The 72,089-nt window shown below is 35.4% G+C and overlaps 3 protein-coding genes across 6 annotated transcripts in view; 2 read left to right on the top strand and 1 right to left on the bottom strand.

Annotated features, from left to right (window-relative positions):
• LOC117331666 (serine protease 23-like) overlaps positions 1-6,433 on the bottom strand; it is a 19,436-nt gene extending 13,003 nt beyond the window's left edge. Inside the window, exons 1-2 of one of the 2 annotated variants that reach the window (XM_033890495.1) lie at positions 6,156-6,433; positions 456-496 (exon numbers count right to left, since the gene is read on the bottom strand). The gene's annotated coding sequence lies outside the window, so the exon portion shown is untranslated. The remainder of the gene's footprint in view (positions 1-455; positions 497-6,155) is intronic. The other variant, XM_033890494.1, reaches the window with a different exon arrangement.
• A 28,607-nt stretch (positions 6,434-35,040) lies between these two features.
• LOC117331665 (E3 ubiquitin-protein ligase MARCH2-like) lies at positions 35,041-45,076 on the top strand. 3 transcript variants are annotated; one of them, XM_033890491.1, is made up of 4 exons: positions 35,041-35,300; positions 35,919-36,048; positions 39,403-39,608; positions 44,678-45,076. In XM_033890491.1, the coding sequence occupies exons 1-4, from the start codon at positions 35,118-35,120 to the stop codon at positions 45,056-45,058; spliced, it is 900 nt and encodes a 299-aa protein (XP_033746382.1). In that variant the 5' UTR covers positions 35,041-35,117; the 3' UTR covers positions 45,059-45,076. The 3 variants fall into 3 exon arrangements, with proteins under 3 accessions (XP_033746382.1, XP_033746383.1, XP_033746384.1); XM_033890492.1 differs by lacking the exon at positions 44,678-45,076 and adding an exon at positions 39,862-40,455; XM_033890493.1 differs by lacking the exon at positions 44,678-45,076 and adding an exon at positions 39,865-40,450.
• Positions 45,077-69,960: 24,884 nt separating this feature from the next.
• LOC117331664 (ficolin-1-like) overlaps positions 69,961-72,089 on the top strand; it is a 15,864-nt gene continuing 13,735 nt past the window's right edge. The window contains exons 1-2 of the mRNA XM_033890490.1: positions 69,961-70,150; positions 71,543-71,679. Of these exons, the coding sequence (XP_033746381.1) occupies positions 69,976-70,150; positions 71,543-71,679 (312 nt within the window). The 5' untranslated portion in view covers positions 69,961-69,975. The remainder of the gene's footprint in view (positions 70,151-71,542; positions 71,680-72,089) is intronic.

Below are 72,089 nucleotides of genomic sequence, written 5' to 3'. Positions count from 1 at the left end.
ATCAAAACATATACTACCTGTCTGTTTACGCAAGTATCGATATAGGTATGTGTAATATACCATTACTGATGCATAGGAGACGCCATAACGGAACTGTCATCCCAGACAGAGCTCATCACGAAAACGTAAGTACATATTTATATTTACAATCGATGAAGGGTGATTTAAACTAAATTGAAGGAAGCGGCTTTGTGTACTTACGGTGCTTAGATGATTATGTGACTCCTCCTTGCTGTGGAGAGGCTGAGATTCTAGTTGGCAGATTGTTTTGTAACAATAGTTTGTTTGAGGTATATTAAATATATGTTAAATTTCCTACTGTTTTCACAGCTATCGATTGTAACACCAGTATCAATGATAATGATGGAGTGTGGCCTCCTCTGAGAATGAAGCAATGCTACACTTGTGTATTGTTGATACAAGTGACCATGATTTCCCCCCAATCATTTACGTACCTGAGCTAAATGGAAAAGCTATCGCAAAGAAATGCTTGGATCTGAAACACAACAATGACAAATTTACTAATGAGAATGTTTAGCCAATATCTACTGTCTTTCCCCGCCACTCCAACACGACACCTACAAATGGTAGGCAGTGGATGAATTAAAACTAAAAAAAATATATCTTTTAGACCATAATAAAAAAAATGATAGACATGATGTAAACATAGAAAAACTGGGCAAAATGATCTGAGTGAAAAGTTAAGTAGTTTTATGCAAGCATCCTTCGCGATGAGTTGATACCCAGATTATATTGCCATTATAACATGCATACATCTTAAAACAATACTCATTAAAGTACATTTAATGAACTTATGTATGTAATAAAAAAAACGCTGTCAGGTGAGATTTTAACATTTTGATATATAAACAAATATATAGAGAGGTTCCACAACAAGTGATGGTTAAAATTTAGAAAAGACACTAGCTTGAGTGACTCTTCTGAATTTAAAACTTAACTTACTAACTTACAAGAGTTAGATAAACAATCATCACTCGTTAAGGAACATGTTTATCCCGTAACTTCTTTACCTCCATATTTAGCGAGTTAAACTTTTCCCAACGTAGCAACTAAATTTTGTGAGTTGAACCAACATTATAGTTCGTAACGAAGAAAAGTTTATTATCTATTTCAGATGAATGACTATAATGTATATGGTGGTATATTTGTAAATTCAGTAATTAAGCAAAATGAATAGTATGATAATCATTATGTTTGTGTATTTTATCAATAGAACACTTGTTCATTCGAAACATCATGAATTTCCTATATCATGCGACTCAAACCAAAGGTTATTCGATCTTTCCTCAACGACACCCTCTCTCCAGTTATGCTAAAGTTGACCGCAGATCAACAAACGATGGCAAATGCAGCCCGTGGTCAAAGGTCAGAGGTTAGTCAATTATAATTATTGGCGGTCAGAAACGAACAATTGGATACTTTGGAAGTGGTTACACACCGCGGTGTGTAAACAAAGACATTTTCACACTGTTACGAAGTTTATCACGTGGCATATCAGTTGTGAAACGGGTGTAGTTATGAGTTAAATCTATACAACAGCGATGGACATACAACATCCGGCAGCAAAGCACGCTACACTACTAATCCACGATTTATTAATATTAAACATGTTATTACAGCCGACCTATTTATCATTACATTTTTTGTTTTTCCCTTTGTTGTTTTGATTTCTGTGTTTTGGCTGTTTTTATCCTTTCTGGGAGGGAGTTTCTCAAAGGCGTTAGATCAAGATTTACATTGACATTACCATGCCTTCAAGTTATAAAACTAAACAATTTGGTGTTAATGGGAAATTCCTTTATTGTACTGCTTACCATATACAATGTGAGCGGGAGACATAGCCTGCTTCCGTTAATGAATCATTTTTGTCGGTAAAATAGGGCATGGGTCCCTTCAGGGTATACATGTACTTCTTAAATAAAGAAATATCCCTTACTATAACGATGACACTTATATTTCCTCACCGTTTCACCATAGTATAATAAAAAAAAAACTTGTAATAACAAAATACTGTTCAATTTTTCTTAATGACATAAAACCAGCTTCTTTTTTTAACTTTTAAGTCTCATTTACTGCTAAATTATTTTAAATTGTTTATAGACTGTGTTATTCTTCGCTGTAATGGAGATTATCACATTGAGAAAATGATAATGATTTTTTAAAGTTCCAAACAACAAGAACAACCTCGATAGGCGACGTAACTATTTTACTCAATTAAAAAGTGCACTGCACTTCTTCAACGTTAAAGGGATTTAAAAAAAAATATAATAAATTTTTTTCACAATTGCGAAACAATTTCTACCAACTTATATTAATCACTCCTGTTGGCCCGGATGGGAGTGCGCGAATTGTTTTAGATTATAACTTGTGCGGTTCTATGTCATTAGGTCCAATATACTCTGGTAGATGCGAAATAAATAATGTTTCCCCATCTATTATTACAATATAAGTTACAGATTAAATATATCAGTAATATACGTGATATCAATATGTCGAAAGCATACAACGTTGTTTATCGGTTGCGTAGGAGAGTAAAAAGCCCTATTCGCTTACAACATCGTAGTACATGCTGTTCACCAGAAAACTTTATCCGCACCTTATACACTCGACCAACTGTTTCGTTGTTGTTTTCTAGATAGGAAATGTCTTGTACCTTTTGGATAATAATTTATATTTGAAAGACCATACTGAAATATCAATGACTTTCACCATGATTTCATCGGAAATTAAATTAGTTTTTCTGTCTGCTGTACGCAGTTGTACGTGTCTCAGCGTGTCAGTTTACCTTGGTGGTTTCGTTGTCACTAACCTTCTCTGGTGTAGCGAACTTGACATTGCTTGGACCTGACACAGCTTAACTTGCTATTGATCGTTGATGAAGGAAGACGACAACTAGATTCCAATGGCATTTCTCTTTCGTATTTATTCTAACTTTTGTCTTATCGATTTTAGACTGATTTATTAGTTGTTCGATTACATATCAGTGCCATTGTTTCTATTCCTTGAAATATTTAGTTATCTATAGGTTGAATATTTGTTTATGTTTATACAGATAAATAGAAATAATGAAAAAAGCCCGGAATGATATTGGTATAAAAATAACATTGGTACATCAATGGAATCGGTATAACAATTACATCGGTATAACAATGATAAGAAGTGCTGAACAGGCTGAATGCTTTGCAAAAAAAAAAAAAAAAAAATAATAATAAAATACCAGGAAATGTGTAGCGCTGTGATGTAGATAGGAACATATACTAATGGTAGATCCATACAAATCCTCGAGCAAACTAATTAAGGCATTTATAAAAGAGACCAACAAGCGGTCATTAGTGGTTGAAAATGATGACAATACTGTACCATTTTACATTTTGTTTCGCTTTAGCCTAAGGAACGTTACATATGTTTTATTCACCGGGACCTGTATCTCCTGTTAAATAAACACGGTATTAAGTTTAATTTAAACAAATGTGTTTCTCTGTTCATTGACGGAACCTCGGCTGATATCAACCTTTCTAAACCAGTCCATAAAAGCCGTGAGTATGGCCAAGTACATACCCAACAAAACCAAACGAAAGTAACGCTGAATTCACAAGACAAAATTAAAATACTCATTCTATCAGAGATCGATTTTATTTGATGTCAAAACACAGCAAAAGGAATCTAAAAAAATAACAACAGCTATTTAAAACAACAACAACTCCAAATGAATTAAAATATTTAAGTAAAATAATAAGGAACAATTCTTATTCAACAATATAGTTACCATGGAGTCGGATACACTGCAATAGTTACATTCTGTGTCACGTTGGATTTGTTTTAGGTACAGTGTTGTTTAAAGTCAACTATCAAAACATAAAACTTGATAATAAACAGAGATATAAGGTTATATTTACTCCCACTTCTATCGTTAAAATCCGAACCAGTAAATGAAAAAGTGCATTCTGTTGGCTATGACAGGTAGATTTACATATTACTTCGATATTTCAGTTTGATATTAAATAAACTTCCAGTCAGACACATAAGGTGATAAATTTGGAATATTAATATCAATAATAATGTGAAAAAATAGATTTTTTTATTGATTTGTTTTTATATATTGTGTAACACTAAATCTATTTACGTGTATTATAAAACTGTACGAGGAAAAAATAGTCCGCATCCAAATTGTTTCGTGTCAACTTAATTGTATAGATATACCAAGATAGCAAAAACCTAAAATAGGTGACGGATTTATTACAAGGACAGTCGTGACGCATGTATAGTTGTAGGGATAAAAACGTGATCTATACCTGGTGAACACGTACAAATAATAATAACGACACCTGCGTTCCTGGTTAATGATATATTGTGTGTAAATGTCTCGTGAAGCAATCTGCATTACAATGGATACGACATTTAAAGTAACATCTGTCTATAGTTCCATTAATCTTTGGGTTGACTTCTTAATCTCTAATTTAATAACTTGGGCATTACACTTCATCCACTCGATCACGTTGTCCAGTGTCTTACGTATGTATTTAACACTGAAGACATTAACTGATGTTATGCTGAAATATAAGGTTTTGTACGAAACACAAAATAGAATACGATATTTTTCGAGGTAGCAATATGAATAATTGTGGTAATTATGCAACAAATTAAATACAAGAAACTGAAAACTTGCATGTAATGGAGATCAGCCCATCCCAGAAGTGCCTGTCTGACAATGTTCTCAGCCAATTATCAAGGCAGCACCTTACAGAAACATGTCTACATCACTATATGCTCGATCACGTACTCGTTTAAAGGGTTTTGTAGTCCATACAGACTGTCTTATTTGTTCCGTTACATCTACGAAATGTCTCAATGTTCTTTATACAAACATATTAATGATGGTTTGGTTTACAAATATTTAACGAAACCTATAGGTAGTCATATTCTGAAAAAATATCGAGAATTCGTATGTCGACACAGTTAAATATTGAGATAGGTCATTACAACAGTACTGAACGATGTACATCATCCGATAGCGGCGATATTGAAGATGAGTATCAGTTTATAATAAAGTGTGAATGTTTTAAAGATGTAAGAAACAAGCTAGTAAAGAAATATTATTCTCAAATGGCTAGTATGTTCTAACTTATTCAATTATTGGGAAAAAAATAACAAAAACAATTAGTCACATATAGCAAAGTTCATCAGATTAAGTATCAAAAAACGAATAGTTAATTAATGCAACGTAAGAGCCCTACACGACTTTAATATGAGAGTAATAGATAATGTGAGATTGATAAATATAACGTGAGAATATTAGTTTGACATAAAGTGATGATCAGATAAATGTAATGGGAGAATATTACATAAATATAATGTGATAGTGATAGAATAAAGTAATGGGAGTGATACATGGATGTAATGTGATAATGATAGAATAAGCTAACGAGAAAAATAATTGGCTGTAATATGAAAACAATAGATATAGTTAATGTGATAATGTAATTGTAGGAAATTGTAATGTCTCTCTACACTATATATGATGTGAGTGTTGTGTCTGTATATTGTTTGTGTCGTTTTTTGTTTGCACTGTATATATATACACTGTACTGATGAACCAAATGGTTTAAAGTAATAAACAACTGAACTGAACTTTGAAAAACGGAGATTAATAATGTCCATACAGGCATGTACGTTATAGATACATTTTAATACCATGTATGAGCATTCCTTAATGCGTTATCAAAAGTAAGCTTCTTTTACCGAATAACCTTTGGTTGGAAGGTGACCTTTCGGATAATTACGGTATATCTTGTCTGGCACATAATGCGAGCCGATTTATCTAATACCATACTGGAGTTTATCATATCATCCTATCTTCAGATATTTTTTTTTACGGCAGCATCACCGCGAATTGGATATCCATCATACTTAATGGCTGGCCAGTATTATACTGTACCCGAACCTATCCTGGGAGTACAGTTTTAATGTACGAACTCTCACTGGTCCTCATGACAATATTGAGATACACAATACAACGTATTAAAGTCGAATCAAAGACCATTTTTGATATTTATTATAATTTAAAAATTGATATTTAGCGCAATGGTATAACATATTGTGTTTATAAATGTAGAGAATGTAACAAAACAACTTACCCGCAGCTGATCGACCGGTCAGTACAAGGCCTCATGGAAGTTTCTATAAAGCTTCGGTTGAGCGAATTTCGTTTGTGTGATGAAAAATACTGAATACATGTCCATACCATATATATATATATGTCTCCGTTAATTAAGACCAAATGGTCCCAGATCGCATCAATTGACATACTGACCCTCTCGCAGTGGCCCTTTGAGACGGGGACAGTGCGCCGGTGCGCTCATCGCCTTTCGGACGAACCTTTGCATGCTTCCAAATTGTTGGCTTGCACTGGGGGCTAGCGCTAAACGACGAGTATAATCAATTATTAGGTAGTCATATTCCGCACCCCCGCAATTCTGCCTCGTAGTGGCTGTCTCTCTCCTCTCAAGTACGACCTTCGTACCATACATTATCAATAATAGGGACCAGCGCAGCTTCCATACAGCGATCAAACTCAGTAGGACTTTTTGGGGGGCTGCTTGATTACATAGAATGTACATCGTGTCGTTCTAGATGTACCAGATTTACTAAATAAATAACAAAGAGAAACGCGCTCTAACATGTACCATGTTTATGACCAAAATTAATCAGAGCGACAAAACAAGAAATGCTTTTATATTTTGAAATCCTTAAAGGTAGTCTTTTAAAACGTTTTTTTTTCTGACTGGTAAGTATGTGTTTGTGACTATTGTAAGATATAACAAGCGTTGGATTTTATATGTACACTGGTTTTAATAAAGGGGTACGAAAGTGTACGTATAACGTAATTTAACTAGAATATTTTAGACTGAAGATTTTGTTAATGCTGATAACACAGCGTCATTGTGGATTGCGTTATTTGATATTATTTCTGATTTACAGAAATCCGTGTAATTTTGTGGACGCAATAAAGACGATAAAATCATTGTTATTACTACTATAAGGCGTTGTTATTGTCGGTAGGAATCTGTTATGATATATCGCCTTACGTACTTATTTCTACTACGCTGTCTTAGCGTGTTTGTTTCCATGGTAAACAAAGAACAATGGCGATCCAAAATCACATCAACTTATGTATCTCGTGTATAAAAGTTGTTAAAGATTGAATTAAATATCTACTTTACTATATTAAGTATCCAATATATGTTATAAAAATACACCTCCTAATTGCTTGTAAATTGTATATCTTATACACGTATTAAAACATATCACTTATAGTTTCGTATTTTGTAAAGTATATGTGTCTTGATAAAGAAGCGGATTACCTTGAAAATTTGATAATTTACGTGTCCGTATTGTCGATATTACTCCATTGATTCTTATATACTTGTTACTTATTAAGATATGTGTCATATGAATGAAATATCGTTTTTATCTAAGAAATTCAGAAGGTGAATGGGAACTTTAAATTTTAATTTTATAGCATATTCATAATGGGGTAAATACATGATACAACATAGTCATGTTACAAATGTTTCGATTTCAGTGATACTTCCGACAAGGTAGGGGTGGGAATGGGGCTGGGGACTGTCAAACGAGCTAAGCAGGAAACTATTATATCCTGTTTTTGGTTTGTTTACATTAGATGGCATTTTCGTCATAAACGCTACCTGTTACTGTCTCGTATGATTGTCAGTACTGTTAAGTGAACGCTCTCTCTCTCTCTGATATCAACCACTGTATATTCAATAGTTCAGATCAATAGTCATAAATCGGGAGTGCTCTTTGAAATGAATCTTACGAGATGTGCGCTGGTAGATGATAGGCTAGCATGTATTTACTGTACTTCTAGGCTTATGTACAAAAGTGATAATTATATTTTACATACGCTAAACACGAGCGTTAAATGCGTAGAGTCCTTACGCTGCCAATCCTCAACTGATGCGGACGTCATCTGTACATGTGTGTTGTAGATTAGAGGTCTGTGATGTTGTTTACTATGAAATACAAAAGAAGCATTTTTACCTGTGTAAAGACAAAACTATACTTGACTTGTTGAGTTGTGTTTAAGCATCTTTTAATTAATTGTTCAATAAAATATTCTGATGAAATTTTAAAAATCATTGAAATAACTTCTGAAGTAGGTCAGTTATTGGTGAAGACAAGTTGTTGTGACGTAAACGAAATACGTAATCACGTATAATGACGAGCTTACGGTTTTCCGATTACAATTGAAGGGGATTTGTACAGGTTGTTGACACTCTCATAAGTCCATTGTTTACAAAGGTCAAGTTCCGTCGTTGTCAGAGACTGTTTTGTCGTAAGTGATGATTCAACAACATTTCTTTTAAATGTAGTATGCTTGAAAACATCAAGCGAACTTTTATTCTTGTTTCCATAACAACTGATAATTAGCTCTGATTATTTTAATTAGTGATGAAAGTAAATAGATTACTAAAACAACAACAGCGGTCGCAGTCTTGATCTAAGCGCGGCAAGATCAGTTAAAATAATGAAGTACCAGTCGTTGTGTACTATCACCCGAAAAGTATCATGTCGTCTGAACCTGTCGAAAACCCCGACACCTCAGTCTTCTAGACTGGAAATACCCCCCTTCCCCGCAATTCATGACAATACAACACCAAGTTTTTATTTATAATTTACTAACCACAAAAGGACTCGTTAACATAATGCTGTTTTACTGGCGAAAGGGATGGTTACGTAGACCACATGGGTAATACTCAATGTATTACTAAATATTAGTGTTACTGGCGACAGATTACGTAGACCGCAGGGCTTATAGGCACTACATTACTTCAGGTTCATGAAATCTGGTAACATTGCATTAATTTTTTTGCGCGGAAATAAAACTATTCTTTCCCTGACACCACTCCTGTATAAACAAGAAGAAAAAAATACGTTTTTGCTATCGTGAAGATTTACGATTATGTATTAATGTATCATACTGTAAGTATAAGGAGTGTTTCTAAAGTTTTCAATGTTAACGAAATCATAACATATTGGGTTTCCGGTCATTATTCATGTCAAGAAACTCAAAGCTTCCATGCCCTAATGAAAAATAACAATAACATCTCTCGTATAATAAGGAAGCAGAGGGTTGATTTGTTACATTGATATTGTAATTACAATTTGGGATAGAATGCACCAGATCGGGTAATTTCTGAGGTGACGAACAGAGTGCTGAAGGTCAATCTATCGTATAGAAACAGGATCTATTGATAATGACGTTAGTGGCTGGACCTCATGGGATATGATCGGATCTCAAATGTAGTTAACGAAATGCATTCATCACTCCTGTTAATGAGTGGTCACCCTTTCCTAATCGGTTGATTTGTCATTAATATAGACGATCGGTTTCATTTCCCTTAATTTCGATATTTACCAAGGGGGATAAGGTTGAGTAAACATGTGAAGATCACAAGACCAAAATATTTTTTCTATTAAATGTGTTTAGACCAAAGTCAACAATGATTGCTATTAAAGTCGCGTTAGACCAAAGTCAACAATGTTTGCTATTAAAGGCGCGTTAAGACTTAAGTATAAAAAATATTTGCTATCAAAAAGCGCAATTAGACCAAAGTGTCAACAATTGTTTATCTCTAAAAAGGCGCGTTCAGATCAAAATATAAAAGCTGTGCGTTTTCACAAACAGGAAGAACTGTACCTATTATGTAAGTGATATTTCGTACAAAACAAACTTAATTTGGAGCAGTATATGCATTTTTGACATTGAATCATGTGTATTATTACAAACCTTGATATCCTTCGGTTCATGACAAAATATATTTAAGCGTAACCAAGTTAAATTCGCTTGTTATCTTTATTCATTACATACACTATCTTACTAGATTTAATATCTATGTCCGCGGATAGCTACATACTAGCCTTCTACAAAAACCATAACGATCATTTGTCCACGTGTCTGGTAATACGACATTGATTTTAGAATTATAATTCAGCCGGAGGCGGAAATGATAACACGATACAAACTATTTTACATCAAACCTGATAATAGCAGAGATATGAAACAGGTTTTAATTACACATATCTGTTTTTCAAATCGGATCCATCTCTATATAATTGCATGTTTATGTTATTGGCGGAGGCAATATATTTCTCTAACGAGATGTTTCCAAGGAACGTCACTTAGCGTGGGTGTAACGTGTACATCAATGATGTCTATTAAAAAACGAACAAAACACGCCCACCGATGATATGACGTGTGCCTAAGTTCAAGTTCTCGACCAACACTTGGTCAAGTAAATTGAGGACACAGATCATATATTTTTGCACATTGAATAAGATAATTCGACATGCTTCTCAATGATAAATAACGCCTCATTGTTTTGTCTGTGAGATGTGACGCCTCATTGTTTTGTCTTTGAGATGTGACGCTTTATAAGTTTGTCCTGGATTAATGTCTTTCATTGTTTTGTTTTGGAGTTTTGACACGTCATTGTTTTCCCCTTTCTGATGAAGCTTCATTGTTTTTTTCCTGGAGTTATGACGCTTCATTGTTTTTCCCTGACTTATAACGCTATAGTATTTATTTGACCTCGAGTTTTGAAGAGCTACTTATTTGCCATTGACTTAAGACAACATGGGTTATGTTTGTCCTGTGTGTAACGATGTCCGTGTAGAAAGGGCATAATATTTGTACCTGCTACCTCAATTCATTGTAAGTTTTTTTCTGATAGTTTGGTTTCTTCTTGATGCCTACCTTGACCCACACGTTTGGCCTTTAGTTGAGTTTCGCCCAATTAGGAAAGCTTTAGGTCAATATTTTTTTTCTAATCTTTACTGTTTATTCTCGTATATAGAAGTAACCATTTCATATGTTAATTTCTCATGAAAATCGCTGCAAACCTCAGGAAAACATTATATTTCAGGTGAGACAGCAGCTGATGCAGCAGTGTCAAGAAGCGGTATTGTTTGATCGGTCAAGTGTCGCGCTGCTCTTTCCATATGTTTTTGAGTTAGGCCTCCAGCTTATTCTTTGTTCTTGAGTCAAACTTCTAAATTAATCGTTTGTTCTTGAGCTAAACTTCTTGAGTAAGGCCGCTAACTTATTCGTTTGTCTTTGGGTTAGGCCGCAAACTGATTCGTTTGTATTTGAATTGGGCCGCCAAATTATTCGTTTGTCTGTGAGTTTGGTCTCTATCTTATTGGGTTGTAGTTGAGTTAGGCTGCTAACTTGCTCGTTTTTCTTTGAGTTAGGCAGTTACTTATTCGTTTGTGGCCGCTTACTTATTCGTTTGTTCTTGAGTTATGTCGCCGTTGCACTTGTGTGTCAATAAGGCATGAAGCAGTTGTATTTTTTGCCTTTAAATTATCTTGCAGAGCTTTTCGTTGACATGTGCTAACATACAATGAAATACGATCCAGAAACAAGATGTTTAAATGCAGAAATTATAGTTGATAACAGAGATTAATTTAGAAAAAAAAATCATTGAAAGGCGTCAACCATTCCATACATTGTATAAGAAAAAACCTAATTGATTGGTGTTAGCGTTGTCGTATCAAACTAACAATATATCAAAGGCCTGAAAGGCCTGTTGGTCGGATAGACTTACCGTAAATGACCACAGCTGTTACTATAACTTCATAAAACTTCCAAACAACACTCAGAATTATGTTAACAGAAATTCACAATTCAAATTCGAAATGACAGACTTTTAAGGAATGAATGAGCAATAGCTGCTCTATTTAATGTTAAAGTTGTGTAAAGTTATATAGATAATGAAGACATTAAATTCAACAACATTATTTATTGATATATTGATTAAAAGAGAGATGCATCAAAACGGATTATTATTCATGCATATACTAATTATCCTTAAAAGCTCAAAGATCCAATACAGCCTTGACAATTTATATAGATGTATATAATATTCAACCAGTTCCAAATATGCTTTGCTTCACAATTGCCTTTTTGCATTAAATTGACAATCAATTAATCTTTATAAGCACATGTCAATTTCATAAATTGTTGCTGTTATTTGAATTGGACGACATGCTTTTCCTGTGGTTCAAATAAATGTACCTAGCACACTTCACCAAAATAGATGTTTATGTAGTTGTATTATTACATTATACTCTACTTATTAACTGATCAATAATACATAATTAAATAAAAACAATATTAGCGATTCACCGATTTCATAAATTGACAAATATTTTATCAATAATTATATATATTATTAATGTCGCTGTATGAAAAGTTTCATACGTATACACTGTGCAGTTGTAGCCTTGATTCAATTTAGTTACATCGTACACGAGTTAACGTATCTTGACACCAGTAGCAGTTAGCCTGGAATGTTATTCGGGGACAGTGTTCCTAATTGCAATTAATGTTTTTCGAGGTGATAAGGCAGATTCACGCACCCTAACAAACCCACACTGTTACACTAGCTAGCCTAGTATACGTATACTGTGACACGTGTATACAATGTAACAGTTAAGCACATGCGAATCTCGCTTCAGACCCATGACATGATTACTAACTCTTAATACCAATATACCATATTAAACTAAATTATCTAATTTTAACTTACCACAGATCATTTATGACCAATATTATCCACTGTGTATCATTCTCCAATGCATCGCCACCGGATATTGCATTAGCTGAAGCGATAAAGTTGAAGCGGGCGTCTTTGTTGATGGGAAGATTTCATAGATTTCCCCTATAAAATATTGTTCTTGCAAGTTAATACTATTTGTATGTATATACAAGAGTTCCACCTTTACTATGTATTAACGATAGAGCCTTGATTACGATTTTTGCTGGTATGTATTCGTGTTTGTTTCATTGTAAGTACAACAAACAAACAATTGCTAATTTACTTAAACTTTAATGATTCGTGTGACAAGCAAGTATCACAATTTCGAATGTCATTTTTCATGGACTAACCCTTAGATCGGAAGTTTTTGACAACGAGTAGTGACCCCTCCAACGGAAACACTGAAACCAGGTGACCATGTCTGCACGACAGCTATGGTCTATCCGACCAAAAACCACTGAGAGGCGTCAACCTTTAACAGTAATCTTTTCGTGCTTTACGCAAAATGATCTTTATATCCAGGTGACCGTTATATTGAGGTTCACATAAACCGAATGGTGTAACATCGGGAACATGGTCGTGACCCGTCCTCTTTAGAATTTTCCTAACCGTTGCTTTTTATACTTTAGCAATACGTATTTCAATACGGTACCCTTATATATGTGTAGATATTTCTTAGAATAAATACATTCAATTAACGTGGTGTATAACTTGTTTTCAGTTTAGGACAACAACAAAATATGCATTGCTTTTAGTTCAGGAAAAGCAATTATAAAATCGGGCAATGTTAAGAAGATAGTATTGATATTCATAAATAACTTTCGAGAGATGCTGGTTGATGAAGAGTACAAGGATGTTTTGTGGTCGACATCTCATTTGGAAACATGTTATTACCTTGTGTATGACAAAGTCTGACATGTTTGATGCGTGTTGATATGCCTAGTGGTTCAGCTGTCACCACCCTGATTCTCGCTTGACTAAACTGGATTAGACCTAGATTTGTATGGTGTCGTCGTGACCTAGATTTGGACGACAGGTGTCGTCGATAAAGCAGAGACGCTTACGCTTCCGGAACACCCGAACTGGTTCCCTTTGTACTTTAAGACGTCTCCGTGCAAGTCTAATTTCTAATTTCATGTAATGCAAAACTAATACATTTTGTTTTTATTTTAATACATATTTGTTGAGTTGATTTACATTTCCTTGCTAAATAATGCATACTTACTTCCGGAAATAATAGAATATTACAACTGTAACTAGGAAAACAAATATTTGTCAAATAAATTGTTATTTCCAAAAGCTATCTCGGTAAATCACTCCAATACATAGATACATTTTACAGTACGAACTGTATGATTGATAAGCACTCGGTTAAACAATTATGTGCTATTCACATCCCTAAGTTCAAGCTAATTCACAACAGAAAGCTATTATTGTATTTCCATTATGACCAAATAAGGTAATGAGCGGGACCAATCCTTTTTCAGCCCGTTGTGCGATTGGGGATGTCGGTCAGATAGCCTCCTAAATGCACGGACGTCTGCTCTGGTTGTAGATGGGTGTCAATAGAATAGATTGTTCATTATTCGTAGGCTCATGTTAGCCGTTTGTAGGTAAAATATTCCGCAGTCAGATAATCGGCGCCGTTCTCATAACACTTATACTTTATATAACGCATTGCTCTGGTGAAGGCGCATGGAGTTGTATTGGATTTCGAGTTATTTCGACCTTAAGTTGTATTAGATTTTGAGCTATTCTGACCTTAAGTTGTATTAGATTTTGAGTTATTTTAACCTTAAGTTGTATTAAATTTTGAGTTATTTTGACCTTAAGTTGTATTAGAATTAGAGTTATTTTAACCTTAAGCTGTATTGGATTTTGAGTTATTTTGACCGTAAGTTTCATTAGATTTTGAGTTATTTTGACCTTAATCTGTATTGGATTTTGAGTTATTTTGACCCTAAATTTCATTGGATTTTGAGTTATTTTAACGTTAAGTTGTATGGTTGTATTCTAGGATGATCACTTTTTTATATCGGTTTCATGGTAAAGACGTAAAACGTAATCCCCCTTAAGAATAATGATGTGTCCTCCTCTTACAAGGTAAGTAATATACAGTGTTAGCAAGGTACTCACGTTCTTTCTTCTAATCTAACGACTGTCTGGAAGTAAACCTGTTATGTTGTTGTTTATCGATCAATTCGATTAATCTGTGCCCAATATCAATTCACCTAGTAGTTTTGTGATTGTAGAGAATGAAACCTTTCCGTACAACTAGGAAATCGGAACAAAATACGCTATGCATCTTTAAAAAACTGATTTCTCAGTTTGTTCTTTGTTTTAAAGTGTCAACATAGCTTTATTCTCAAACGACAATGCCTAGTGTAAGTCTCGACCGTAATGAGTATAACAATATGTGGGGATACACGTCTAGAAAGGTTATAACATCCAACCCTAACGTCTCCGTGCAAGTCTAATTTCTGTTATAATTTACTCTCGATTAATCGATTTGAGTTTGATGTAAAGTTGTATGTCGGTTTTACATGTAATGCAAAACAAACACGTTTTGAAAATAATAATATCTGTTTTTATTTGAATACATATTTTTTTGAGTTGATTTACATTTCTGTGCATATTAATGTTAATGCATATTTCTGTGCATATTAATATTAATGCATATTTACCTCTGAAAATAATAGAATATTAACAAGGAAAAATATTTGTCAAATAAATTGTTATTTCTAAAAGCTATCTCGGTAAATCACTCCAAAACATAGATACGTTTTACAGTACGAACTGTATGATTGATAAGCACTCGGTTAAACAATTATGTGCTATTCACATCCCTAAGTTCAAGCTTATTCACAACAGAAAGCTATTATTGTATTTCCATTATGACCAAATAAGGTAATGAGCGGGACCAATCCTTTTTCAGCCCGTTGTGTGATTGGGGATGTCGGTCAGATAGCCTCCTAAATGCACGGACGTCTGCTCTGGTTGTAGATGGGTGTCAATAGAATAGATTGTTCATTATTCGTAGGCTCATGTTAGCCGTTTGTAGGTAAAATATTCCGAAGTCAGATAATCGGCGCCGTTCTAATAACACTTATACTTTATATAACGCATTGCTCTGGTGAAGGCGCATGGAGTTGTATTGGATTTCGAGTTATTTTGACCTTAAGTTGTATTGGATTTCGAGTTATTTTGACCTTAAGTTGTATTGGATTTCGAGTTATTTTGACCTTAAGTTGTATTAGATTTTGAGCTATTCTGACCTTAAGTTGTATTAGAATTTGAGTTATTTTAACCTTAAGTTGTATTAAATTTTGAGCTATTTTGACCTTAAGTTGTATTGGATTTTGAGTTATTTCGACCCTATTTTAACCTTAAGTTGTATTTAATTTTGAGTTATTTTGACACTAAGTTTCATTAGATTTTGAGTTATTTTGACCTTAAGCTGAATTAGATTTTGAGTAGTTTAATCATATTCCGAGTTATTTTAACGTTAAGTTGTATTTGATTTTGAGATATTTTGACCTTAAGCTGTATTGGATTTTGAGTTATTTTGACCCTAAATTTCATTGGATTTTGAGTTATTTAAACGTTAAGTTGTATGGTTGTATTCTAGGATGATCACTTTTTTATATCGGTTTCATGGTAAAGACGTAAAACGTAATCCCCATTAAGAATAATGATGTGTCCTCCTCTTACAAGTTAAGTAATATTCAGTGTTAGCAAGGTACTCACGTTCTTTCTTCTAATCTAACGACTGTCTGGAAGTAAACATGTTATGTTGTTGTTTATCGATCAATTCGATTAATCTGTGCCAAATATCAATTCACCTAGTAGTTTTGTGATTGTAGAGAATGAAACCTTTCCGTACAACTAGGAAATCAGAACAAAATACGTTGTGCATCTTTAGAAAGGTCCCACATCAAATTCGAAGTTATCTTTAAAATTAGAAAGTCCTGAATACCATATTATGGTATCAATGGGAGATTCTGAATTCAAACGTCTTCAGATGCACTTTAATTTCATTAGGAAGAAACGAGCAATCTCAATGATTGGTATTTATATTGTAAAATAGGGATGAAATAACGTTGTAAAATGGGATTTAATTGGCTAATATTTAAGCATTAAACTGTCTTTTTATGGATTATATGGTCTATATAGATGCCAGAGCTTTGCAGACAATCTTCATAATGAATGATTGTCTGCAAAGCTCTGGCATCTATATAGACCATATAATCCATAAAAAGACAGTTTAATGTTTATATTTACGTTTTCTATATTAGTTTCTTTTCGATTTCAACTTTAATTTTCATTATAATTTGAAATCTGACTTTTACCGACGTTTCCACTGTCAGAGGTCAACAAATAGAACAGCCTATTGTGATTCATGTGCTGATTGGCAAAAAAAATAAAAAAAAAATAGTGCGTGGAAATCATTAAAAAAATACTGAAAACATCATCAGATATTTTAATAACAATATCAATAATATTAGTAGTCAGTATTTCAGAATATACGGATGAATTATTCAGTTTGTTAACGATTTCGGATTTTTTTTAAAAATTTACCATCCGGAACAATTATGCGGATGGAAATTTCACCCGTCACCACGCGCACGCAACGGCTGACAGCATTGACAGAGTTTAGCTATGAAAGTTGAATGTGCAGTGGGAGAAAGTGGAATTCGCCAAAAAACCAGATGTAAACATGTTCTTTGATTGCATGGAAACCTGATTACAGTTTATAGTAGCTACAACAGCACCGGTGTCAGGGATACGACCAATGAGAGAAGTGACAGTGGCCGAGGGAGTTAGACGAGCTTCGGCGACAACTTTGCTTGTGACGGGTACCATGGCTGTTTCAAGTTTAGGATGCGTTAGACACGGTAATGCACCACTTGATGCTTTCTTTTGTGAAGAAGAAACTGTTATATTGTACGACCGGAGAGAAGCCTCGTTCTTATGATTTGACATAAACATGATGTGTCGGGTTTCAAATTTTTTGTCATTCAAACACTGGATGGCGGTGGCGCGCAAACAATGTGGTGTGTAATGATTTTCCACTCTGGCCCCGGAACAAATATCTGTCAACATATGTGTTTATTAAATCTTGTTTTATTTCCATTTTCGTGATTGTTAACCATTCTTACCTTTATTTTCGTTTTACGTTTTAAGATTTGTTTTCTGGTCTCGTACTCTATCCGATAGCATGATGAGCAATGATAAGATGCCATTTGTTTACATTGGTTGCAAGTAGTTCCGGGGGATCCGGTCGCGTATGAATAACACCCGAATGCACGATTTGGGTGTCAGTTATGCATAGAATGGTGTCACGCTTTGGGTGTCAGTTATACTCTCATAGACTGCAAATTTGTTTAGTTTGTCTATATCATGGCTTTGCCATCCAAATGTAAATATAACGTTGTCAATTCAATTGCATTAATTATTTACGCCTCAATGCCACCGTCCATGATAATTCAATATTTGTTTAGCATTAAAATCGCCTTTTATTTCTTATCCAAATGTGATGCTATATATTATATTGATTTTGTTTTAATAATCTTCAAGTGTGCATACCGTTCACAATAACAACACCATTACTATCACCACTCACTATCTCACTAACGCCTCTTCCTGTAAATTATATATGTATATCTATAATTACATAATACTATAGTTGAAATATTATGTAGATGCCATGTAGATAGTAAATGACATTTACTGGTTTTATCGTCATACATGTACGTGTTATATGAAGGATTCCATTGATTAGGATTGAAAAGTAAAAATAAACAGATTTCATTGACTGGTTTTAGCATTGTGATATAAATCATTGAAAGGTGTTTACTTTTGAAAATTAAAATAAACATAATTGATTTCAAGATTGCTTCATCCAATCGTAAATCGAAGCAAATTGAAGTGTTCAGTTATAAAAACTCAAGTTCTTAGGTAAACGACATGCCGTCATACAAATTTTTGTCAAATCCGGGTGAAGGCACAAGCGTACAATCTACGTTCCAGTTTCAGATCCTGCAGTCATTTAACTTTATATGTACCTACCACCTCCTCCCTCCTGCCCCCCCCCCCCCCCTCTCTCTCCTATAAAGATACTATTTCTGATAAGTCAATTATTATATTTTCGTTTCTTTATCATATTTTTGAAAATTTGTATATGCCATCATGTGACTATGTTATTGTTTATCATTGTGTTATTATTATGGGAGAAGTCGTTTATAAGTTGGTAAAACTTGCTGACTTATCCCTTTGTTATTTTATGTCAATAAAATATGTTTAAACTAAACAGCTCTATTTAAAAAGTCTATCTCAGTAAATTTTCTTAAATTAAAACATATTTCTCTCACAATTTCACTCTACGCTCTATTCAACGTCAACCCATCCTATATATCTATTCTGAAATCATAAAGTCGGTAAACTCGCAGCAAGAGACAATCATCTCTATAAATAGATCGACCTATAGTAGACGCTTCATTAGTTGACTAACAACAATAATCATTTCTACTGTTCGTCCCGTACGAAGTCATTTGACTGGGCATCGGTAACAAACAGTAGACATATCTGGACCATTGAAAGAATTCAGGAAAGAAAGGAATGGTAGACGTAATCAGTCACGCAAACTACACAGAGAATAAAGGCTTAGACAATGACAACATCACAGACATGTCGTTTGTGAAAGGTCCCTTGTAGCCATAACGGACCAGACAACAAGTATATATACGCTATTATATGTAGCAAAGTGACACATAGTTTATAGATGCACATACGAGACTATAATTAATTGTCTTTTGTTTGTAAGCAGAATGCAGATTTTCTGATTGGTTGAGATTTTTTTTCGTACCTCTATGAAAAAAAAAAATCCCAAAATGGCGCGACAAATATGCCGACACAATACGGCCATTGGGCATTGATTTGTGAAAAATAATCCCTTATAAGATCAGTTTAATTTTACATAAAACATGTTTTAATTGTTTGAAAATTAATTATAAGCGTTGATGTCAATTATTTTTCAGTTTCATAGGGTTATAATTAGAAAATCATTTTCAAAAATTAATTATAAGCGTTGATGTCAATTATTTTTAAAACAAATTTTCATACCCCGATGAAACTAGAAAAAAATGACATCAATGCTTAAATGATTTTTTTTTATTTTGCAAACTTTTGTAAGAATCCGCTACGCGGACTCATAAAGATTGCAAACAAAATTTTGTTCATACACCAATGAACCTAAAAAGATAACGCCAATGCTTAAAAAATGAAACTTATTTTAGTGTATTGGTATATGCTTATTAATCAGAAATTAATCGCTAGATTAACACGACCATATACACCACATTGACGATAACATCTAGAAAAATATGACAGTAACCTTTCAATAGTTGATATTTCATTGATTGTACGCAGAATGAGATTTTGTGATTGGTTGGGATTTTTTTTTCATACCTCCACGAACAAAATCCGTAAATGACGCGAACAATGTGACGTCACAATACGGCCATTGACGTTGCATGTTGATTTGTGAAAAAGAATCCCTTATATTATCAGTTAAATTGTACATAAACCTGTTTTAATTTGAAAATCAATTTCAAAAAATAATTTAAAGCGTTAATGTCAATCAGTTTTTAGTTTCATAGGGAGTATGAAAAAAATATTTGCAAACTTTTGTAAGAATCCGCTGCGAGACCATGTACATTACATTGGTGTTAAACTTTAGATAAATACAACAATCTACACTACATTGATGATAAACACAACCATGTACACAACATTGATGATAAACACAACCGTATACACTACATTGATGATAAACACAACCGTATACACTACATCGATGATAAACACAACCGTATACACTACATTGATGATAAACACAACCGTATACACAACATTGATGATAAACACAACCGTATACACTACATTGATGATAAACACAACCACATACACTACATTGATGATAAACACAACCGTATACACAACATTGATGATAAACACAACCGTATACACTACATTGATGATAAACACAACCGTATACACAACATTGATGATAAACACAACCGTATACACTACATTGATGATAAACACAACCGTATACACTACATTGATGATAAACACAACCGTATACACTACATTGATGATAAACACAACCGTATACACAACATTGATGATAAACACAACCGTATACACTACATTGATGATAAACACAACCGTATACACTACATTGATGATAAACACAACCACATCCACTACATTGATGATAAACACAACCGTATACACAACATTGATGATAAACACAACCGTATACACTACATTGATGATAAACACAACCGTATACACTACATTGATGATAAACACAACCGTATACACTACATTGATGATAAACTCTAGATAAACACAACCACATACACTACATCGATGATAAACACAACCGTATACACTACATTGATGATAAACACAACCGTATACACTACATCGATGATAAACACAACCGTACACACTACATTGATGATAAACTCTACACAAACACAACCGTATACACTACATTGATGATAAACTTTAGATAAACACAACCACATACACTACATTGATGATAAACACAACCGTATACACTACATTGATGATAAACACAACCGTATACACTACATTGATGATGAACTCTAGATAAACACAACCACATACACTACATTGATGATAAACACAACCGTATACACTACATTGATGATAAACTCTAGATAAACACAACCCATACACTACATTGATGATAAACACAACCGTATACACTACATTGATGATAAACACAACCGTATACACTACATTGATGATAAACTCTAGATAAACACAACCACATACACTACATTGATGATAAACTCTAGATAAACACAACCCATACACTACATTGATGATAAACTCTAGATAAACACAACCCATACATTACATTGATGATAAACACAACCGTATACACTACATCTATGATAAACACAACCGTATACACTACATTGATGATAAACTCTAGATAAACACAACCGTATACACTACATTGATGATAAACACAACCGTATACACTACATCGATGATAAACACAACCGTATACACTACATTGATGATAAACACAACCGTATACACTACATCGATGATAAACACAACCGTATACACTACATTGATGATAAACACAACCGTATACACTACATTGATGATAAACTCTAGATAAACACAACCACATACACTACATTGATGATAAGCTCTAGATAAACACAACCACATACACTACATTGATGATAAACTCTAGATAAACACAACCGTATACACTACATTGATGATAAACACAACCCATACACTACATTGATGATAAACACAACCGTATACACTACATTGATGATAAACTCTAGACAAATACAACCACATACACTACATTGATGATAAACTCTAGATAAACACAACCCATACACTACATTGATGATAAACACAACCGTATACACTACATTGATGATAAACACAACCGTATACACTACATCGATGATAAACTCTAGACAAACACAACCGTATACACTACATTGATGATAAACTCTAGACAAATACAACCACATACACTACATTGATGATAAACTCTAGATAAACACAACCACATACACTACATTGATGATAAACACAACCGTATACACTACATTGATGATAAACACAACCGTATACACTACATTGATGATAAACACAACCGTATACACTTCATTGATGATAAACTCTAGATAAACACAACCGTATACACTACATTGATGATAAACACAACCGTATACACTACATTGATGATAAACTCTAGACAAACACAACCGTATACACTACATTGATGATAAACTCTACACAAACACAACCGTATACACTACATTGATGATAAACTCTAAATAAACACAACCGTATACACTACATTGATGATAAACACAACCGTATACACAACATTGATGATAAACACAACCGTATACACAACATTGATGATAAACACAACCGTATACACTACATTGATGATAAACACAACCACATACACTACATTGATGATAAACACAACCGTATACACAACATTGATGATAAACACAACCGTATACACTACATTGATGATAAACACAACCGTATACACAACATTGATGATAAACACAACCGTATACACTACATTGATGATAAACACAACCGTATACACTACATTGATGATAAACACAACCGTATACACTACATTGATGACAAACACAACCGTATACACTACATTGATGATAAACACAACCGTATACACAACATTGATGATAAACACAACCGTATACACTACATTGATGATAAACACAACCGTATACACTACATTGATGATAAACACAACCACATACACTACATTGATGATAAACACAACCGTATACACAACATTGATGATAAACACAACCGTATACACTACATTGATGATAAACACAACCGTATACACTACATTGATGATAAACACAACCGTATACACTACATTGATGATAAACTCTAGATAAACACAACCACATACACTACATCGATGATAAACACAACCGTATACACTACATTGATGATAAACACAACCGTATACACTACATCGATGATAAACACAACCGTACACACTACATTGATGATAAACTCTACACAAACACAACCGTATACACTACATTGATGATAAACTTTAGATAAACACAACCACATACACTACATCGATGATAAACACAACCGTATACACTACATTGATGATAAACACAACCGTATACACTACATTGATGATAAACTCTAGATAAACACAACCACATACACTACATTGATGATAAACACAACCGTATACACTACATTGATGATAAACTCTAGATAAACACAACCCATACACTACATTGATGATAAACACAACCGTATACACTACATTGATGATAAACACAACCGTATACACTACATTGATGATAAACTCTAGAGAAACACAACCACATACACTACATTGATGATAAACTCTAGATAAACACAACCCATACACTACATTGATGATAAACTCTAGATAAACACAACCCATACATTACATTGATGATAAACACAACCGTATACACTACATCTATGATAAACACAACCGTATACACTACATTGATGATAAACTCTAGATAAACACAACCGTATACACTACATTGATGATAAACACAACCGTATACACTACATCGATGATAAACACAACCGTATACACTACATTGATGATAAACACAACCGTATACACTACATCGATGATAAACACAACCGTATACACTACATTGATGATAAACACAACCGTATACACTACATTGATGATAAACTCTAGATAAACACAACCACATACACTACATTGATGATAAACTCTAGATAAACACAACCACATACACTACATTGATGATAAACTCTAGATAAACACAACCGTATACACTACATTGATGATAAACACAACCCATACACTACATTGATGATAAACACAACCGTATACACTACATTGATGATAAACTCTAGACAAATACAACCACATACACTACATTGATGATAAACTCTAGATAAACACAACCCATACACTACATTGATGATAAACACAACCGTATACACTACATTGATGATAAACACAACCGTATACACTACATCGATGATAAACTCTAGACAAACACAACCGTATACACTACATTGATGATAAACTCTAGACAAATACAACCACATACACTACATTGATGATAAACTCTAGATAAACACAACCACATACACTACATTGATGATAAACACAACCGTATACACTACATTGATGATAAACACAACCGTATACACTACATTGATGATAAACACAACCGTATACACTTCATTGATGATAAACTCTAGATAAACACAACCGTATACACTACATTGATGATAAACACAACCGTATACACTACATTGATGATAAACTCTAGACAAACACAACCGTATACACTACATTGATGATAAACTCTACACAAACACAACCGTATACACTACATTGATGATAAACTCTAAATAAACACAACCGTATACACTACATTGATGATAAACTCTAGATAAACACAACCATATACACTACATTGATGATAAACTCTAGACAAATACAACCACATACACTACATTGATGATAAACTCTAGATAAACATAACCACATACACTACATTGATGATAAACACAACCACATACACTACATTGATGATAAACACAACCGTATACACTTCATTGATGATAAACACAACCGTATACACTACATTGATGATAAACTCTAGATAAACACAACCACATACACTACATTGATGATAAACACAACCGTATACACTTCATTGATGATAAACACAACCACATACACTACATTGATGATAAGCTCTAGATAAACACAACCGTATACACTACATTGATGATAAACTTTAGATAAACACAACCACATACACTACATTGATGATAAACACAACCGTATACACTACATTGATGATAAACTCAACCGTATACACAACATTGATGATAAACACAACCGTATACACTACATTGATGATAAACTCAACCGTATACACAACATTGATGATAAACACAACCGTATACACTACATTGATGATAAACACAACCGTATACACTACATTGATGATAAACTCTAGATAAACACAACCGTATACACTACATTGATGATAAACTCTAGATAAACACAACCACATACACTACATTGATGATAAACTCTAGATAAACACAACCACATACACTACATTGATGATAAACTCTAGATAAACACAACCCATACACTACATTGATGATAAACACAACCGTATACACTACATTGATGATAAACACAACCCATACACTACATTGATGATAAACACAACCGTATACACTACATTGATGATAAACTCTAGATAAACACAACCGTATACACTACATTGATGATAAACACAACCACATACACTACATTGATGATAAACTCTAGATAAACACAACCCATACACTACATTGATGATAAACACAACCACATACACTACATTGATGATAAACTCTAGATAAACACAACCCATACACTACATTGATGATAAACACAACCGTATACACTACATTGATGATAAACACAACCCATACACTACATTGATGATAAACACAACCACATACACTACATTGATGATAAACTCTAGATAATCACAACCGTATACACTACATTGATGATAAACACAACCGTATACACTACATTGATGATAAACACAACCGTATACACTACATTAATGATAAACTCTAGACAAACACAACCGTATACACTACATTGATGATAAACTCTACACAAACACAAACGTATACACTACATTGATGATAAACTCTAGATAAACACAACCACATGCACTACATTGATGATAAACACAACTGTATACACTACATTGATGATAAACTCTAGATAAACACAACCGTATACACTACATTGATGATAAACTCTAGATAAACACAACCGTATACACTACATTGATGATAAACTCTAGATAAACACAACCACATACACTACATTGATGATAAATTCTAGATAAACACAACTGTATACACTACATTGATGATAAACTCTAGATAAACACAACCGTATACACTACATTGATGATAAATTCTAGATAAACACAACTGTATACACTACATTGATGATAAACTCTAGATAAACACAACCACATACACTACATTGATGATAAACACAACCGTATACACAACATTGATGATAAACTGAACCGTATACACTACATTGATGATAAACTCTAGATAAACACAACCACATACACTACATTGATGATAAACTTTAGATAAACACAACCCATACACTACATTGATGATAAACACAACCGTATACACTACATTGATGATAAACACAACCGTATACACTACATTGATGATAAACACAACCGTATACACTACATTGATGATAAACACAACCGTATACACTACATCGATGATAAACACAACCGTATACACTACATTGATGATAAACTCTAGATAAACACAACCACATACACTACATTGATGATCAACTCTAGATAAACACAACCCATACACTACATTGATGATAAACACAACCGTATACACTACATTGATGATAAACTCTAGACAAACACAACCGTATACACTACATTGATGATAAACTCTACACAAACACAACCGTATACACTACATTGATGATAAACTCTAGATAAACACAACCACATGCACTACATTGATGATAAACACAACTGTATACACTACATTGATGATAAACTCTAGATAAACACAACTGTATACACTACATTGATGATAAACTCTAGATAAACACAACCACATACACTACATTGATGATAAACTCTTGATAAACACAACCGTATACGTTACATTGTTGATAAACTCTGGATAAACACAACCGTATACGTTACATTGTTGATAACTCTCGATAAACACAACCGTATACGTTACATTGTTGATAAACTCTAGATAAACACAACCGTATACGTTACATTGTTGATAAACTCTAGATAAACACAACCGTATACGTTACATTGTTGATAAACTCTAGATAAACACAACCGTATACGTTACATTGTTGATAAACTCTAGATAAAGAAGACTTTATACTGTACATTGATGATAACCTTTAGATAAAACGACCATATGAACAACATTGATGATAAACTCCTGATAAACACAACCACTAGACTACGTTGACTATCAGCGGTAGAAAGTTTAATGAGATATCAATATACTGAATCAAACCATTGTCCTATAATAATCAACATCCCTCAGTTGTCTCCTGGTCTGATTAGTACCTGTCATATGTCCTCATCTGTGATCTCCATCGATCAAATGTTTAGTTATTCCCATTTTAAAAGTGAATGTGTTAAATATTAAATTACAATGATTCAATAAGGCCTTCATTCTTCAAAAATATTTCAATTGTTTCTATCGAAGCACTATCAAATTACAATCTAATCTTTTCCAATATATTTCATTATCACTGCTTTTTTTATAATTCTTCACGCTTTAACTTTTTATATAAATCCTTTTGAAGCAATGTAACATATCGATCATTACGATGGAAATATTTTATATAAATTATAACTTTGTAACTATTTCATACAAATTATTACGATGTAACTATTTCATATAAATTATAACGTTGTAACTACTTCATACAAATTATTACGATGTAACTATTTTATAGAAATTATTACGTTGTAAAGTTCTATTTCAAACACATTTTTACGTTGTAACTATTTCATATAAATTATTACATTGTAACTATTTCATATAAATGACTACGTTGTAACTATTTCATACAAATTATAACGTTGTAACTATTTCATATAAATTATTACGTTGTAACTATTTCATATAAATTATAACGTTGTAACTATTTCATATAAATTATAATGTTCCACTGTTTCATATCACGTTTTATATTGTAACTTTATCATATATTTTTATGTTGCAATTATTTCGTATGAAATATGATGTTGCAATTTTTCATATCAATATTTATGTTGTAACTATTTCAGACGAATTCTATCATGTGCTATTTTATGTAAATGATTGTTTTGTGACTATTTCGTATAGATTATATTGTTGCAATGCTTCATATGCATTTTTATGTTGTAACTATTACATTAAATATTTTATGTTGTAACTACTTCATATAAATGTTTATGTTGTTTCTGTTTCTTATAAATTGTTACATCGTAACTGTTTCTTATAATCCATTACGTTCTAACAGTCTTTTTTTTATTGATAATATTGTGACTGTTTCTTATTAATACCAATAAATGGATATTGTCTCTTAAAACAACTAACAATTTAAGAACTGAACGCGTAAAACCATTATTTTCCAAAAGCACATTGTTTTGATTACAATACATTGGGAATATTTGTTTCTTAATTGCATTGCTACTAATAGATCAAATTGCTAACGACCCTTACATGCTATGCTGTCAATGGATAATATAACACATGCTCACCATAATTAAATGTTGGATTTATTTCTTGATGATATTTTCCAAAAATATTGCATCGTAATCACGTTTAAACTGGTTCTAACAAACTTCCTTAATGAATCACGGATCTGCGTATGATGATAGCCCAGTAATTAGCGGGATCTACCTCCAGCTTCCCTTTGTCCGGTACCCAACGTGTTCTCATTAACAAATGAACCTTTATAGAAAAATGATCTCGCAACTGAATGACTCAAACAGGTGTCTCTATTTTGAGGAGATTGTTTGCTTTATTTTTTTTTATCTATTTTTCTTTTCGATTTCCGTTGTTATTTTTTCTATGGACGTTCCGTCTCGATCTTGGCGTGGTTGCCATTGAAAATGTTTTCCAAAAAAACAATACTTATTTGATATTACGTTTATATCAATTCATTCAATTTTCAATCTATTTATTCCAAATGCAACATAGCATATAGGATAACACAATATTCATATAATATGTAGATATATTGCAACTTGAGTGACAAGATGGTGGAGGACACAACACAAGCAATATAATTACGACACATAATAATGCATTACGTAATGATTTTGAAAACTTGTAACTGATGCATAACAGTTCAGCATTTACGTAATGCATGCCTATGACGTCATAATTTAAACATGTACTATTCAATATATGTAACATACTTTCTAAATATACACAAGAACACTATATAATTATGAAAACTGTGATCTTAATTTCCAAAACACATGAAATTTAATTACTTACGAGGAGAGTTTTTTCTTTCTGCAGTGGCATGTAACAAACATTTACCCAATCTATTCAAAGTTTAAACACTTTTACTGGAAAATAATTCTATCAGTTTATAAACACTTGGGCGAGAATAATAATACTTTTTGATATATGTTTTTCTTAATTCAGAATATGCAGGACAAAGAAGCACAAAATGTACTTCGTCCTCGACGTCATTATGTCGCAAACTGTGCAAATTCTTTGTCTTCTAGGTATTTTATTGTAGCGCCCAGATTCAATATTAAGACTGTGTCCTTGCATACAGAATTGACTCAACAACTTTTTAGATTTATAATCAATTGGCTTAATAAGATAAAATTGAGTATTGAAGGTATCCACAATATGTTTGTATAAATAACATTTCGGCGATATATCAAACGCACTGCATAATTCTTGAATAAATACATCATGAACACGCTGGACATATACTTGCATAAAATGACTTTCATTTAAAACGTATTTGCTGTTCCAAATATAACCAAAACTCAAACTACAAAGCTCATTTTTAATATGATAAACCCAATTACTTTTACAATTAGGTTTTTTGCTATTCAATTCGACAAGTGCATCATAACATGATTTTAAAACTCAATGTTCACGTAAAGTAAAAGTTCAGTGTTAGTTTTGTTGTGTAGACTTTGTATTTAGCTACTGAAAAAGATACATCAATTTAACGTTAACCTTTACCAATGTTTGAAATGAACTAAGCTCTCTTATCATGACGTTGAATAAAAAAAAAAAATGTTAAGAACGTGCCAATTTCTTACAGTAGATCACGCAATAACAACAATGACAGGGCTGACACAAAATAAACAACACATACAGCTATCTTATACAGTCTTACCGGCTGTTAGAGTGACGTGTTTCAAAAAAATATTTAACCCTATCGCACAGGAAATGATGATCGACTATTTTCATGACTCTTAAAAAGCTAAGTTAAGAATAACCTCCAACTTATCCTTGATATCGCGCGCTACAGTTCTCTAATTATAAGGCCAGTGTTTCCATGTTATTTGAGGCAACATGACAAGAGAGTGTTCTACAATAAAAGTTGACGTCTCTTTAGAAACATACTGACTTCTGTTTTTAAAGCTTTTTCTGAAATTTGCCTCAAGCAGATATTGGTATGCAAATTTAATTGTAGAGATATGGCTGTAAAAATGTTCGGAACAGATTTGATAATTTTTTCTGCTTCAAATTCGATTTTGTTTCCACTCATCTTAAAATGCAATTCTGCAAGATTATAGACAGGGTTTCTAGGAACGTGAAAGTTGTAATCAATACAAAAACCATGTATGTTGGCAGTTTTGCTGCTGGCGTTCCAGAATCTTCTAAAAGCTTTGTCTCATTCATAAATTGCCGGTTTGCTGTCTCTTGGAAATTTCCATTCAGAAATACCGAGACTACATTTTCATTCATAAGTACTGGTATCACTACATTCATTCAGAAATATCGGAACATCGGCTTTCTTGATTGAATTTTCAGTGAGCAGCAGACGTCGATCCTGGGGAATATTTACACTACTACGATGTCTGAACGGTTAGAATCAATCAGTGTCTATCTCGGTAAATGTTAGAGGAATGATGAGTCCGATTTATTACCGTCACAACCTTAATGGGCCACACCAAGGCAACGACGCATGCGTAGAGATTACAACAAAGAAACTAAATTAGATAAAATAACTATTTTTATTCTAGTCCTGCCGGATAGACGGCCATTCCTGTGGGATCATATTGTCTCTTTATCTCGATCAAGCTCTCTTTCCGGCTAACTGTCCGGCACGAGGAACCCATTAATCTCCCCCATTGTTGTAGAGAGTAGATTGGACGCCGCTGTTCCATTCATAAAGTTTTTATTTATTACTCCATCGTGCCCCGGTCAAGTGATTATGACAATAGACATTAATAAAATACACAATATCTCGGAGACAATAACTATCTTTATCAATTTCCCTGCAAATATTTTTCTGTTGGTTCAAATTTTCGAGAGTTCCCCAACCGTTTTGAAGAAATTCCTTCACAGACTAGGCGCCAAACAGTCACACACATAACGTTGACCCTCATTATACCACAAACGCGTAACATTTACGGTGATATTCCACTCCGACTTCATCATTTTGTAAAACTTATCGACTGGGAGATCGTCTGAACAATAGAGTTTCAATCATTGCCTCGTTTTGTTGGGATATTTCTGGTTGATAGGTATCAGGTACATACCAGGCTAAAAGCTTGGCACCTTCCGGAGGCGTTCATTAAGTCAGATACAAACGCAATTCTGGCAAGGCGCCTGTTTTATAGTTTCCCCACTTTGTTAATTGAACGAAAGTGTAGTTTAAAAAGATCGAAACTGTGTTATGATTAAGTAGGACACGGCCGTGCTAATGTTTATCAACAAAACACACTTTAAAACTGTTCTCTGTTTTGTACTTTGTCGCTGTCTTTGTCAGCAGCATGTTTTGACAACAATTTTCTTTAACATTTGTAATAGTATTTGCTAGTAGTGAACATTCATTTAACTAATACCTAATTAGTTTAACCTAAATCATCATCACAGATAGATTTAAAAAGTCCTATACTACATCAGGTTAAAGCCACATACTCCCGAATAAACATATATCAATGTTTACATTTTGGGGATTATTATAATTTTTTTTTTTTTTTTTGAAGTTTTCGGACTTGATACATACCTAACAGATTAGCGTGAAAATCAGAAACTGAAAGAAAATGTGTATTTATGAAAGAATACGGGGAATTCCCAAAAATAATGACTGTGGCTGCCGGACCAAGTTTCACTGAAAATTAGTCCCACAATGCAACGGCGGGTTTTACAGTCCATACAAAATGGTAGAACGCCGAAAGCGTGGACCTGCGAAAACGCAAACAGATTCTGCCAAAAAAAGACGCAAAAATGAATGGAATCGGCAAAACCTGAGTATTTCATTAGGAAAGGAAATGATTCGTTGGAACTTAGCGAGAGAAGAAAAGGGAATAGACTCGAATTCCGCTTTTGCCGGACGTCTTTTGGATTGCTGGTTAGCTTTTGAACATTTTCAACTTCACCGATCTAAAATGTTATCGATGTTTTGTAAGTATGCATATTGCTACATTTAAAAATGAAGTATTTAAATGTAAACTATGTTGGTTTGTTTTGTTCAGTTATTGCGCGAATATTCTGTTCTATATGTTTAAATGAAAGCATTATTTGGCAAAGTTCACGTATGCTCGATATGTAAACAACGGCAACGTGTGCAGTTTATGTGCAGCGTCCGTTGGTAAAGCTTCGTTCTCGGCTCCGTGACAAATCTCGCGATAAATATAAATGCGGCGAGTTATTATTATACACTGATATCTCAAGGACTCCCCCGGTCAAGCGTCCAGGCCAGTGGTCATTTTAATGTTAGGAGAGCGTGAATGAGCATCTTGGATTGCCATTATTACATGTGTACAACTAGAATTTTAGGTTGTTTGAGAGTATGTGGCTTTGTAAATTGTAAATCATGTGATATTTATCCAGATTAAAAATCACTATTCTGTTGCAATTGGACAGAAGTAATTTGACCAATTCTTAATATGTGGTTATCCATGGGTCTTGATTTTGACATTTAATTTGTTAAGCTACCTGTTATTTTCAGCCAAAAAAGCGTAAAATGCAAATTTCAGGAGAACAAATAAAGCTCACTTAGATCAGACATATTGCACAAAATAACCATGCCGTTATGGTCACAAGTGTCTATAGCAGGTAGTCCGAGCGCTTGTTTGACCAGATTTTGATTTATAAAAGCAAAAACGTAGATTATCTTTTGGCCTTGAAATGCAAATGGCGGTTGTAAATTATACAACACATCTTTGGCATATAGGGAGGCATTTCAATCTTCAAAAACGCTCTTATCAGACACTATAAAGAACTCTGATCATAGCAAGTAGCCCGTCTTTAGAAAAAAATAGTTCAACAGCAGAGTTTGAGGTAAAATATTCAGATTTCTGAAAATAGACATATACTCCACCATTTAACCATTTGTCTCGAAAACATTCCTCTCACTGTGCCCAGATGTGTTAATAGTATATAATATGGACATTTTTAGTAATTGAAATGTCTCCCTACATTTCATATTTGTGCTATATAATTCACAGTCGCCATTTGCATTTCAAAATCAAAAGATAGTCGACGCTTATGCTTTGATAAGTAAAATTTGGTCAAACAAGCGCTCGCACTACCTGCTATAGACACCTGTGACCATAACGGCATGGTTATTTTCTGCAATATGACTGATCCAAATGAGCTTTATTTGCTCTCCTGAAACATACGGTTTATGTCTGTTTTGCCAAAATTAACAGGTAGATTAATAAATTAAATGTCAAGATTAAGACCCATGGATAGCCATGATACATATTAACAATAGGTCAAGTTACATCTATTTAATTGTAACAGAATAGTAATTTTTAATCTGGATAAATATCACTTGATTTACTCTTTACATATACCTTAACGCTACTATCTAGATTGCATTCAGATGACGAAGGAAGACAATTTTAGACACGTGCCCTGACCGCGCCTCGAACTCACGATCTACAGCACCAAATTGCCCGGCCAGAAATATCCTCGACTGTAACACTGCTCATAGTCGACATCCTTAAAAAGATGTGTCAATAACGCAGTGATAATTTGTCCAATACCCATTTAACAACCCGACATACTTCGCCCACCAACTGTTATGTGGCCCTGCTGAGTGATAATCACTGATTTGTTTCGACAAAATGAAGGTTATTTTTAAGCAGCATTGTGGTATTGTATCGGATCGCTAAATAACAAGCTCGTGTTTTCCTTATTGTGTTAACACGCGGTTTGTCAGCCGAAAAGACGTTAAATTCGCAGCCAAATGGCACATACAGCCACGATAATATCGGGTTATAGTTTCGGCCGTGTAAATAATAAGAATACAAAATAATCCTGGACATAAGAACAGTATTGGTCAACATATTCTGTCGCCATGTTTGAAGTTACAGTGTACTTATCCTGACCACAGGCGCCTGCATAGAAAATATCACTTTCGATTTTTTTTTTATATGATACACATACCGCTGTCATATCAAAAAAAAATCGAAAGTGATATTTTCTATGCAAGCGCCTGTGATCCTGACACACTTATCCTGACACTTACAGTGATATCCGAACGAGCAATCGTGTCTTTTTGTATTGTTCTGTCCACGATTCGCATTAAGACTCGGTGCACGCGAAAAAAGAGTTCTACATGTAAGAGGGCATCCTTTTTTCTCGTTGGAGGAATATCTATCAGCCTGAACACTTTATTCGTGTATCTATGGGAAAAAGCAACATAATCATCACAATCACAAGCAGTAAAACGGTTGTTTCTCTGTGCCAGCATATTAAGTAGAACTATTTCTGCTTTTTTTTTATAGAATTTTTTACAAAACAAGGATTTTCTAAACACACCTTCGAACGTACGCGCGCGAACAATATGCTTGCACATTCAAACCCTACAGCTACGCGCCTGTATACGTACAAGCCGGACAGAGAGAAAACCTATATGCCTTGCTCCCTACGTTACACCGGTAGGGGTCTCGTTCCAACTCAACTAGGTGTTCCCGCCAATATATGTAAGGGGCAGCAACATCGCGATTATGACGTCATTTCCGTTTAATATTTTGACGTCGTGAGAAATATTCAAACATGTTTTAGCGACTTTGTGAAAACAAAGCAATGGAAATCTCCCCTGTGGAGATTTCTCTGGCAGAACTGGAGAATCCGAAGGCGAGTTCAGCAACTGGACGCCTGGACGATCCACACGCACCAGGAACAGCTGAGTCGGGGTTGAGCAAATGTGAGAAAGAAGATGATGATGAAAAACTTGCGTCGCTAGAGAGTAAGGAGGCAAGCTGTGAGGTACGTTTACTACAGCTGTTTAGTCTATAACTATTTATTGCTTGTTGATTAGATGGTTTCTATGATATACAACATTAAATTTCACGTTATTCACAATATAGTATCATCTACATAGAGTTTAGCTGTTGAGTCAGAAAAAGAAATTTCATCTGTAGATCTGTCAGTATAATTTTTCCGTGTGATTTTGGATTCTTTTTCTACATACCTGGTACATTCTTTTCTCCTTCTCGAAAAATTATATGTAGAATATGCTTATTATGAGTTGGCCTGTTGCCAGCCGTATTTTGGTGGGTAGGCCTATTGAAGTTATGATAATTGCGTCTGATTCTGTTGTGTATTTCTTCATATCAACACACCATGATCAAATTCACGCTAGGATAACCTGTTACATCATGTAAACTACTAGACTACGATCTTCGATGCACGAGCAGGGACAACAATCCAAGGCAATGACTTGTTGTCAGGTTGTTTCAACGCAGAAAGTACAAAATTGACATTCAATGGAATGTGAGTCTATACTTAGAGGCAGGCAGGAAGACTAGAAATACGCATCTGATTTTATTTGTTTCAAATATATGCTGTAGAGGTAAAAATGTAATAAATTTGATATCTACTCAGACAGAACAAAACTCACAGCTCGGAAAGGACTCCGCAGTACAACAGTCGGATGCCGACTTACCGCCACCCTCTTACTCTACATCAGATGAAACTATCTGCCGCATTTGTCAGGGATCCAACAAAGACACGGGTAAAGTCTACTGTTTCATAAACCGGAGAAAGCCTATTTCTAGGGTCTTAAGATATGTGTATTTTGGCAACGGTAAAGAAATGCTGACTTTCTCCCTTAGCAAAAAGTAAAGCTCATATTTCAGGTCATTGACCATATATTCTATATCTCATGCAAGTTTTGTTTAAAGAAACATAAATGATATTTTTTCAACTACAATAATTTGTTTTGAAACATTGTGTACTTTTCGTCTACATTGAGCGCACGAGAATAGAAACAAACAGCTAAGCTACAGGTAATTGTGTTGGAAAACGTACGCACCAAGGGAATATTATTCCAAATTTACTGTGCTATAATGGTGATTTGGTTGGTTAATCGGAATAATCCTGAAAGTTACCAGATATCTTTGATTACGTCACTGGTAGAAGCGGTAAAAGTATCTGTGCCAGGTGTTTATTTGATTGGCCATTCATTTGTTACGTTTTATCATTTATTACGTTTTATCATTTATTACGTTTTATCATTTATTACGTTTTATCATTTATTACGTTTTATCATTTGTTACGTTTTATCATTTATTACGTTTTATCATTTATAACTACTATAGTAGGGGTAGAGTATAATATTTTCTTTTATTAAAAGAAGCAGACGCATGTAGTTACATAATTCGTTACCATTACAACCAACATGTTCAAAATGCCAAAAATACATAATGAACATTTACATAAATTCTATCGGTATACAAATGCACATGTTTGACGTCTCTTGAGCCTTATTGGCCTCAGATCACTGATATAAACAACACTTAATAACTGTATAAGTTTGTATACGGGTGGATTTCGCCAGTAATATGGTTTTATGTGTTTTACTTTTAGATTATGATAAGTCCTGCATCTCAAAATAAAATGATATTCGTCTTCTAGATATCTAAATTACAGCTTATACAGAGTCTTTGTTCTCTCGTTGTATTATTCTATCTACCAGTCTCAATAGTTAATTTATGTTCAGAAAGGCGAAGCTCCAATTAACAGATTCGGTATTTCACAGGAATAAACTTTGTCAAATAGTATTGAAGAGTATGTCTGTTAACTGAGTGCTTATATAAAACACATAGTTTTATGACGTCATAATAATAAGGCTCATGATTTGTAAAACATTTATTTGTCAGACCAAAAAGGTTGGAACAAACTATATGACAGGGTTTTAACAAACCAATCCAATGCAAACTTGATTGGAACAATTACACCTTACGACAAATCTATCGATCCATGTTCCGTACTAAAATTAAAGTCGGTCATAGTATACAAAGATTTTGCCGTATACTACATGTAAAATAGATGCGGTAAATTGAAATAATGTAATCTTTCAATAACGAATTGCGTAAGTAAATACAGAATGTACTCTCTTATACAATTTTCTTATTTGTACATAAAAACAGTACATACAATATAGCATACATGTACATTCGGTATGTCCCGAGAAATCTATCGTACAGAACATCATTTAGTTTGTCCTATTACGCTCCGACATTGGCTTCATTAGCTGTATATTTCTTTGTTCTCTCTTTGTAATACAAGTACATCAGAGTTGGACATTTGGTAAATTGGCCAAACAAAAAAAAATGTCACCAGCACATGTATGTGACAGTGTTCATTAACAGTCAAATATATAAGTGTTCTGTTTTTGTTTGCTGGCGGTGTAAAGTCATACATTTTCGTAATTCCATCCCAGTCTGACCAAATATTAGAGCATATATGACATTCTTTGATGTGGCATTCATATCAGCTTTAATTTTGAAATGAAAAACATTTTTGAATGTAGAACTTGGAAAGTCTATGACTAAATCGCATGTTTGACGATTTTGCATACACTTTGTGATAGATATTTCTCCTACTTCGTAATCAAATTTTGATGTACATAAGATACGTTTAAGATATTTTGGTTGACATTTACAATTTATTTTTTTCTTTTGACTGAGTAAAGATTTCATTCTTCGCTGATTTTCAAAAAATCCTCGCTACCTCTAACAACAGGAAATAATAGTTTGGGTTGTATGTACTTACAAAAGGAATAACATTGCAGAAACCGAGCTTTTCCTGCGTACGTGACTGAATTTTGAAATTTAGCGTATTATTTCACGCGGATAAGGTTGATTGCGTATTTTCATCACTGACAATCGATATCAAGCGGGAAGCTAGACTGAATGGAATATTAAGCGTGATATGCTTAGCATGATTTGAATAAAAATCAATATGATTATGTGAATCAGTGGTCTTACAGTATAAGTCAGTTACGATCTTACCATTTCCAATTTGTACGTACAGTGTATATATCTAACATCTAACATATCTAATCTAGGATTCAACATATTTACTTCCCGAAAAAATGTCTATATCTTTATCTGACTGCCAGATTATAAAACAATCATGCAGGGATCTAATAAAATTCTTCCTTAAAAATTCCGCTTGCATTTGATACATTTTCCCAAAATTTCTATAAAGAATCTAGATATCGAAGAACCAAAGTGGCATATGTAGGGGCTACCTTTGAGCACATGGCTGTTCCTTTACATTGCTGGTAATAACTATAATTGAAATAAAATAAATTTCTTTTCAATACAATTTCAAAAGATTCTAAAATAAAATAATTATTTACCCGATTATCAATAGCATTTGGATGTTTTTCCCACCAGAATTTCACGGCTTTCAAACCAAGTTTCGTAGGGATATTAGTATGTAAAGTAACCACATCAAACGAAATTAATTTGCTTCCTGTCAAAACTTATTTTGGTAACCTTGTTAAAAAGTCAAAATCATCTTTAACAAAACTGGATACTTTTGAATAAAGTGGTGTTATAATCATATCTAAAAAATGACTTAAGGATTTGAACCACCGACTTTCTCAATTTTAAGTCGTCAGGACAATGTACAGTAAATTACTCTGATTTCATTTCTTTTATTGCATTTGTAATAAGACTATTTGGTGGATATAAGGCAACGTATATTTATGATATAAGTCATATGACACAACCAATATGAGATCCTGGTAAAAGATTCGGTACAATTGTTTGATTCTGTTTTATTTTTACTATCTCGTCACACTATTTTCAAACTTGGTGTCAAAAGGATCATGAGAAAGACGAAACATCCTCTGGAGTAGATCGAATATTTTACGTTCTCGGACACTACAAAAGAAATGGGAGGAAATTCAGCGAGTTTTGAGAGAAATAAAGTTAAGGGCACCCGAAATCCACACCTTACCTTGTGTTCACCAGGAGTTTGGAAATATAATTATTTGATAACATACTGTTTACTTTACTAATTTGATATGTATTGTTTCCAAATTTACTAATTTGATATGTATTGTTTCCGACAGAGGAGCCGATACAGACAACACGCTGTGCGTGTAAGGGTGCCACAGCCAACATCCACCAGTCGTGTCTGCGTGAATGGGTTCGACACCAGCGGAGCGTACGCTGTGAAATCTGTAGGGGACGTTTTGAGGGCATCAGCCCTCCTGGATCGCTGGAACGATCCCTGGACCGGCACCTGGAGAATTACATGCCTGCGGAGGATATCACGGTAACCAATCTATATAAAAACGTACCAATACTCATGTATCATATCCTGAAACCTACAGTATAGATTTATGTTATTTAGGCTTTTACAAAGTCCAACGATGACACTAAGTATATGGTAATATTTCGACAAACCTCGTCATTCTTCGAAATGTAACTTACTACAATGTAATACGATTAATTACCATTAATAGTGTGAATGCCCCTTAACTTGTCATCACGGTAGTAATTAATTACCGCCTGTCTAATCGCCACAGCAGACCATTCATCAGTTGTACTACCATCTCAACCGAATCCGGCCGTTTACCAGGCGCAGGCGCGCGGCCATAGCAGCGTCCATCGTCTTCCTGACCCTGGTCACATTCATGTGCGCCATTATGACCGTGGAGGCTGACCGGGAATACCACCGGGTATCCAAGAGCCCGTGGTCAACTCATCATGACATTGACCAGTCCGGAATCATCTTTAGTATCTGTGTAGCCTCGGTGTCATTCTGCGCTACACTGACCATAGGCTTACTGGTGATCTGGGGTAGTGCGGAATGTACTTACATCATACAGCGTCGGGCTCTCTACCGCCGAGTCGAACGTCGGGTGCGGGAGAACATGCGCAGACACAACGTAATAAATATATCGTGATTGTCTTATATAAAGAAAGGGTCATTATCATTTGTGAAACAATTCTCATTCATAGCACGAACAAATTCAATCTAATTAAAATCATATCTCACAGTTCTGATAATCTAGGTTCAAATACTCATCAACCATTCGCTGCTGGTTTGCAGTTTTCCATCAAACATTACCAGTATTTGAACGAGAGTTGTCTATCAGGCGCTGCTAAGGAAAAATATGCAGCGACCACACCACTTTTAGGAAACTTGTGTATAATCTGCTTAAGCAAGACGTTTAGTAATCTACAGGAGGAGGGGACGATCGTCAAGATCGTCAAGAACTATCTGCCTTGTCGTAGTACCATTTTCACCCGCTAGGTTGACCAAAGATTGAAGGCACAGATTGAGTAGGATCCTGACCACACAAGTTCTGATGGGTCAGTTTGTCCAGTTCTCGTTCGTTAACAATGGTAACTTGTGTTAGTTGAAAGGTTTGCATTGTAAGCCTGGCGAACCAATGAAATCGTGATCCCAGCACAATTTATAAGCAACCACTACTTTTGCAATATATGGTCAAGTGAGTGTTCGGCTCTGGGTTCCCTGGTGCGTTATATGTATTGAAGCATTCTAACTTTATATTGGCCGGAGTTATTCCTGCCAATTTCGCTTGTTCAAAGAACTGACCACAAGGGAGCTATTTTGATGCTGATACATTAGAAGAGTTCTTAAAGGGTACAGAACAGTCAGGAACCTGTAACTAGTGCAGACTGTCCCTTTAATACGGTATCGAAATATGGTTTATGTAAGAATTTCTGTTTCACAGTCAAAATATGGTTTATGTATACACAGTCAAAAATAAAGTTCGACTATGTTGACTAACACCAACTGTGGTCTCGTAACATAGTAACCTGTGGTCTCGTAACATAGTAACCCGTGGTCTCGTAACATAATAACCTGCGGTCTCGTAATATAGTAACCTGTGGTCTCGTAACATAGTAACCCGTGGTCTCGTAACATAATTACCTGTGGTCTCGTAACATAGTAACCTGTGGTCTCGTAACATAGTAACTCGTGGTCTCGTAACATAATTACCTGTGGTCTCGTAACATAGTTACCCGTGGTCTCGTAACATAATTACCTGTGGTCTCGTAACATAATAACCTGTGGTCTCGTAACATAGTAACCCGTGGTCTCGTAACATAGTAACCTGTGGTCTCGTAACATAGTAACCTGTGGTCTCGTAACATAGTAACCTGTGATCTCGTAACATAGTAACCCGTGGTCTCGTAACATAGTAACCCGTGGTCTCGTAACATAGTAACCTGTGATCTCGTAACATAGTAACCTGTGGTCTCGTAACATAGTAATCTGTGATCTCGTAACATAGTTACCTGTTGTCTCGTAACATAGTAATCTGTGGTCTCGTAACATAGTAACTTGTGGTCTCGTAACATAGTAACCCGTGGTCTCGTAACATAATAACCTGCGGTCTCGTAACATAGTAACCTGTGGTCTCGTAACATAGTTACCCGTGGTCTCGTAACATAATTACCTGTGGTCTCGTAACATAGTAACCTGTGGTCTCGTAACATAGTAACTCGTGGTCTCGTAACATAATTACCTGTGGTCTCGTAACATAGTTACCCGTGGTCTCGTAACATAATTACCTGTGGTCTCGTAACATAATAACCTGTGGTCTCGTAACATAGTAACCCGTGGTCTCGTAACATAGTAACCTGTGGTCTCGTAACATAGTAACCTGTGGTCTCGTAACATAGTAACCTGTGGTTCCCTAACATAGTAACCTGTGGTCTCGTAACATAGTAACATGTGGTCTCGTAACATAGTAACCTGTGATCTCGTAACATAGTAACCCGTGGTCTCGTAACATAGTAACCCGTGGTCTCGTAACATAGTAACCTGTGATCTCGTAACATAGTAACCTGTGGTCTCGTAACATAGTAATCTGTGATCTCGTAACATAGTTACCTGTTGTCTCGTAACATAGTAATCTGTGGTCTCGTAACATAGTAACTTGTGGTCTCGCAGCAAAGTAACCTGTGGTCTCGTAACATAGTAACCTGTGGTCTCGTAACATAGTAACTTGTGGTCTCGTAACATAGTAACCTGTGGTCTCGTAACATAGTCACCGTTGGTCTCGTAGCATAGTAATCTGTGGTCTCGTAACATAGTAACCTGTGGTATCGTAATATAGTAACCTGTGGTCTCGTAACATAGTAACCTGTGGTCTCATAACATAGTAACCCGTGGTCTCGTAACATAATTACCTGTGGTATCGTAACATAGTAACCTGTGATCTCGTAACATAGTAACCCGTGGTCTCGTAACATAATTACCTGTGGTCTCGTAACATAGTAACCTGTGGTCTCGTAACATAGTAACCCGTGGTCTCGTAACATAATTACCTGTGGTCTCGTAACATAGTAACCTGTGATCTCGTAACATAGTTACCTGTTGTCTCGTAACATAGTAATCTGTGGTCTCGTAACATAGTAACTTGTGGTCTCGTAGCAAAGTAACCTGTGGTCTCGTAACATAGTAACCTGTGGTCTCGTAACATAGTAACCTGTCGTCTCGTAACATAGTAACTTGTGGTCCCCTAACATAGTAATCTGTGGTCTCGTAACATAGTAACCTGTGGTCTCGTAACATAGTAACCTGTGGTCTCGTAACATAGTAACCTTTGGTCTCGTAACATAGTAACCCGTGGTCTCGTAACATAGTAACCTGTGGTCTCGTAACAAGGTAACTTTAGGTCTCGTAACAAAGTAACCTGTGGTCTCGTAACATAGTAACCTGTGATCTCGTAACATATTAACATGTGGTCTCGTAACAAGGTAACTTTAGGTCTCGTAACATAGTAACCTGTGGTCTCGTAACATAGTAACCTGTGATCTCGTAACATATTAACATGTGGTCTCGTAACAGAGTAACATGTGGTCTCGTAACATAGAAACCGGGGTTCTCGTAGCATAGTAACCTGTGCTCTCGTAACATAGTAACCTGTGGTCTCGTAACATAGTAACATGTGGTCTCGTAACATAGAAACCTGTGGTCTCATAACATAGTAACCTGTGGTCTCGTAACATAGTAACATGTGGTCTCGTAACATAGAAACCGGGGTTCTCGTAGCATAGTAACCTGTGGTCTCGTAACATAGTAACTTGTGGTCTCGTAACATAGAAACCGGGGTTCTCGTAGAATAGTAACCTGGTTTGCGTTTAAAGGTTCATCAAAGATTGATTAAAACACAATTCTGCGAATGTCTGTAGATGATAGGGGAATGATTATTACTAACTCTATATAAGAATAACAACATCAGGTTATCCAACAATTTGATGTGTATCATTTAGAAATTATCCAGATATTCATCCATGTGGGCCTACTGGAAAGTTAGGAAACTGATGTATAGGAAATCACAGGCGGTCAGTACGTCCGTAGTTTTATCTTACTGTTGTTTGTTTTTAGTTTTCTTTTCTCATAGCAGGGAAATTGTATTTCAACTACATATGCGCCTCTTGTTGCTGATGTAAAAGTAGGGAGTATAAGGGTCACCTGGATACCCCAGACTAGCGGGAATTCACCTTTGGCATAGTGGTAGGATGTTTGCTTTGAGAGCAAAAGGTCGCTAGTTTGAAGCACAGCACGAGCAGGGTATTCTTCATTACTCCTTCCTTTTGCAGATTTGATGCCGTTGGTCACTCCAAGTGAAAGCTCTCGGAGATTGAGAGGCTTCCTTTGAGATAAAGAACCTGGGTTGTGGTTGTCTTCCGGGGCGAAGACTTTGTGAAAGAGGGAGTAGTGTGAAAGTAGAGAGTATAAAGTCGCCTTACTAGCTTAGACAAGTGGGACGACCCTGTGGCCGAGTTGTAGGATGTTTGCCCTGAGAGCGAAAGGTCGCTAGTTCGAAGCTCAGCATGGGCAGGGTATTTTTCATTACTCCTTCCTATTACACTGATTTGGTTTGGTTTATTTAGTTTAACGTCCTATTAACATCTAAGGTCATTTAAGGACGGCCTCCCGTGCGTGCGACATGTATGCGTGTGGCGAGTGCGTATGTGTGTTTTGGGAGGCTACGGTATGTTCGTGTACAGTCTCCTTGTGATAGGCCGGAACTTTTGCCGATTTAAAGTGCTACCTCACTGAAGCATACTGCCGAAGACACCCAGCAGCACACCCCACCCGGTCACATTATACGGACAACGGGCCAACCAGTCGTCCCACTCCAAATAAGCTGAGCGCTAAGCAGGAGTAGCAACTACCATTTTTAAAGACTCTTATTACACTGATAGCTTAGTTTAAGAAATGCAAACACATTAGTTTATTGAATCACCTCGTAGTTAGTCATTGTTTTAATCCGAAGAATGCCGAGTTTGTCCGAGATGTTACTGTTGGCTTGTCATTACAGTAGTAATTAATTACCGTCTGTCTAATCGCCACAGGAGACCATCCATCAGCTGTACTACCACCTCAACCGAATCCGGCCGTTTACCAGGCGCAGGCGCGCGGCCATAGCAGCGTCCATCGTCTTCCTGGCCCTTGTCACATGCATGTGTGCCATTTTGACCGTGGAGGCTGACCGGGAGTATCGCCGGGTATCCACAAATCCCTGGTCAACTCATCATGCTATTGACCAGTCCGGGATTGTCTTTAGTGTGTGCGTAGCCTCAGCATTCTTCTGTGCTACGCTGACCATAGGCTTGCTGGTGATCTGGGCTGGCGTGGAGTGTACATACCACATACAGCGTCGGGCTCTCTACCGCCGAGTCGAACGCACTGTTCTAGAGAGCATGCGCAGGCACCACGTAATAAATATAATATGATTGGCTGATTTGAGGAAAGAGTCGTTATTAATTTGTGAAATATTCCCCTGGCTTCATTTGTCAGAACGAATACAATTTATATGGAATCATGATACAGCATAAAACTATTGTTCGACTATCGATATGGTCTATGAAATTCGAAACAGTTCGTGGAATGGTGTGGTTTGCCAGAGACATATATACAGAGAGATTAGTAACATCGCTATTTCCCCGTACACATAGTGGCTCCCTTTATTCGTGACCACTCAAGCATATCCCTTATCGAGAGCGTCCTGTCTCCTATCAAACACACGCGAGCGCAGGTAAATCGGGCTATGCGCATGTGTGTATCGTAGTATTGGAACTTATTCGACATGTTCTGGTTAATCCGCCATTACGTCAGACCAAAACATCGTCATTTTAAATACACACAGAAAGCACATCGTTTTATTTAGGCCACTACAAAAGTTACCACATTAACCAAAAACTATCATACTTATGGGATATAGTCTTATTGATCATACACATTGTTGCCATTTATCCGTATTTTCTAAAATCCATTGGGTCCTATTCGACATGTCCAAGTTTGTAAATAGCCGCCATTACGTCGGACCAAAACATCGTCAATTTTAAACGCACACAAAAAGCACATCATTTTATTTTGGCCACTACAAAAGTTACCACATTAACCAGAAACTATCAAACTTATGGGATATAGTCTTATTGATCATGCATATTGTTGTCTTTTATCCGTATTTTCTAAAATCCATTGGGTCCTATTCGACATGTCCAGGTTTGTAATTAAGCCGCCATTACGTCAGACCAAAACATCGTCAATTTTAAACGCACACAAAAAGCACATCGTTTTATTTAGGCCACTACAAAAGTTACCACATTAACCAAAAACTATCATACTTATGGGATATAGTCTTATTGATCATGCACATTGTTGCCATTTATCCGTATTTTCTAAAATCCATTGGGTCCTATTCGACATGTCCAAGTTTGTAAATAGCCGCCATTACGTCGGACCAAAACATCGTCCATTTTAAACGCACACAAAAAGCACATCGTTTTATTTTGGCCACTACAAAAGTTACCACATTAACCAAAAACTATCAAACTTATGGGATATAGTCTTATTGATCATGCATATTGTTGTCATTTATCCGTATTTTCTAAAATCCATTGGGTCCTATTCGACATGTCCAAGTTTGTAATTAAGCCGCCATTACGTCAGACCAAAACATCGTCAATTTTAAACGCACACAAAAAGCACATCGTTTTATTTAGGCCACTACAAAAGTTACCACATTAACCAAAAACTATCATACTTATGGGATATAGTCTTATTGATCATGCACATTGTTGCCATTTATCCGTATTTTCTAAAATCCATTGGGTCCTATTCGACATGTCCAAGTTTTGTAATTAAGCAGCCATTACGTCCGACCAAAAATCGTCAATTTTAAACGCACACAAAAAGCACATCGTTTTATTTAGGCCACTACAAAAGTTACCACATTAACCAAAAACTATCATACTTATGGGATATAGTCTTATTGATCATGCACATTGTTGCCATTTATCCGTATTTTCTAAAATCCATTGGGTCCTATTCGACATGTCCAAGTTTGTAAATAGCCGCCATTACGTCAGACCAAAACATCGTCCATTTTAAACGCACACAAAAAGCACATCGTTTTATTTTGGCCACTACAAAAGTTACCACATTAACCAAAAACTATCAAACTTATGGGATATAGTCTTATTGATCATGCATATTGTTGTCATTTATCCGTATTTTCTAAAATCCATTGGGTCCTATTCGACATGTCCAAGTTTGTAATTAAGCCGCCATTACGTCAGACCAAAACATCGTCAATTTTAAACGCACACAAAAAGCACATCGTTTTATTTAGGCCACTACAAAAGTTACCACATTAACCAAAAACTATCATACTTATGGGATATAGTCTTATTGATCATGCACATTGTTGCCATTTATCCGTATTTTCTAAAATCCATTGGGTCCTATTCGACATGTCCAAGTTTTGTAATTAAGCAGCCATTACGTCCGACCAAAAATCGTCAATTTTAAACGCACACAAAAAGCACATTGTTTTATCTCGGCCACTACAAAAGTTACCACATTAACCAAAAACTATCATACTTATGGAATGTGGTCTTGATTATCATGCACATTGTTGTCATTTATCCGTATTCTCGAAAACCCCATAGGGACTTTTCGAAAATTGGAGATTCCCGCCGATCTTTCCTGCGTTGTGCTTGACTTTCATACTCAAAATACAAACACTTGGACAGCAAATTGTGATATATTTCATATTGATGACACTTCTGCACTTTGATATTAATAAAATTAAAGCACATAATTGGATCTTGGTGATGATTTCAAATAGAAATTATCGATAATTATGTGTCTGGTTTTCAAGTTTTCTCCAATATGGCGTCTAGTGAAGACTGAACCGAGCGACCGCAAAGGATTGTGGGAAGGTCAGGGGCCACTATGTAAACACAAGGGCAAATAGAGAGCTACCAATCTCTCTGTATATATGTCTCTGGGTTTGCAATTGAAAATAATAGTAGTTTTGACATGCATATTTGCCAATGACACGCTCCCAACTTCCACCGACATTATTCTCGAATACCCATATAATTGTGAGGTAATTATTAGGTATGAGACCAATCTAATTAAAATTAGACTTGTAATTTCCGCTCCTCTGCAATACTCTCCGATACACTTCAATACAAGATCTAACGATGCCCCGTAGAAGGTCATCTCAGCATGCCCTTTGAGCTTCAAATATAAGCCAATGGAAATTGGTCAATGACGTCATTAATCAACCAATGACAAAGAGTCTTATACGAGCATTCGGTTGCGTCTCCTTAGTATTTGCGACTCAATTCAGCGCTTGATTTGAAATACATGTACTGTACACAAAATTTCGCCAACATAACTGCATTATGTTAATGGCCACGGTAATAAAAATATTGCTAATCCTCTGGACGTTTCATTGAAAGAAGAACAGAAAACGATTAAACAATACCTCGTCGACAGGACGGATTGTGTTGTCAACTGGATTTCGAAATTCGTTACTGTACACGTTATAATTATATTCTCTTTCAAACTGTTTTTTTTCATGACGTTGTTGCCTTCACTGTCTATCTCTCGTACGATGAAGGAAAAACCAAACGGACAGCAAACGTTTGCTAAATTATCAATTCTTTGAGGTATCTTGGTGAGTCAGAGCGTTTGAAGCCATGTTGTTTGCCGTTGATATCGACCATCGGACCATCTCAGGAACGTTGTGTAACTATTTATACTTCCGAAGAATGAAATCACACCGACAATTTCATAGGCAGCGCGCTGATTGGCTGAGCTCAAAGGTCATGCTGAGATGACCTCCTACGGGGCATCGTTAGATCTTGTATTGCAGTGTATCGTAGTGTGGAAAGTAAAAGTCTAATTTTAATTAGATTGGGTATGAGACAATATTGTATACGGGTATCATTGTTAGGTATGAGACAGTATTGTATACGGGTATCATTGTTAGGTATGAGACAGTATTGTATACGGGTATCATTGTTAGGTATGGGACAGTATTGTATACGGGTATCATTGTTAGGTATGAGACAGTATTGTATACAGGTGTTATTGTTAGGTATGAGACAGTATTGTATACGGGTATCATTGTTAGGTATGAGACAGTATTGTGTACGGGTATTATTGTTAGGTATGAGACAGTATTGTATACGGGTATCATTGTTAGGTATGAGACAGTATTGTATACGGGTATCATTGTTAGGTATGAGACAGTATTGTATACGGGTATCATTGTTAGGTAGGAGACAGTATTGTATACGGGTATCATTGTTAGGTATGAGACAGTATTGTATACAGGTATCATTGTTAGGTATGAGACAGTATTGTATACAGGTATCATTGTTAGGTATGAGACAGTATTGTATACGGGTATCATTGTTAGGTACGAGACTGTATTGTATACAGGTATCATTGTTAGGTATGAGACAGTATTGTGTACAGGTGTTATTGTTAGGTATGAGACAGTATTGTATACGGGTATCATTGTTAGGTATGAGACAGTATTGTATACGGGTATCATTGTTAGGTACGAGACTGTATTGTATACAGGTATCATTGTTAGGTATGAGACAGTATTGTGTACAGGTGTTATTGTTAGGTATGAGACAGTATTGTATACAGGTATCATTGTTAGGTATGAGACAGTATTGTGTACAGGTGTTATTGTTAGGTATGAGACAGTATTGTATACAGGTATCATTGTTAGGTATGAGACAGTATTGTGTACAGGTGTTATTGTTAGGTATGAGACAGTATTGTATACGGGTATCATTGTTAGGTATGAGACAGTATTGTATACGGGTATCATTGTTAGGTATGAGACAGTATTGTATACAGGTATCATTGTTAGGTATGAGACAGTATTGTATACGGGTATCATTGTTAGGTATGAGACAGTATTGTATACGGGTATCATTGTTAGGTATGAGACAGTATTATGTACGGGTATCATTGTTAGGTATGAGACAGTATTGTATACGGGTATTATTGTTAGGTATGAGACAGTATTGTATACGGGTATCATTGTTAGGTACGAGACAGTATTGTATACAGGTATCATTGTTAGGTATGAGACAGTATTGTATACGGGTATCATTGTTAGGTATGAGACAGTATTGTATACAGGTATCATTGTTAGGTATGAGACAGAATTGTATACGGGTATCATTGTTAGGTATGAGACAGTATTGTATACGGGTATCATTGTTAGGTATGAGACAGTATTGTATACGGGTATTATTGTTAGGTATGAGACAGTATTGTATACGGGTATCATTGTTAGGTATGAGACAGTATTGTATAAGGGTATCATTGTTAGGTATGAGACAGTATTGTATACGGGTATCATTGTTAGGTATGAGACAGTATTGTATACGGGTATCATTGTTAGGTATGAGACAGTATTGTATACAGGTATTATTGTTAGGTATGAGACAGTATTGTTTACAGGTATCATTGTTAGGTATGAGACAGTATTGTGTACGGGTATCATTGTTAGGTACGAGACAGTATTGTATACGGGTATCATTGTTAGGTATGAGACAGTATTGTATACAGGTGTTATTGTGAGGTATGAGACAGTATTGTATACGGGTATCATTGTTAGGTATGAGACAGTATTGTATACGGGTGTCATTGTTAGGTATGAGACAGTATTATATACAGGTATCATTGTTAGGTATGAGACAGTATTGTATACGGGTATCATTGTTAGGTATGAGACAGTATTGTATACGGGTATCATTGTTAGGTATGAGACAGTATTGTATACAGGTATCATTGATAGGTATGAGACAGTATTGTATACGGGTATCATTGTTAGGTATGAGACAGTATTGTATACGGGTATCATTGTTAGGTATGAGACAGTATTGTATACGGGTATCATTGTTAGGTATGAGACAGTATTGTATACGGGTATCATTGTTAGGTATGAGACAGTATTGTATACGGGTATCATTGTTAGGTATGAGACAGCATTGTGTACATGTATCATTGTTAGGTATGAGACAGTATTGTGTACGGGTATCATTGTTAGGTATGAGACAGTATTGTGTACGGGTATCATTGTTAGGTATGAGACAGTATTGTATACAGGTGTTATTGTTAGGTATAAGACAGCATTGTGTACGGGTATCATTGTTAGGTATGAGACAGTATTGTATACAGGTGTTATTGTTAGGTATAAGACAGTATTGTATACGGGTATCATTGTTAGGTATGAGACAGTATTGTATACGGGTATCATTGTTAGGTATGAGACAGTATTGTATACAGGTATCATTGTTAGGTATGAGACAGTATTGTATACGGGTATCATTGTTAGGTATGAGACAGTATTGTATACGGGTATCATTGTTAGGTATGAGACAGTATTGTATACGGGTATTATTGTTAGCTATGAGACAGTATGGTATACGGGTATCATTGTTAGGTATGGGACAATATTATATACGGATATCATTGTTAGGTATGAGACAGTATTGTATACGGGTATCATTGTTAGGTATGAGACAGTATTGTATACAGGTATCATTGTTAGGTATGAGACAGTATTGTATACGGGTATCATTGTTAGGTATGAGACAGTATTGTATACAGGTATCATTGTTAGGTATGAGACAGTATTGTATACGGGTATCATTGTTAGGTATGAGACAGTATTGTATACGGGTATCATTGTTAGGTATGAGACAGTATTGTATACGGGTATTATTGTTAGCTATGAGACAGTATGGTATACGGGTATCATTGTTAGGTATGGGACAATATTGTATACGGATATCATTGTTAGGTATGAGACAGTATTGTATACGGGTATCATTGTTAGGTATGAGACAGTATTGTGTACAGGTATCATTGTTAGGTATGGGACAATATTGTATACGGATATCATTGTTAGGTATGAGACAGTATTGTATACGGGTATCATTGTTAGGTATGAGACAGTATTTTATACGGGTATCATTGTTAGGTATGGGACAGTATTGTATACAGGTATTATTGTTAGGTATGAGACAGTATTGTATACGGGTATCATTGTTAGGTATGAGACAGTATTGTATACGGGTATCATTGTTAGGTATGAGACAGTATTGTATACGGGTGTTATTGTTAGGTATGAGACAGTATTGTATACAGGTATCATTGTTAGGTATGAGACAGTATTGTATACGGGTATCATTGTTAGGTATGAGACAGTATTGTGTACGGGTATCATTGTTAGGTATGAGACAGTATTGTGTACGGGTATCATTGTTAGGTATGAGACAGTATTGTATACGGGTATCATTGTTAGGTATGAGACAGTATTGTATACGGGTATTATTGATAGGTATGAGACAGTATTGTATACGGGTATCATTGTTAGGTATGAGACAGTATTGTATACGGGTATTATTGTTAGGTATGAGACAGTATTGTATACGGGTATCATTGTTAGGTACGAGACAGTATTGTATACAGGTATCATTGTTAGGTATCAGACAGTATTGTATACGGGTATCATTGTTAGGTATGAGACAGTATTGTATACAGGTATCATTGTTAGGTATGAGACAGTATTGTATACGGGTATCATTGTTAGGTATGAGACAGTATTGTATACGGGTATCATTGTTAGGTATGAGACAGTATTGTATACGGGTATTATTGTTAGGTATGAGACAGTATTGTATACGGGTATCATTGTTAGGTATGAGACAGTATTGTATACAGGTATCATTGTTAGGTATGAGACAGTATTGTATACGGGTATCATTGTTAGGTATGAGACAGTATTATATACGGGTATCATTGTTAGGTATGAGACAGTATTGTATACGGGTATCATTGTTAGGTATGAGACAGTATTGTATACGGGTATCATTGTTAGGTATGAGACAGTATTGTATACAGGTATCATTGTTAGGTATGAGACAGTATTGTATACGGGTATCATTGTTAGGTATGAGACAGTATTGTATACGGGTATCATTGTTAGGTATGAGACAGCATTGTGTACATGTATCATTGTTAGGTATGAGACAGTATTGTGTATGGGTATCATTGTTAGGTATGAGACAGTATTGTATACAGGTGTTATTGTTAGGTATAAGACAGCATTGTGTACGGGTATCATTGTCAGGTATGAGACAGTATTGTATACAGGTGTTATTGTTAGGTATAAGACAGTATTGTATACGGGTATCATTGTTAGGTATAAGACAGTATTGTATACGGGTATCATTGTTAGGTATGAGACAGTATTGTATACAGGTATCATTGTTAGGTATGAGACAGTATTGTATACGGGTATCATTGTTAGGTATGAGACAGTATTGTATACGGGTATCATTGTTAGGTATGAGACAGTATTGTATACGGGTATTATTGTTAGCTATGAGACAGTATGGTATACGGGTATCATTGTTAGGTATGGGACAATATTATATACGGATATCATTGTTAGGTATGAGACAGTATTGTATACGGGTATCATTGTTAGGTATGAGACAGTATTGTATACAGGTATCATTGTTAGGTATGAGACAGTATTGTATACGGGTATCATTGTTAGGTATGAGACAGTATTGTATACAGGTATCATTGTTAGGTATGAGACAGTATTGTATACGGGTATCATTGTTAGGTATGAGACAGTATTGTATACGGGTATCATTGTTAGGTATGAGACAGTATTGTATACGGGTATTATTGTTAGCTATGAGACAGTATGGTATACGGGTATCATTGTTAGGTATGAGACAATATTGTATACGGATATCATTGTTAGGTATGAGACAGTATTGTATACGGGTATCATTGTTAGGTATGAGACAGTATTGTGTACAGGTATCATTGTTAGGTATGGGACAATATTGTATACGGATATCATTGTTAGGTATGAGACAGTATTGTATACGGGTATCATTGTTAGGTATGAGACAGTATTTTATACGGGTATCATTGTTAGGTATGGGACAGTATTGTATACAGGTATTATTGTTAGGTATGAGACAGTATTGTATACGGGTATCATTGTTAGGTATGAGACAGTATTGTATACGGGTATCATTGTTAGGTATGAGACAGTATTGTATACGGGTATCATTGTTAGGTATGAGACAGCATTGTGTACATGTATCATTGTTAGGTATGAGACAGTATTGTGTACGGGTATCATTGTTAGGTATGAGACAGTATTGTGTACGGGTATCATTGTTAGGTATGAGACAGTATTGTATACAGGTGTTATTGTTAGGTATAAGACAGCATTGTGTACGGGTATCATTGTTAGGTATGAGACAGTATTGTATACAGGTATCATTGTTAGGTATGAGACAGTATTGTATACGGGTATCATTGTTAGGTATGAGACAGTATTGTATACGGGTATCATTGTTAGGTATGAGACAGTATTGTATACGGGTATTATTGTTAGCTATGAGACAGTATGGTATACGGGTATCATTGTTAGGTATGAGACAATATTGTATACGGATATCATTGTTAGGTATGAGACAGTATTGTATACGGGTATCATTGTTAGGTATGAGACAGTATTGTGTACAGGTATCATTGTTAGGTATGGGACAGTATTGTATACGGGTATCATTGTTAGGTATGAGACAGTATTGTATACGGGTATCATTGTTAGGTATGAGACAGTATTGTAAACAGGTATCATTGTTAGGTATGAGACAGTATTGTATACGGGTATCATTGTTAGGTATGAGACAGTATTGTATACGGGTATCATTGTTAGGTATGAGACAGCATTGTGTACATGTATCATTGTTAGGTATGAGACAGTATTGTGTACGGGTATCATTGTTAGGTATGAGACAGTATTGTATACAGGTGTTATTGTTAGGTATAAGACAGCATTGTGTACGGGTATCATTGTCAGGTATGAGACAGTATTGTATACAGGTGTTATTGTTAGGTATAAGACAGTATTGTATACGGGTATCATTGTTAGGTATAAGACAGTATTGTATACGGGTATCATTGTTAGGTATGAGACAGTATTGTATACAGGTATCATTGTTAGGTATGAGACAGTATTGTATACGGGTATCATTGTTAGGTATGAGACAGTATTGTATACGGGTATCATTGTTAGGTATGAGACAGTATTGTATACGGGTATTATTGTTAGCTATGAGACAGTATGGTATACGGGTATCATTGTTAGGTATGGGACAATATTATATACGGATATCATTGTTAGGTATGAGACAGTATTGTATACGGGTATCATTGTTAGGTATGAGACAGTATTGTATACAGGTATCATTGTTAGGTATGAGACAGTATTGTATACGGGTATCATTGTTAGGTATGAGACAGTATTGTATACAGGTATCATTGTTAGGTATGAGACAGTATTGTATACGGGTATCATTGTTAGGTATGAGACAGTATTGTATACGGGTATCATTGTTAGGTATGAGACAGTATTGTATACGGGTATTATTGTTAGCTATGAGACAGTATGGTATACGGGTATCATTGTTAGGTATGAGACAATATTGTATACGGATATCATTGTTAGGTATGAGACAGTATTGTATACGGGTATCATTGTTAGGTATGAGACAGTATTGTATACGGGTATCATTGTTAGGTATGAGACAGTATTGTATACGGGTATTATTGTTAGCTATGAGACAGTATGGTATACGGGTATCATTGTTAGGTATGGGACAATATTATATACGGATATCATTGTTAGGTATGAGACAGTATTGTATACGGGTATCATTGTTAGGTATGAGACAGTATTGTATACAGGTATCATTGTTAGGTATGAGACAGTATTGTATACGGGTATCATTGTTAGGTATGAGACAGTATTGTATACAGGTATCATTGTTAGGTATGAGACAGTATTGTATACGGGTATCATTGTTAGGTATGAGACAGTATTGTATACGGGTATCATTGTTAGGTATGAGACAGTATTGTATACGGGTATTATTGTTAGCTATGAGACAGTATGGTATACGGGTATCATTGTTAGGTATGAGACAATATTGTATACGGATATCATTGTTAGGTATGAGACAGTATTGTATACGGGTATCATTGTTAGGTATGAGACAGTATTGTGTACAGGTATCATTGTTAGGTATGGGACAATATTGTATACGGATATCATTGTTAGGTATGAGACAGTATTGTATACGGGTATCATTGTTAGGTATGAGACAGTATTTTATACGGGTATCATTGTTAGGTATGGGACAGTATTGTATACAGGTATTATTGTTAGGTATGAGACAGTATTGTATACGGGTATCATTGTTAGGTATGAGACAGTATTGTATACGGGTATCATTGTTAGGTATGAGACAGTATTATATACAGGTATCATTGTTAGGTATGAGACAGTATTGTATACGGGTGTTATTGTTAGGTATGAGACAGTATTGTATACAGGTATCATTGTTAGGTATGAGACAGTATTGTATACGGGTATCACTGTTAGGTATGAGACAGTATTGTATACGGGTATCATTGTTAGGTATGAGACAGTATTGTATACGGGTATCATTGTTAGGTATGAGACAGTATTGTATACGGGTATCATTGTTAGGTATGAGACAGTATTGTATACAGGTATTATTGTTAGGTATGAGACAGTATTGTATACGGGTGTTATTGTTAGGTATGAGACAGTATTGTGTACGGGTATCATTGTTAGGTATGAGACAGTATTGTATACAGGTATTATTGTTAGGTATGAGACAGTATTGTATACGGGTATCATTGTTAGGTATGAGACAGTATGGTATACAGGTATCATTGTTAGGTATGAGACAGTATTGTATACAGGTATCATTGTTAGGTATGAGACAGTATTGTATACGGGTGTTATTGTTAGGTATGAGACAGTATTGTGTACGGGTATCATTGTTAGGTATGATACATTGTATACGGGTATCATTGTTAGGTATGAGACAGTATTGTATACAGGTATTATTGTTAGGTATGAGACAGTATTGTATACAGGTATCATTGTTAGGTATGAGACAGTATTGTATACAGGTATCATTGTTAGGTATGAGACAGTATTGTATACGGGTGTTATTGTTAGGTACGAGACAGTATTGTATACGGGTATCATTGTTAGGTATGAGACAGTATTGTATACAGGTATCATTGTTAGGTATGAGACAGTATTGTATACGGGTATCATTGTTAGGTATGAGACAGTATTGTATACGGGTATCACTGTTAGGTATGAGACAGTATTGTATACGGGTATCATTGTTAGGTATGAGACAGTATTGTATACGGGTATCATTGTTAGGTATGAGACAGTATTGTATACGGGTATCATTGTTAGGTATGAGACAGTATTGTGTACGGGTATCATTGTTAGGTATGAGACAGTATTGTATACAGGTATTATTGTTAGGTATGAGACAGTATTGTATACGGGTATCATTGTTAGGTATGAGACAGTATTGTATACAGGTATCATTGTTAGGTATGAGACAGTATTGTATACAGGTATCATTGTTAGGTATGAGACAGTATTGTATACGGGTGTTATTGTTAGGTATGAGACAGTATTGTATACGGGTATCATTGTTAGGTATGAGACAGTATTGTATACGGGTATCATTGTTAGGTATGAGACAGTATTGTATACAGGTATTATTGTTAGGTATGAGACAGTATTGTATACAGGTATCATTGTTAGGTATGAGACAGTATTGTATACAGGTATCATTGTTAGGTATGAGACAGTATTGTATACGGGTGTTATTGTTAGGTACGAGACAGTATTGTATACGGGTATCATTGTTAGGTATGAGACAGTATTGTATACAGGTGTTATTGTTAGGTATAAGACAGCATTGTGTACGGGTATCATTGTTAGGTATGAGACAGTATTGTATACAGGTGTTATTGTTAGGTATAAGACAGTATTGTATACGGGTATCATTGTTAGGTATGAGACAGTATTGTATACGGGTATCATTGTTAGGTATGAGACAGTATTGTATACAGGATATCATTGTTAGGTATGAGACAGTATTGTATACGGGTATCATTGTTAGGTATGAGACAGTATTGTATACGGGTATCATTGTTAGGTATGAGACAGTATTGTATACGGGTATTATTGTTAGCTATGAGACAGTATGGTATACGGGTATCATTGTTAGGTATGAGACAGTATTGTATACGGATATCATTGTTAGGTATGAGACAGTATTGTATACGGGTATCATTGTTAGGTATGAGACAGTATTGTATACAGGTATCATTGTTAGGTATGAGACAGTATTGTATACGGGTATCATTGTTAGGTATGAGACAGTATTGTATACAGGGTATCATTGTTAGGTATGAGACAGTATTGTATACGGGTATCATTGTTAGGTATGAGACAGTATTGTATACGGGTATCATTGTTAGGTATGAGACAGTATTGTATACGGGTATCATTGTTAGGTATGAGACAGTATGGTATACGGGTATCATTGTTAGGTATGAGACAGTATTGTATACGGGTATCATTGTTAGGTATGAGACAGTATTGTATACGGGTATCATTGTTAGGTATGAGACAGTATTGTATACGGGTATCATTGTTAGGTATGAGACAGTATTGTATACGGATATCATTGTTAGGTATGAGACAGTATTGTATACGGGTATCATTGTTAGGTATGAGACAGTATTGTATACGGGTATCATTGTTAGGTATGGGACAGTATTGTATACAGGTATTATTGTTAGGTATGAGACAGTATTGTATACGGGTATCATTGTTAGGTATGAGACAGTATTGTATACGGGTATCATTGTTAGGTATGAGACAGTATTGTATACAGGTATCATTGTTAGGTATGAGACAGTATTGTATACGGGTGTTATTGTTAGGTATGAGACAGTATTGTATACAGGTATCATTGTTAGGTATGAGACAGTATTGTATACGGGTATCACTGTTAGGTATGAGACAGTATTGTATACGGGTATCATTGTTAGGTATGAGACAGTATTGTATACGGGTATCATTGTTAGGTATGAGACAGTATTGTATACGGGTATCATTGTTAGGTATGAGACAGTATTGTATACAGGTATTATTGTTAGGTATGAGACAGTATTGTATACGGGTGTTATTGTTAGGTATGAGACAGTATTGTATACGGGTATCATTGTTAGGTATGAGACAGTATTGTATACAGGTATTATTGTTAGGTATGAGACAGTATTGTATACGGGTATCATTGTTAGGTATGAGACAGTATGGTATACAGGTATCATTGTTAGGTATGAGACAGTATTGTATACAGGTATCATTGTTAGGTATGAGACAGTATTGTATACGGGTGTTATTGTTAGGTATGAGACAGTATTGTGTACGGGTATCATTGTTAGGTATGAGACAGTATGTATACGGGTATCATTGTTAGGTATGAGACAGTATTGTATACAGGTATTATTGTTAGGTATGAGACAGTATTGTATACAGGTATCATTGTTAGGTATGAGACAGTATTGTATACAGGTATCATTGTTAGGTATGAGACAGTATTGTATACGGGTGTTATTGTTAGGTACGAGACAGTATTGTATACGGGTATCATTGTTAGGTATGAGACAGTATTGTATACAGGTATCATTGTTAGGTATGAGACAGTATTGTATACGGGTATCATTGTTAGGTATGAGACAGTATTGTATACGGGTATCACTGTTAGGTATGAGACAGTATTGTATACGGGTATCATTGTTAGGTATGAGACAGTATTGTATACGGGTATCATTGTTAGGTATGAGACAGTATTGTATACGGGTATCATTGTTAGGTATGAGACAGTATTGTGTACGGGTATCATTGTTAGGTATGAGACAGTATTGTATACAGGTATTATTGTTAGGTATGAGACAGTATTGTATACGGGTATCATTGTTAGGTATGAGACAGTATTGTATACAGGTATCATTGTTAGGTATGAGACAGTATTGTATACAGGTATCATTGTTAGGTATGAGACAGTATTGTATACGGGTATTATTGTTAGGTATGAGACAGTATTGTGTACGGGTATCATTGTTAGGTATGAGACAGTATTGTATACGGGTATCATTGTTAGGTATGAGACAGTATTGTATACAGGTATTATTGTTAGGTATGAGACAGTATTGTATACAGGTATCATTGTTAGGTATGAGACAGTATTGTATACAGGTATCATTGTTAGGTATGAGACAGTATTGTATACAGGTATCATTGTTAGGTATGAGACAGTATTGTATACAGGTATCATTGTTAGGTATGAGACAGTATTGTATACAGGTATCATTGTTAGGTATGAGACAGTATTGTATACAGGTATCATTGTTAGGTATGAGACAGTATTGTATACGGGTATCATTGTTAGGTATGAGACAGTATTGTATACGGGTATCATTGTTAGGTATGAGACAGTATTGTATACGGGTATCATTGTTAGGTATGAGACAGTATTGTATACGGGTATCATTGTTAGGTATGAGACAGTATTGTATACGGGTATCATTGTTAGGTATGAGACAGTATTGTATACGGGTATCATTGTTAGGTATGAGACAGTATTGTATACGGGTATCATTGTTAGGTATGAGACAGTATTGTATACGGGTATCATTGTTAGGTATGAGACAGTATTGTATACGGGTATCATTGTTAGGTATGAGACAGTATTGTATACGGGTATCATTGTTAGGTATGAGACAGTATTGTATACGGGTATCATTGTTAGGTATGAGACAGTATTGTATACGGGTATCATTGTTAGGTATGAGACAGTATTGTATACAGGTATCATTGTTAGGTATGAGACAGTATTGTATACGGGTATCATTGTTAGGTATGAGACAGTATTGTATACGGGTATCATTGTTAGGTATGAGACAGTATTGTATACGGGTATCATTGTTAGGTATGAGACAGTATTGTATACAGGGTATCATTGTTAGGTATGAGACAGTATTGTATACAGGTATCATTGTTAGGTATGAGACAGTATTGTATACGGGTATCATTGTTAGGTATGAGACAGTATTGTATACAGGTATCATTGTTAGGTATGAGACAGTATTGTATACAGGTATCATTGTTAGGTATGAGACAGTATTGTATACAGGTATCATTGTTAGGTATGAGACAGTATTGTGTACGGGTATCATTGTTAGGTATGAGACAGTATTGTATACAGGTATCATTGTTAGGTATGAGACAGTATTGTATACAGGTATCATTGTTAGGTATGAGACAGTATTGTGTACGGGTATCATTGTTAGGTATGAGACAGTATTGTATACGGGTATCATTGTTAGGTATGAGACATTGTATACGGGTATCATTGTTAGGTATGAGACAGTATTGTATACAGGTATTATTGTTAGGTATGAGACAGTATTGTATACAGGTATCATTGTTAGGTATGAGACAGTATTGTATACGGGTATCATTGTTAGGTATGAGACAGTATTGTATACGGGTATTATTGTTAGGTACGAGACAGTATTGTATACGGGTATCATTGTTAGGTATGAGACAGTATTGTATACAGGTATTATTGTTAGGTATGAGACAGTATTGTATACGGGTATCATTGTTAGGTACGAGACAGTATTGTATACGGGTATCATTGTTAGGTATGAGACAGTATTGTATACGGGTATCATTGTTAGGTATGAGACAGTATTGTATACGGGTATCATTGTTAGGTATGAGACAGTATTGTATACGGGTATCATTGTTAGGTATGAGACAGTATTGTATACAGGTATCATTGTTAGGTATGAGACAGTATTGTGTACGGGTATCATTGTTAGGTATGAGACAGTATTGTGTACGGGTATCATTGTTAGGTACGAGACAGTATTGTATACGGGTATCATTGTTAGGTATGAGACAGTATTGTATACGGGTATCATTGTTAGGTATGAGACAGTATTGTATACGGGTATCATTGTTAGGTATGAGACAGTATTGTATACAGGTATTAGTGTTAGGTATGAGACAGTATTGTATACGGGTATCATTGTTAGGTATGAGACAGTATTGTATACGGGTATCATTGTTAGGTATGAGACAGTATTGTATACGGGTATCATTGTTAGGTATGAGACACTATTGTATACAGGTATCATTGTTAGGTAGGAGACAGTATTGTATACGGGTATCATTGTTAGGTATGGGACAGTATTGTATACGGGTATCATTGTTAGGTATGAGACAGTATTGTATACAGGTATCATTGTTAGGTATGAGACAGTATTGTATACAGGTATCATTGTTAGGTATGAGACAGTATTGTGTACGGGTATCATTGTTAGGTATGAGACAGTATTGTGTACGGGTATCATTGTTAGGTATGAGACAGTATTGTATACAGGTATCATTGTTAGGTATGAGACAGTATTGTATACGGGTATCATTGTTAGGTATGAGACAGTATTGTATACGGGTATCATTGTTAGGTATGAGACATTGTATACGGGTATCATTGTTAGGTATGAGACAGTATTGTATATGGATATCATTGTTAGGTATGAGACAGTATTGTATATGGATATCATTGTTAGGTATGAGACAGTATTGTAAAGTCCTAAAAAAATGCGGTTTGCGTCTCTAAACGATGAGAACATTAACAAGTAAATTACAGAATAGGATTCCATAAACACAAGAAGAGCGACAGACTCGGCTGTAAAAAAATTTAAGGAATATTTAAAAGAAAATAACGTGGCAGAGGACGTTGAGACTTTGGACTTTGAGTTGAGTACGTTTATCATTTCATCATATATACTTATAGTTAGATAAATATTTCATGTACCGGGCGACATTCTATTTATCGGTCACCCAAATTGCATTCATATCGACTTTATACTACCATTTGGTAACAGTTCAATGCTTTTAAATATACAGAGGCAGCTCAATCTCTCCCAGCGGCTTGGGGATTCGAATAACGAATCGCGGATTGGGGATTCAGTTTTTTATGTTTAAATGATATTTCTTTTTATTGACATTTTGACGTTTGGATCCAAATAACGAATCCGCTGCAGCAGTGGATCGGGGACTCAGTTATATATTAGTAATTTTTCTTATAATATATGATTGGGGATTCGAATAACGAACCCGCTGCCAGATTGGGGATTCGAATAACTACTCCGCTGCCAATAACGAATCCGCTGCCAAATTACAAACACGAGGGAGATTTTCTTATATAATTTGTACATTATATCAATTGAAATGGTCTTATTCTGTTGTTTCCATTGATATAAAGTACACATTCTATAAGAAAAGCTCAGTCAGAATTGTAATATATCAAAATCTAAAAATTGATAAATTTGTATACGACGCTTTATTGCTAGGCACTCCATGTTACGTCCTTGTATGGCGCGGGAAGGATGTCATAATTAAATATTTTTGCCTTGTAAAATATTGTCTAGGCAAAAATCGAATATTGCTTAGGCAGAAATATTTTTGCCTAGACAAAAATCGAATTTTGCCTAGGCAATATTATTGTTGCCTAGGCAAAAATATTTAATTATGACATCCTTCCCGCGCCATATCCTTGTTTCTCTTAACAATTGAAATGTTCGAACTGTACCCTTCAGCCATTTGTTGTTAGCTTACCTCATGGAGAAGTTAAATATGCACCCATTTTCGCAATATTCAGTTTGGTTTTTGACAAAATACTCATTTGACGCTAGCTTTTTGTGCAGAGACCATCGGGTAACAGGAGAAAACGCTAAAATTGCGCTGATCAGTCCTTTCAAAATGGCGCCGTCTAGTTGACGTTCCGGTAACGTCACAAATACACGACGTCATAATTATGTTACCGATTCCCGCGCTTATTAATCCGCTGAGCCCCCTTTTCACTGAGTATTTACTAAGCTGAAGAAGGGAGAGATGAAAATATATTCAAATAAAGCTTGATGATATTACCATATGTATAATGTCAGAAATTAATATAATGGTAAAAAAAAAACCAGAATTCCTTTCTTCTATGAATTAACATTTTATTATTTCAAATTCTTAAACTCATGGTAGTTAGACATTTTTCAAACTTCAATTTCTCTGCAGTTCTTTTATCCATCAACTAAGCTATTGTGGACTATATATGCGTTGGTATGTGACGATAATCTGTCAACTAAATACCTACGGAGTTCAAGACCTTTGGGTCACGGTGGCTGAGTGGTAAGGTGTCCCGACTCTTTATCACTAGACCTTCTATTAAATGACCATGGCTGTTGAAAGGACGTTAAACAAAATAAACCAAACCAATTAAGACCCTTGGTCTGCAACGTTTTTAGCACCTCTTAATTATCATGTGAATGCATGATGTATGGCATATATTGTTTCAATCGGTCGCTTTTCCCCCCCGAGAACATTTTGAAAGAATGAATATTTGCAATGACTGCATGGCGAAACCTGTTTCAGTATTACGGTAACTGTCTGAACTGGTCAGTCAAAGTGACCTTGCCCAGCCGTCTCTCGGAGAGGGAGATATTTACTTTTCAGGTGGACACCGTCCGGTAGAGGACAGGGATCACACCATCTCAACCTGTAACACGTAACTCGTATATTTGCGATATACACTGACTGGAGAGAAATGGACTTATAAGACTGTAAATGACATCATCTAGCGTCCGGTATGGCTTTATAAAGGTAGTCATAGGGACGGCGACACCGTCAAAATGGATGTATCAGGTTGTCGTTAAAGAAAGCATTGTTTCAGTTTTAATACAATCTATACAAGACAGCAAAAGGTATGGCACGAGTTAAACTGCCTCGTCACGATGTATATAACTGTTATTACTAACAGAGCTTTGCAGGCAAACGACCTATTCTGCGGTAATTGTAACGACGATACATAACACATTAAGGCAGTTCAATGCTATTTCGTACAGATATATTTTGAATTTTACTGCAAGTTACTACATGTATTTAAACACCACCAGAAGAAACTGCATTTATAGGGGTATGATTGCAATTTGAACATTCAAATACATTATTAGATGTTATTACATAAACCGTTTGATTTTACTTAACTATACGCATTAGCTATGTGCACGGCTAAAATGACTCGCGAGGTCGCTTGCAAATTATTGAGCACCTGTGACGCTTTGGAATTCGGTCACGTGCGAACTATTGAACACCTGTGACATTTCGGAATTGCGTCCTACCCTTTAAAGCGTCTAAGTCACTCAGATGTCAACACTGCCTACGACAGTAATGGTGACCTCTACGCTTACAGAAAAGTCGAGATGTCAGTGATTCTAACTATGTTTTAGTGATTATGTAATACAAGAAGTATATATCATGGTTGTCCCATGATATATTTGTATAATACATGTATAACATGATAATTGTTAAATATCTCGTGATTATACAAAACGTATACTATCAATACAGATAAACGTGTTAAAAATCCGGGTTAATGAAGACTTTTGACTCCGAGCCTTTCACATTGGCAGTACCTCCTGAATCTGAGAACAACTAGCGAAAGTAAAACTAAGAGTGGTCAGTCAATTCAGCACAAAGCCATTACGACAATATAACAATGCACAGATCGATGTCAGTCCAATACAAGGTCTCCTCTTTTTACTTCAGTTTGAGGATTTCTTTCGTTTTCGATGAATAGCAGCAAACTGACTAAGCTACGACACATAATTACCATTTGTTCCGCTTCGACACAACAATCAAATCGATTTTAGTGATCGAGACCGAAAACTATCAAATTATATCAACATTTGAATTACGCTCCAGCGCACCTAAATCATATCGCAGTCATCTTTACTATCAACCATTAGATCTTACACTCTCAAGTCATCTTTACTATCAACCATTAGATCTTACACTCCCAAGTCGTCATTACTATCAACCATTAGATCTCACACTCTCAAGTCATCTTTACTATCAACCATTAGATCTTACACTCCCAAGTCATCTTTACTATCAACCATTAGATCTTACACTCTCAAGTCATCTTTACTATCAACCATTAGATCTTACACTCCCAAGTCGTCATTACTATCAACCATTAGATCTCACACTCTCAAGTCATCTTTACTATCAACCATTAGATCTTACACTCCCAAGTCATCTTTACTATCAACCATTAGATCTTACACTCTCAAGTCATCTTTACTATCAACCATTAGATCTTACACTCTCAAGTCATCTTTGCTATCAACCATTAGATCTTACACTCTCAAGTCATCTTTACTATCAACCATTAGATCTTACACTCCCAAGTCGTCTTTACTATCAACCATTAGATCTTACACTCTCAAGTCGTCTTTACTATCAACCATTAGATCTTACACTCTCAAGTCATCTTTACTATCAACCATTAGATCTTACACTCCCAAGTCGTCTTTACTATCAACCATTAGATCTTACACTCCCAAGTCATCTTTACTATCAACCATTAGATCTTACACTCCCAAGTCGTCTTTACTATCAACCATTAGATCTTACACTCTCAAGTCATCTTTACTATCAACCATTAGATCTTACACTCCCAAGTCATCTTTACTATCAACCATTAGATCTTACACTCCCAAGTCATCTTTACTATCAACCATTAGATCTTACACTCCCAAGTCATCTTTACTATCAACCATTAGATCTTACACTCTCAAGTCATCTTTACTATCAACCATTAGATCTTACACTCCCAAGTCATCTTTACTATCAACCATTAGATCTTACACTCTCAAGTCATCTTTACTATCAACCATTAGATCTTACACTCCCAAGTCATCTTTACTATCAACCATTAGATCTTACACTCCCACGTCGTCTTTACTATCAACCATTAGATCTTACACTCTCAAGTCATCTTTACTATCAACCATTAGATCTTACACTCTCAAGTCATCTTTACTATCAACCATTAGATCTTACACTCTCAAGTCATCTTTACTATCAACCATTAGATCTTACACTCCCAAGTCGTCTTTACTATCAACCATTAGATCTTACACTCTCAAGTCGTCTTTACTATCAACCATTAGATCTTACACTCTCAAGTCATCTTTACTATCAACCATTAGATCTTACACTCCCAAGTCGTCTTTACTATCAACCATTAGATCTTACACTCCCAAGTCATCTTTACTATCAACCATTAGATCTTACACTCCCAAGTCGTCTTTACTATCAACCATTAGATCTTACACTCTCAAGTCATCTTTACTATCAACCATTAGATCTTACACTCCCAAGTCATCTTTACTATCAACCATTAGATCTTACACTCCCAAGTCATCTTTACTATCAACCATTAGATCTTACACTCCCAAGTCATCTTTACTATCAACCATTAGATCTTACACTCTCAAGTCATCTTTACTATCAACCATTAGATCTTACACTCCCAAGTCATCTTTACTATCAACCATTAGATCTTACACTCTCAAGTCATCTTTACTATCAACCATTAGATCTTACACTCCCAAGTCATCTTTACTATCAACCATTAGATCTTACACTCCCACGTCGTCTTTACTATCAACCATTAGATCTTACACTCTCAAGTCATCTTTACTATCAACCATTAGATCTTACACTCTCAAGTCATCTTTACTATCAACCATTAGATCTTACACTCCCAAGTCGTCTTTACTATCAACCATTAGATCTTACACTCCCAAGTCGTCTTTACTATCAACCATTAGATCTTACACTCTCAAGTCATCTTTACTATCAACCATTAGATCTTACACTCTCAAGTCATCTTTACTATCAACCATTAGATCTTACACTCCCAAGTCATCTTTACTATCAACCATTAGATCTTACACTCCCAAGTCGTCTTTACTATCAACCATTAGATCTTACACTCCCAAGTCGTCTTTACTATCAACCATTAGATCTTACACTCTCAAGTCATCTTTACTATCAACCATTAGATCTTACACTCCCAAGTCATCTTTACTATCAACCATTAGATCTTACACTCTCAAGTCATCTTTACTATCAACCATTAGATCTTACACTCTCAAGTCATCTTTACTATCAACCATTAGATCTTACACTCCCAAGTCATCTTTACTATCAACCATTAGATCTTACACTCTCAAGTCATCTTTACTATCAACCATTAGATCTTACACTCCCAAGTCGTCTTTACTATCAACCATTAGATCTCACACTCCCAAGTCGTCTTTACTATCAACCATTAGATCTTACACTCCCAAGTCATCTTTACTATCAACCATTAGATCTTACACTCTCAAGTCATCTTTACTATCAACCATTAGATCTTACACTCCCAAGTCATCTTTACTATCAACCATTAGATCTTACACTCCCAAGTCGTCTTTACTATCAACCATTAGATCTTACACTCCCAAGTCGTCTTTACTATCAACCATTAGATCTTACACTCCCAAGTCGTCTTTACTATCAACCATTAGATCTTACACTCCCAAGTCGTCTTTACTATCAACCATTATATCTTACACTCCCAAGTCATCTTTACTATCAACCATTAGATCTTACACTCCCAAGTCATCTTTACTATCAACCATTAGATCTTACACTCTCAAGTCATCTTTACTATCAACCATTAGATCTTACACTCTCCAGTCATCTTTACTATCAACCATTAGATCTTACACTCCCAAGTCGTCTTTACTATCAACCATTAGATCTTACACTCCCAAGTCGTCTTTACTATCAACCATTAGATCTTACACTCCCAAGTCATCTTTACTATCAACCATTAGATCTTACACTCCCAAGTCATCTTTACTATCAACCATTAGATCTTACACTCCCAAGTCGTCTTTACTATCAACCATTAGATCTCACACTCCCAAGTCGTCTTTACTATCAACCATTAGATCTCACACTCCCAAGTCGTCTTTACTATCAACCATTAGATCTTACACTCCCAAGTCATCTTTACTATCAACCATTAGATCTTACACTCCCAAGTCATCTTTACTATCAACCATTAGATCTTACACTCCCAAGTCATCTTTACTATCAACCATTAGATCTTACACTCCCAAGTCATCTTTACTATCAACCATTAGATCTTACACTCCCAAGTCATCTTTACTATCAACCATTAGATCTTACACTCCCAAGTCGTCTTTACTATCAACCATTAGATCTTACACTCCCAAGTCATCTTTACTATCAACCATTAGATCTTACACTCCCAAGTCGTCTTTACTATCAACCATTAGATCTTACACTCCCACGTCGTCTTTACTATCAACCATTAGATCTAACACCCCCAAGTCATCTTTACTATCAACCATTAGATCTTACACTCCCAAGTCATCTTTACTATCAACCATTAGATCTTACACTCCCACGTCGTCTTTACTATCAACCATTAGATCTTACACTCCCACGTCGTCTTTACTATCAACCATTAGATCTTACACTCCCAAGTCATCTTTACTATCAACCATTAGATCTTACACTCCCAAGTCATCTTTACTATCAACCATTAGATCTCACACTCCCAAGTCATCTTTACTATCAACCATTAGATCTCACACTCCCAAGTCGTCTTTACTATCAACCATTATATCTTACACTCCCAAGTCATCTTTACTATCAACCATTAGATCTTACACTCCCAAGTCGTCTTTACTATCAACCATTAGATCTTACACTCTCAAGTCATCTTTACTATCAACCATTAGATCTTACACTCTCAAGTCATCTTTACTATCAACCATTAGATCTTACACTCCCAAGTCGTCTTTACTATCAACCATTAGATCTTACACTCTCAAGTCATCTTTACTATCAACCATTAGATCTTACACTCTCAAGTCATCTTTACTATCAACCATTAGATCTTACACTCACAAGTCATCTTTACTATCAACCATTAGATCTTACACTCCCAAGTCGTCTTTACTATCAACCATTAGATCTTACACTCCCAAGTCATCTTTACTATCAACCATTAGATCTTACACTCCCAAGTCATCTTTACTATCAACCATTAGATCTTACACTCCCAAGTCGTCTTTACTATCAACCATTAGATCTTACACTCACAAGTCATCTTTACTATCAACCATTAGATCTTACACTCACAAGTCGTCTTTACTATCAACCATTAGATCTTACACTCACAAGTCATCTTTACTATCAACCATTAGATCTTACACTCCCAAGTCATCTTTACTATCAACCATTAGATCTTACACTCTCAAGTCATCTTTACTATCATCAAGTTTAGTTTTATAGCACCTCTCCCCTCCTGTGGTCACTACTTATATATGGGTACACGGTCTAATAAGTGTATAGTCCTATCAAAGCTCGACCATGATCGTTGTCCCCGTGAACGTACTGATACTGACCATCTTGCTGTATACGGATGCCTCTGGTCAACAAAATACTGACCTGTCGACTCTCATGTCCATGGTCCAGATCCTGCAGCAGCAGATGAACGCCATGCAGACCGCAATTAATAACGGGGCCAAGTGCGGTGGAGTCAGGGGTAAGCGCATTAGAGTCTAGTAAGAAATGACGACGGTATGGTCCAATATAAGTACTGGATCTTAACAAACTTACTAAATAGCGACAGTACAGACACGTAAATTGTCGATACTGATCATAACAACTAAATAGCGACAGTACCGACACGTAAATTGTCGATCCTGATCATAACAACTAAATAACGACAGTACAGACACGTAAATTGTCGACACTGATCATAACAACTAAATAACGACAGTACAGACACGTAAATTGTCGATATCGATCATAACAACTAAATAGCGACAGTACAGACACGTAAATTGTCGATCCTGATCATAACAACTAAATAACGACAGTACAGACACGTAAATTGTCGATCCTGATCATAACAACTAAATAGCGACAGTACAGACACGTAAATTGTCGATCCTGATCATAACAACTAAATAACGACAGTACAGACACGTAAATTGTCGATCCTGATCATAACAACTAAATAACGACAGTACAGACACGTAAATTGTCGATCCTGATCATAACAACTAAATAACGACAGTACAGACACGTAAATTGTCGATATCGATCATAACAACTAAATAACGACAGTACAGACACGTAAATTGTCGATCCTGATCATAACAACTAAATAGCGACAGTACAGACACGTAAATTGTCGATACCGATCATAACAACTAAATAGCGACAGTACAGACACGTAAATTGTCGATCCTGATCATAACAACTAAATAACGACAGTACAGACACGTAAATTGTCGATACTGATCATAACAACTAAATAGCGACAGTACAGACACGTAAATTGTCGATCCTGATCATAACAACTAAATAACGACAGTACAGACACGTAAATTGTCGATACCGATCATAACAACTAAATAGCGACAGTACAGACACGTAAATTGTCGATACCGATTATAACAACTAAATAACGACAGTACAGACACGTAAATTGTCGACACTGATCTTAACAGTCGCTGTAATCACATCGTTCATTCGGCTACTTTTTTCGTTTGTTGGATGTTTTCATTCGATTAATTTTCGTGTGTTTATTTTTTTAATCTTTCTCGTGCGACTTTTTATCTCATTTGTACGGCTTTTGATCTAGTTCATTCGACATTTTCTTTTCGTTTGTTGTACATTTGTTTTGTTGTTCTTACGACTTTTTATGCGGCTTTATTTCATTAGTTTTTTTCTCCGTTTAAAAGTTGCACAAATAAGCTTTTATATAAATACATCTTGGGGTAGCCGTTTTCATTTTGAACAAATGGATATTTCAGCGATTTTACCAGTTATCTTTTTATGAATAATTGAAATAAAAATATAAACCTACCGCGGTTATATTTATTGATAAAAATGATTACATGATTTAAATTCCTTTTCTATGTAACAGTCGATCCCCGTAACTGTAAAGATGTACTGGATTCCGGGAGAAACACTTCCGGAAGGTATCTAGTCTATCCACCGACACTACAAGGCGTTGCACTTCCGGTCATGTGTGATATGGATGATGACAATGGAGGGTGGCTAGTAAGTGTTGGGACAGTCACATCGAAGAACATAATCTATTCGTGTCAGTTTTCTGAAAACACTAATACCCCATTTATGTATGGAAAATGCGGAGGTGAAATGAATTGATCCGTGATGTTTGTGGAGGAACGGAATGTGTCTATGTTGTTTGTGGAGGAGCAGAGTCTGTCTATGTTGTTTGTGGCGGAACGGAATCTGTCTGTGTTGTTTATGGAGGAACGCAATGTGTCTGTGTTGTTTGTGGAGGAACGGAGTCTGTCTGTGTTGTTTGTGGAGGAACGGGGTCTGTCTGTCTTGTTTGTGGACGAACGGAGTCTGTCTATGTTGTTTATGGACGAACGGAGTCTGTCTGTGATGTTTGTGGAGGAACGGAGTCTGTCTGTGTTGTTTGTGGAGGAACGGGGTCTGTC

The sequence above is a fragment of the Pecten maximus genome, chromosome 7 (assembly GCF_902652985.1).
Source record: "Pecten maximus chromosome 7, xPecMax1.1, whole genome shotgun sequence".
In the NCBI taxonomy this organism is placed as follows: domain Eukaryota; kingdom Metazoa; phylum Mollusca; class Bivalvia; order Pectinida; family Pectinidae; genus Pecten; species Pecten maximus.
This window is presented reverse-complemented; position numbering and strand designations above follow the sequence as displayed.

Coding starts and splice junctions, on each gene's coding strand:
- LOC117331665 (XM_033890491.1), top strand. CDS start 35,118: ATGGAAATCTCCCCTGTGGAGATTTCTCTGGCAGAACTGGAGAATCCG. Junction 36,049..39,402: donor GGGATCCAACAAAGACACGG/GTAAAGTCTACT, acceptor TGTTTCCGACAG/AGGAGCCGATACAGACAACA. Junction 39,609..44,677: donor TGCCTGCGGAGGATATCACG/GTAACCAATCTA, acceptor TAATCGCCACAG/GAGACCATCCATCAGCTGTA.